Source organism: Pelophylax lessonae, assembly GCF_965119305.1.
Source record: "Pelophylax lessonae genome assembly, chromosome: 6".
Taxonomy (NCBI): Eukaryota; Metazoa; Chordata; class Amphibia; order Anura; family Ranidae; genus Pelophylax; species Pelophylax lessonae.
Window position 1 is genome coordinate 16,509,174 of NC_138773.1, and position 72,089 is coordinate 16,581,262.

Consider the following 72,089-nt stretch of genomic DNA (forward strand, 5'->3'; position numbering starts at 1 on the left):
CCCTGTGTCAATACGCGTAGGGGAGGGGCAAGAACAGTGATGGCACCCGACGGCTAGGTAGAACCAGCTTCCAGGAGTGTGGACTGACGCCCTGCAGGCACAAATGAAACTGCTGGTGGAGGATATTGTATGTTTAGACCGGTGCGCTGGAAGCACCAGCAAAATGTGAGTACCCACACATTTTTTTTTAATAAAGATATGCTTTTAAAGGTATAAGCGCTATTGAATTATTTCTTCATATGTGACATTGCAATGGTGCTGTGGAGGAGTGGAGCGAGGAGACAAGCAGTATGTGTTGGGGCTATACTCGTCCTCAGGCCAGGGAGAGGTGAAAAGGCATTCTTAGACCAAGCTTCGGTGCGAGGTCACATTATTTGAGGTGAGAACCCAACTATAAGGGGGGGGGGGAGCACTCATCGTGGTGGCACATGGATGTGTTCATTTAACTGCACGAAAGGAGAAGGAAGAGTGAGCACCCTGTACAACACGAATGTCGGTGGCGGGGAGAATCATCACAATATATTTACATAAAATTTGCATGATTTTTGACTTTATATGTTTTTTAAAAGAAGCATTTGATAATATCACAAGTATTTTTAATTCATGTTATCTCTAGTATAGTGCACTTGTCACAATTGAGGTTCTAACAGCTGCTATCATTTATGTATTTATTTATTTATATATTTCTTTCATTGTTTTATATGATATTATTCAGCCCATCACTAATGCCTCGTACACACGGTCAGATAATCGTACGAAAAAACTCGCTTTCGACCTGGTTGCACGATAATCTGATCGTTAGTACACTGCTTTAGACAGCCGATCACAACAGTACATCCAACAAAATCCGAAGGGACAAACAGGAAAACTTCTGTCGTACGATAGCCCCGCGAACGACAATCGTGTAATTAGTACACTATGCGTCCGCTAAAAATCATTCGACAAACACCGCGCATGATCGGAAATAGCGAAATAACCCGGAAGGGGAATCTGGAGAATGTAAACAATGGTTTTACGACCCGACAATAATATTGCAGCATATTCCCAATGTTTTTCCGAACATTCGGTCAGTAGAATAGTAAAATCCAGCTATAATGATCAAGCCTGGTTATTATATTTGTTACCTAATTTTAGCAAAGACTGGCATAAATGTTAAAGATAAAGAACTGATTTTCTTTTCATTTTGGATACAATTTGCAATACACTGTTGGTCTTTAAATAAAGAGCAAATTGTGTGTACAATTATACAATCATACATATCTAATATAATAATGACAACATACAAGGCCAGTGATGGAAGCATGGTAAACTTTATTAATCAACAGATAACCTCAACAATCACAAGCAACAACCATATCAATAGTTGCAAGATCAACAAAACAAGTGCCACATATGTGTGTTTGAATGTCCAAAAACAAGTAAACTTTTTTTTAAATCTAAAAAAAAAACTATAATTGAGTGTAATTAAAATCCTGCGGCCATGGAGTATGTGGTCGTTCCTGTTGCATGTGGTGCCATTGGCCACCATGATGCTGTGATCCTGGTGATGTATGTTGGTTAGATTGGACAAATTGCTGGGATGTCAATCTACTCTCTATGTGTTCTGTCATGCGAGTATGTCTGGTCAATTCCCCTCGCACACCTTTATTCATCGTCTCCAGCATCAAAGTTTCCGCAAACTGACGTTGCTCCTCAGACATTTTACGGAGCTTGCTTGTCACAAGGATGCCAAAAGCATCTGCTTCATCATGTTTCTTAAGAGCAGCGGTTGCTTTGCTTAAAAATGATGTAGTGGCATCTTCAAATCTCCTCCTCTTTTGAGGCCTATTCACTGGAGTTGATGTAGTGCTCTCCTGTGTTATTTCAGTGAGAACATTTATGTCCTCTGATGTTTCCTCTTGTGTGTTTGTCTAAAAAAAGTGACAATTAAGCTTATATTTTGTATCACAGATTGCATTTCACATTAACATCCAACCCCCAAACATCAATTGTACCTGAAAACACAGAATGTATGGATTAGTTATGGGAATAAGAACGTTAATACCTGTGTCTGTGGTATTTCCTCGGTGTCCTCAGACAGGTTTTCTGCAGACATAAAGGTGTCCAACGCTGCAGATGTAGATGGTGTAGATAGTGTACATATGGACGATCTTGCATCCACCTGTTCAGTAAGGAACCGCAGACTGTCAAAATACCATAGTCTGGGAATGTATATGTCCTCCGCTCCTGCTCCAGATTTTTGGGAGTCAACAATTTTGTTCAATTCTCTTTTGAATACGGTTCTCAAATTAGCAATTTTATTGCGTACATAATTAATGTCCGCTGACATATGAATGGTTTTGCATAGGTCTACCAGTTTTGATAGGGCCTCATGCCTCTTATTCCGGTCCGAGTAGTCTTTTGATTTTATTTTCCACAAACAGGGCATCTGTCTGTACATCTCTATGAATTTCTGAAGGAATTCAGGGGATGTGAATTTGTCCACCATGGTTCCTACAAAGATAAACATGCTGGTTTAGCTATGTTGCATATCATGTACACTGGCATAGAAGCATAACAAGAAAATATATCTTTAATTAAATAAAGTGGCAGCAGTAGTACATACGGCCTCTTGCAAGCATACTCAATTTTCACGCTATAACAACAACACCTTTTGTTTTATGTGTCACTCATTTAAAACTATACATGTCATTTAGAACAGCTTGATATAGGAAGATTAACTTAGATGCTAGGAATCTTCCTCAAATTAAGTTGACGAATAATATCAGAACAATGCAATGGGCTTGCAAATGATGTTTCAATGCTTCAAAAGAACAATTTTTCCAACAAATGCTTAGTTTACCTTCGTTCGCTATGACAGTTCGGTCGTGAATCTGAAAATGCTCGTTCAGTCTTCTCTACAGCACAAGTACAATCCTTCCGTGATTGTGCCACCACAAGACGAACATTCGGTGTTTGACGGTCTGTGCATGCGTCTGGTGTCCCGCCCCTATCCGACGTCACGCACATGCACGTGGGGTGCCGTTATTGCAATAACGAAGACGTCACAAGTCAAACGATCGAATGTCTGAAGTGGAGAACAGGATGTCGGCCAAAAAACCTGTGAGACAGGAAAGAAGAATGAAAGCAACATCCATGTCAAAGGATGAAATGTTGGAGATGGTGAAGATCCTGGAGAAGCATGATTACGATGGCAGGCTTGCACATTATGAGAGGCCTAATACAAGGAAGGACCGCATCCTGGACAAAGTAGTGGAAGTCCTCAGAGTTAAACATGGTGTGGAACGGTCCAAAGAACAACTGAGGAAGAGGTGGTCCGATTTGAAAAGTCGTGAACAAAAACAACTCATGGAAATCCAGGAAAAAATTAAAAAAAGTAAGTATATTTGCTTGTTGATATTTATTATTGCTTTCCAATGTTTTTTTCATTTGAGCCTCCTAATCATATGCTGTACATTACTGTGTATATAATATATAACTGATATTTCTTGGTTGTGCTCATTGTTAAATGAGTTATATAACTGTGAATGTGCCTGCCTCGATATATGCTGTCATTAATTTAATGTTATTTTCTTGTAGTCAAAAAAATGAACTTGAAGAAACGGCTGCGCCATCAGAAGAGTCATGAAAGGAGGAGGGGTTTTGGATCGGAGTCTGAGGACGTGAATGAGGAGAAAACAGCAGATTCTGGAGTTTCTGTTGCTGCAGCAGGTTAGTCATGTGGGTTTGTGAAGCAAATTTAAAGTTCTATGATAACATAGCATGTAATCCAAATTATATGTATTTTTAGGCTCCAAGAGGAAGAGACGACGCATAATAGAATTGGACAGTGACGATTCAGGAGGAGAAAAAGCAGGTCCATCAACAAGTAGTGTCCATGATAAAGATAGTGGTGTACGCAGCATTGAAGATTTGGCTGAGCATACTGAATTAGGTATGTGTTTAAGTATAATGTACATTAAATGTTAATTTTGATGGTAGAGGAATGCACAATTGGCCATAGAGGACATGTTTTGGGATGCATTTCAGTACGCTTGAGATAGTAGTAAAGTTTACAGACAATAACTGTATGTGTGTATGTGTGTGTATGTGTGTGTATGTGTGTGTATGTGTTTATATGTGTGTATATATATATATATATATATATATATGTGTTTTTATGTGTGTGTGTGTGTGTGTGTATATATATATATTTTTATATGTATGTATGTTTATATATATATATATATATATATATATATATATATATATATATTGTATGTATGTATGTGTGCTGGTAATTTCCGGCTGGTGTGTTGAGGGCGCAGGGGCGCCGCCCCCCCATCCATGCGTTCGTCCCCCTAATCTACATGCAGGGGCGCCGGACGTATGGATTTCTATGGGATTTTTTTATCATTATCTGATTAGAGCCAGAGGCTCTAATAGGGCGATGCAAAGGGTGGAGCCGGGGCACAGAGCAGTGCATCCCGACTCCACCCATTGTGTGCCAATAGCAAATGAAAATTCGCTATTTTCACACCGATCCTCATCCTAGTCCCGCCATCAGCAGGAGAGAGCAGCATAGTCGGTCCAGTTATCGTGAGGAGGTAAGTGATTCAAGCAGCTGCTGCCTCAGACTCAGTGTCTCCCTCCTCTTTCCTGTCACTGTGCGGGACTGTGGACTCGAGTCCGGCGGTGGTGGGGGGCACACCGTGGTCACTTTACATTGAAGGGGGCACAACGTGTTAACTCTACATTGATGGGGGCACTGCTCACTGGTCACTCTGCATTGATGGGGGCACACTGTACCTTGATTACTGAAGGCACCTTTCATAGTTGTGTAACCTCAAAGTCACATTTTGACAGCCACCACTGGTGCTGGTGCAATTGCAAACATTTTTTGCAATGACAACAAGGTCATCCTGTCATGATGCTGAAAGATCACTATCATCCGTAAATCGTGTTATAAAGTGTGAGAAATTTGTACATAGGGAAAGAATGTTTGTAAGCAAACTATGCTATTTTTACAGATGACCTACGTGTCGAAGCAGTGCAGCAGGAATACAGTGTTTCTTCTCCGGTACACGTATGGGATACCATAATGGAGGGGACAGGTGACATGCCCACATGGAGCACAGAGGATACTCTGCAGAGTGTGACTAGCACACGTACGTACAAGTGAAATGAAATGAGTTGTTGTGGTCTTTACAAATTCACATCTTATTAGTAATCAAGACCTCTCCTTTATTACAGAACCTGTTTTGGATGCTACTACGGTGGGACAGATATCCAGGGAGTTAATTTCAGCATGTACTGACATCCAGAAGATCAAGGATGCAGCTACATGTCTACTGAGCCGTTTACAGTACTTCATAGACATATTTGCCAAATTACAGCCACATGTTTGATGTGCTTTTTCCTTGCTTGTTTTTTGTCGAATAAGGTCCGGTTCACACTTATGCGAGTGCGTGAAGGCTGCGAACTCGCAGCCTGTTCCCGCATCACACACGCACCCCCGGCAGTTCACACTGCCATATGCGATACGCTGGGGGTGTCAATGTAATATTAACGACACCCCCAGTTTGATCGCATATCGCAGTGCGATCGTGCAGTTCGCACAGGATCGGATCGCACAAGTGTGAACTGCTGTGCGATCTGATCCTGATGCGGCTGCCAAAAAGGGTCCCTGTGTGTGTTTGCTGTGGCTGCGGTGAGAATTTAGCCATACAAACTCTATGGCTAAACTCGCACCGCACAGCCGATCGCATGTAATGTCGGAGCAGTGCGCTCCGACATTACATGCGAACCCCGCACACGCACAAGTGTGAACCGGGGCTAATTGTTTTGTTTTGTTGTTTTTTTATGTTGATTTTTTGGAAACCTAAAGTTCAGGGTTGCATTCGTCTGTATTTGTCTGTACTGCACGCACATTGCACAATTGTTCACACTGCAATCTTGAAAAAAATTAGGGGAATCAATGTTAGATCGCAGTGTGACCGTGTGAACTGATACATGGTGCTTCAGTGGTATTGCAAAGGTGTCAAGACCCATGCAATACCATTCCAGTGCAGTACCAAAAGAGGGTTCATCATGGCCCAATAGGGTTGATGCCTGGAAAATCATAGCTGCTGATTCTTCTTTTTTATATTGGAAAGCATGTTAGCTTAAAATAAAACTTTTATATTTTTTCAAATCTTTGCTTCTTTATTTTCTTGAATATAATCATTGATCACTTGTTTAAAGTGCTTCTTTTGCGAATTTGATGAAGACATGTTATAGAACCTTATAATATAAGCTATTTGTGAACATTATCTTAATGCTGCAGTACAGTAAAAAAGTACACTGTTTATAATGAAAACAAAGAAAAAACTTATTAGATACAGTGGACATATTTATTCTGCAAATTTGCAAACCCAAACTATTATAGACATGTAACTTTAATTACATATAACAACTACATAAACCAAGAAGTTATGTTAAAAATAACAACAATCAATTTTTTATGCAGAACAGAAAAAGGAGCCTGCCATATTGCATATGTATAATATTAGCTTTATGTTGTCCAGTGGTCTTTTATTTGTCATCCTGCCAGGAAACTGAGCCCCTACCAACGAAATACTCCATGTAATCCAGTCGACACTGCCGTGCATTTTGTGAGGGAAGTCTAGGATATCCACTGTTTAGGGGAGTTAGTAAATCAATATGCTCATGGCTGTCTCCACGAATGGTACTCCCTGGCATTGATGAAGGATCATCAGGCTCTCTTTCAGAAGGCACAAGTGTCATGTAGCCATGGGCATTTCTTCTTAGATAGTTGTGCAGAACACAACAGCATAGAACAAGGCAGTCGATTTTATACAACGCTAAATTGATAGAGGTCAGAAAAATGCGGAATCGATTTGCAAGTATGCCAAATGCGTTCTCAACAACCCTGCGTGCCCGGGACAACCTATAGTTGAAGATCCTCTGTTGTCTTGTTAAATTTCTCATGGGGAATGGTTTCATAACATGTTCACTAAGCGCAAACGCGTCGTCAGCTACAAATACGAAGTTCATGCCTTCAAAGGTTTCCTCGCAGGATGGCAGATTGAGTTTCCCTTCCTTGAGACGCTTGTAGAACTCTGTTTGATCGATGATACTCCCATCTGAGTTCCGCCCATTCTTGCCAATATCTAAATACATGAACTCGTAGTTGGCATTAACTACAGCAAGCATCACAATACTGAAGAAACCTTTGTAATTGTAGAAAAAGGAACCAGTATTTGCAGGTGGCACTATACGTACATGTTTGCCATCAATGGCCCCACCACAATTTGGGAAATTCCAATGATGTTGGAAATTGTTGGCGACCTCATTCCACTCATGGGGATTGCTGGGTAACTGAAAGTTAATTTGAGAAGAGGTCAATACAATGAATAAACATATAGCTGCACATTAGCATACAAAAGATTGACTGTACCTTGATATATTCCTGCTGTAATGCCATAATGATAGCCTTGCAGGTCTCTGGGATTATCTTTCCAAGTGATTGTGGAGAAATGCCTGTGGAAAATTTCAGGTCCTGAAGACTTCTCCCTGTTGCCAAGTAACGGAGAGTAGCAATTAGCCGTTGCTCTGGGCTTATAGATTCCCGCATTAGTGTGTCCTTTTTGCTGATGAATGGTGTGACGGCTTGCAGCAAATTTTGGAAACAGACATCATTCATCCTTAAAAAATTCCGGTAGTCGTCTGGATTGTTCTCATTCAGGTGTTTTAGCAGAGACATGTGGGAGTACTTCTGGCGGTCACGCAACCATTGCTTGGACCATGTCTTCCTTTTTTGCTTCTTCCTGTTCATTACATTGAAGATAGCCACTACTCCCAAGATGGTAATTGGAAGCACGGTGTCATGCATTCCGTCACGAATACTTCTACGTTTTCGGAGAACGTGCGAATAAAGGCGAAAAGACGATTAAACGCGGGGAAGAAAATCACGGATAACCTCGAAAATACAGACGGAAGAACGGAAGAGGAAGAGGCGTGTCAGATACAGGGGTCACGCGCATGTGACGTATGTGACATCACTTTCCAAGACGTGGCTACGCATTCTGGTTGCTTTCACACAATCGTACGACAGAAATCATATGGTTAGTACACATGGTTGCATTCGACATTTTGTAGCATGCTACTTTACTCGAACGATATGTCGTACGATTATCTGACCGTGTGTACGAGGCATTAGGTTTGTTTTATTATGGCACTATATACTTCAAAATGAGATGGTAATCAGTGCTTGCAGCTGGCTTGATTGAAGTAATATTGGTCATTGCAGCTCGCAGGAATCTTTGATATTTGCATTATTAAACAGGACAAATAAAGAGGGTGAATCTCCCCAACAGGGACACAGGCAGCAGAGGACGCCCGAGGTGTACACTTGGGCCGTTGGCGATGAGTAAAGGGCGGATATAGCCGATAGGATGGGACCGGAAAAAACAAATTTCGATAGGGTAGCTTGTAGCTATCCCCAGTGGACCCTATCGAACGCCTTCTCAGCGTCGATTGTGAGGAGAACCGAGGGTATTTTGGATTGGGTTGCTATATGTGAGATGTCTAATATACGTCTAGTGGCATCGGTGGTTTGTCTGCCTGGCATGAAACCCTTCTGATCTCTCTGTATTAAGCTTGGGAGGATGGCTTGGATGCATTTGGCCAGTAGTTTTGCGAATATTTTGGCATCAGAGTTTAATAGGGAGATTGGGCGGAAATTTGCAGGGGTTGTGGGGTCCTTGCCCAGTTTTGGAAGTGTGACTATATAAGCAGTTAACATTTTGCGGGGCAGGGAAGCCGTTTGCGCCGCTTTTGTAAGAGTCGCTGTAAGGTGAGGGTTCAGTAAGGATAGGAATAGCTGGTAATATTCATTTGTGAGGCCATCAGGGCCTGGGGACTTGCCCTTGAGTAGGGACCTAACACTACAGCTATTTCCTCCGACGTGAAGGGAGCATTCAGGGACTGTAGCAGCAAGTCCGTCAGGGAGGGTAGTTTAACGGAGCTCAGGAATGTATGTTAGGTTCTGTCAGGTGCAGTTGAGTGGGGCTGTCTTTTAAGTTATAAAGTAAACCGTATAAATCTGCAAAGGCATCCGATATCTCCTGGGGGTGCAAACTTTTGTGTTGAGGGGATATGCCATGTAGGAATGGAATCCTAGTCTTGGCTTGCCTATGTTTGACCCTATTTGCTAAGTACTTGTCTGCTTTTTTGGCTTGGGTGTAGTGTTGTTGTTTTAGGCATCTTAGGTGTCTGTCAGATTGTTCTAGCAGCAAAAGACGGAGGTCTTGCTACAGCTGTAGGACCTCGGAAGAGACAGAATCAGAGGGACATTGCTTGTTTTTGGTTTCTAGAGTACGTATTTGGGTAAGCAGTGAGTTCAGCTTCGAGTGCCACAGTCTCTTGGCCCAAGCTGGATGCACACACCTTTTATGAAGGCTTTTTGTGGCTCCACAGCACCCAAGGGTCAAACACCGAGGAAGAGTTAAGTTTGAAGAACTCCTGGAGGCTGTTGTGTATGCAAGTGAAGGATGTAGGGTCTTGTAGGATCTTATTGTCACAGCGCCACACATATGCAGGTTTGAAGGGGGTTCCCTCCTCAATGGTCAGTTCGATTGCCGCATAGTCTGACCATGTGATATCCCTAACCACCGAGGAGGTAGACCATCCCAGGAGAAACAGATCTACCACAAATAGGTCTATACGTGAGTAAGAACGGTGTCTGGACGAGAAGAATGTATAGTCTCTTTCGGATTAATGTAAGCATCGCCACACATCATACAAGTATTCTGCATGTAGCAAACCCCCCAGTGATACCAGTCGGCCTCCGGGTGGGCACGAGGAATCCACCCGAGGGTCGACTACCATGTTAAAGTCCCCACAGATGATCAGATTCCCATACTTAACTCGGCTGATTTCCTTGAGCAGCCTGCAGAGAAATCTGAGCTGGTGAGAGTTAGGCGCGTAGAGAGTCATTAGAGTCAACTTAAGACCATTGGTGTCGCAAGTGAGGATGATGAATCTGCCATGGGGATCCAAGATGGATTCTTTAAGTTGAAAGGTGAGCGAGTTCTTTATCGCAAGTATGACACCCTTCTGCTTCGTTGGTGCTGTAGTGATGTGATAATTTCTTTGCCCATCTTTCAAGTGTGTGTTCCTGTTATGCAGTGTTTGTTTTGCCCTTTGTCAATATGGCTGCTGTGCTTTCTTTCTCTCTCTGCAAGAAGGATGAGGTCATCAAAAAGGGGCAGAGCAAGGATTGCTGGGGGAGACTGGAAAATGAAAGCACACGAGGAGACACAGACAATGCCTGCTTAGAGAACAGACTTTAAGTGCTGTAACATCCCCTCACTGAGACACACAGAGACACTGCTAATGATTTCATGTTCCTGAGGAAAAAACCTTATGTTGTATGGTTCACTGAATGTCATTTCTTCAATACATGGACATTTAAACACTCTGCTGTGTGGATTACTGTCTATATAGATATTAGGGCTGAACGATAGTCGATGTGATATCGACTATCGTGCTGTGGGCGTGTGCAATATTCACATCGCCGAAGATACGATGTAAGGCATAGGCATTAGGCAGGGAGAAGTTGGGATGACTCAGAGTGGTTGTAGCAGAACAGAGCCCGACATCCGTCCCACACGTTCAGTCTGCCTGCAAGCAGCTAGCCTAGTTCTCCAACTGATGGTAATATGATCCTAAAGTGAGGAGCTCAGCTCCTCCCTGTAACCATTCAGCGACTCTCAGCACACTGACACTGAAGAACTGGAAACAAGCTTGTATTGTAACAGTTCAGAGTGAAGAGTGGAGTCAGTACGTGTGGGACTGGACGGATGTCATGTCAGGCTGTGTTCTACCTCCTGCCACCACGAGTCCCAATATATATAGTTGGAAAAAAAAATATTGCAATGTACTTTTTTTCCAATATCGTGCAGCCCTAATAGATATGTTTTCTCAATTGGGATTTCACTTGCTAATCACAAGCCCTGATTGAGTGGAGGCACTGGCGCTTACTATAAACCCTGTCCTGATCACACAGATTATATAGACTCTGCTCCTAAATACTACACAGGTGGCGTCATTATACCCCAGTAGCCGCCAAGAGTGATCAAAATAGCGCTACAGTGCATTGGCCAGGAAAACATGAGGGAAGTCTCTGTGCCGACAGGGAGGATGATTCCCAGTTAGAAAGTGCGTCTCCTGCACTGCAACAATGTCCGCCTTACTAGATGTAGCTTCCTTCCATAGGGAATGCCTTTTCGCTGGATGGTTTAGTCCATTCGCATTTATGGAAAAGCACGTTATGTTCATAGAGTCAGGAGCTGATGTCTGCCATGGTGATGTCGATGTGTTTCAATAATCCCAAAGGGGTTGCCAGATGATGTTGGAAAAGGAAGTGACTAAGCGTACTAAAAGAAGTGCGTTCATAAGAATGTGGAAAGTGCAGATAGGACGGACACAGTCAAAGGACAAGGAAGGGTAGAACAGGTATAAAAAAAGGACCGTCTCAGCAGTCAGGAAACAAGTAGATCTGCTGAACAGGGTGCAGTGGGCCATAGAGGGTAGCATGTATCCTATGGCCAGGGACAATGTCGTTGTGGTCCTAAGTGGCGTTTAGGGACCCGCAGGCTCTCATTTCTTCTTGGCCGACCGGGAGACCACCTGCCAGTCAAAATCTTGATTCAGGGGTGAAAGAGAGGTGGGCATCTCTCTCTCTCTCTCTCTCTCTCTCTCTCTCTCTCTCTCTCTCTCTCTCTCTCTCTCCCTCTCCCTCTCCCTCTCCCTCTCCCTCTCCCTCTCCCTCTCCCTCTCCCTCTCCCTCTCCCTCTCTCTCTCTCTCTCTCTCTCTCTCTCCCTCTCCCTCTCCCTCTCCCTCTCTCTCCCTCTCTCTCCCTCTCTCTCTCTCGGCACTGCATAGCCCAAAGTGAAAGGAAAGCCTACAGTGAAGTCCAGGACCCATACAGCTGCAATGACAGGCAGTAATGGAAGTTTATCTTAAAGAGTGCAGGGCAGAGAGGAGTGCACGGTTCTGTCCTAATGCCTGGTAATACAGTGCAGGCTCAGGGCATGCAGACTGCACATGGCTGTAGGCAGTTGGGTAAGAAGGACATACACGTCACTCTCATGCATGTGTGAGGGAGCCGTGATTTATGGCACAGGACTGTTTATGGCACAGGACATGTTGTGGAGTGCATCGTGATAGCACTGGGTGGCACACCTATATATTTATAAATGTATTGGTTCAGTGCTGACTTATATTATGATACACAGCACTTTAGCAAACTATAGGTTTACATCTCCCCCTCTTTCTTCCTTCCCTTCCCCTCTATGTGAATCACAGGTGCTACTGTGTGTCTGTATGGCTGAAGACAGTGTTTGCACTGTATACCAATTAGCCATAACATTATGACCATCTAGCAGGCAAAGTTAATATATATAGAGAGAGATAAGGGTGCTTTCAGACTAATGCAGTGCAGTTTATTTATTAATGAGTGGGTGTGTGTATAAAAAAAAAAAAATATATATATATATATATACAGTATATACTGTACATACATACAGTACATCTACACAAACACGCAAGTATGTTTAAGCTTTGGGTTGCGTTGCACATCCTAATGCTATAGACTGCGCACACCTATGTGTGAGGTGATTAAGTAAATTAAATGTACAACATTCCACTTTTAGTCTTTATTTGGGCCGATCAAATCACTGAATGATTTTAGCAGCAATGGAAAGATGTAGCATGACAAGGTATAGGGTTGGGATCAGAGGCATAACCAGAACCTTCAGGGCCCTGGTGCAAGAAACCATGATGGGCCCCCCTATGGATCAGTGGCAGTGGTGGGAATAGGGATGCCATCAGTGGCAGTCATTAGGATTGGGATGACATTATTAGCAGTGATAGGATAGGGGTGACATCAGTGGCAGTGGTGGGGATAGGGGTGACATCAGGGACAGTGGTAGAGATAGGAATGACATCAGGGGCAGTGGTGGGGATAGGGGTGACATCAGGGACAGTGGTAGAGATAGGAATGACATCAGGGGCAGTGGTGGGGATAGGGATGACATCAGGGGCAGTGGCGGAGATAGGGATGACATCAGAGGCAGTGGCGGAGATAGGGATGACATCAGTGGCAGTGGTGGGGATAAGGATGACATCAGGGGCAGTGGAGGAGATAGGGATGACATCAGGGGCAGTGGCGGAGATAGGGATGACATCAGTGGCAGTGATGGGGATAAGGATGACATCAGGGGCAATGGCAGAGATAGGGATGACATCAGTGGCAGTGGTGGGGATAGGGATGACATCAGTGGCAGTGACAGGGATAAGGATGACATCAGGGGCAGTGGCAGGGATAAGGATGACTTCAGGAGCAGTGATGGGGATAAGGATGACATCAGGGGCAGTAGTAGGGATAGAGATGACATCAGTGTTAGTGGAGGGGATAGGGATGACATCAGTGGCAGGGATAGGTATGACATCAATGGCAGTGATGGGATAGGGATGACATCAGGGGCAGGGATAGGGATAGGGATGACATCAGGGGCAGTGGTGGGAATAAGAATGACATCAGTGGCAAGGATAGGGGGGACATCAGTGGCAGGGATAGGGATGACATCAGTGGCAGGGATAATAGGGATGACATCAGTGACAGGGATAGGGATGACATTAGCGGAGGGGTTAGGAACGATATCAATGGCAGTGGTGGGATGGGGATGACATCAGTTCACTACCACTGATGTCATCCCTATCCCCACCACCACCACTGATGTCATCTCTATCCCCCCACAGCCACTGATGTTATTTCTATCTCCCCATCACCATTGCCAGATGGGAAGGATGGGATCAGTCAGAGGCAGCAGAGGTGGTGGAGGGATGGGAGCAGTGACACATTTGCAGTCACCTTCTCTCAGTGTCAGTCAATTCTCCCTCCTTCTCTTTGCTCAGTGTGTCTCTGCCTGCGTACCTCCAGTGATGCCTCTCCGCACATGAGGTCTCCTTGCAGAGTGAAGAGATCCTCCCCTTAACTCAATTGGCATAAAAAGGTGTGTTGGGCGCTTGTGCCGACAAGTGGGACACACACTGGGATGTTGGTGAAGAAGGGTGGAGATGGAGGGAAAGAATCTGGATCATGCAGAGTTCCAGTATTGACTCCGAGGGCAGCGCTGTAGGCAGGCAAAAAACAATCCACATTGGCACATAAGAGAGGAGAGAACAGGCGCAGCTTAGTGAGACAATCAAGGTTTATTGCACAGTAATCAATACACACTTACATAAAGGCAAGGTGAAGGCTTCACCTAATGGCTCCTGTACCCCTTCTGTGGCATGGCTCTTCCTCTCTCCGGCCGAGCCATCACCTGGGAGATGACACAACATCGGAGGAGTCCAATGGGGGAACAGGATCAAGCCAAGGACGGCAGGGGTACAGGAGCCATTAGGAGAAGCCTTCACTTTGCCTTTATGTAAGTGTGTATTGATTACTGTGCAATAAACCTTGATTGTCTCACTGAGTGGCACCTGTTCTCTCTTGTCTTAACTCAATTGGCAGTCAGCTAGTCAGCTGACTTTCTCCTTCAGTGAACACCTCCCAAAATAACATCTGATTGGACTCTGCAGCAATGGGAGGAGGGGATAGGTGGGCAGCGACAGTGTAGAGTGCTCAATGCACTAGCGCCCGACCCAATGCCTATAATTATAAGTGGCGGGCGGGAAGTGCCTTCGCGGGAACCCCCCCTTACAGTGGTGGAACATGCCGACCCCCCCCCCCCACTGTGGTGGAACTTCAGGGCCCGGTCGCAAGTGCGACTTCTTCAACCCTGGTAGTTCCGCCACTGATTGGGATCTTTATGTGCAGTCTTTTTCTGAGCAGAGCTGGTATTAACAAACAACATTGTTAAGCCGAGTACATCAAGACTTTGATGGGTGTTTTTTATCTTTTAAGGTTTATCATGCTACTATTAGTGTTTAACATTTTGTTTTAGGCCTCATGCACACAGGAGCCATACAGTGTGCAGAGCCTGTGTAATAGCATTCCTGGGATCTGCTGCTGCCTCTGCATACAGCCGCCTATTGAGATAAAATATAAATTACCACTGAATGCAGATGTGTACCAGGGGTCTCATAAAGTGCATGCACACTGTGCACAACCAGGCACTGTTTATAGCCACAGCTGGTCCCAGGAATATCATTAAACAGGCTCTGCACACTCTACATCCCCTGTATAGCCATGTCCATGAAGCCTAAAGTGGACGATAAGGGTAATACCAACTGTTCCTAAAGGGTCCCTATTCGCTCCTGCTACCAATCCTGCAGAGCCTGTAGGAAAAAAAAAAGATCTGTGTGCTTACCTATTTTTAATGTGCTCCAGTCCAGTCATATTATCCTTCAGCTCCAGCTCCCCTGTGTCAGTGAGCATCTGCTGCAGGGGAGAGGAGGAAGGGCAGACAATTGCGGGGCCATGAGAGTCCATAGGTGACATCATGGCTCTGGGAATTCACAGCCATTGTTGAGTGCTCTCTTACACAGGGGAGCAAGAGCTGCAGGATCACGCGACTGGACTAGAGTGAATTACCAATAGGTAAGTGCACATATCTTTTTATACAGGGTAAGCAGAATAAGAAGAAGAGGGGGGGAGGGAACACTTTTAAGAATAGTTAGTATTAACCTTTACTGTCACCTTATGCCTTAAGTCTCTTATTTTCAATTCAATATTTTTTTTTCTAGAAACGAACGAAACTATCACCAACGATAAGAGTAAATTCAGTCAAAGTATAAGAAGACCATACCAGGAAGACCCTTCTGCTTATGGCTTTTATTATAAGCATATATCAAACTGCAATCAATCCCTCCTCTATGGGCTGAAGAGAGCCCTGGAGATTTCCCCAGCAGAGTCCATCATTTGGGTTCATACAGTTGGCTCCATGGTGGATTACAATGACACTCAGCTCCTATCTGAGGTTTATAGATTGCTAGAGGAAAAGAAGTCCCAAGTAAGAACCTTCCATGTAAAGTCATACGTCGTCTACGTATCTCTGACTCATGAGTAAACATTTTATTTCTCTACAGGTTTATTTTCTGTGGATTCATTATGGAGAGTGTACAATATATGCTCACCAGGAAGATGTGTTTAAAGAAATTTCATCTTTTAGTTATGGTCAATTTATTGATGGACAATATGCTGATGACTATAAGGTAAGAATCATAAAAAAAGCATATATAGTATTGATGAAAGTAAAAAGATTTTTATGGTGAACACTTTATATACTGGGCTGAATTTCAGTTATACCGTATATGTCTGTAGACCTGCTTTAGAAGTGATAATGCCAAAAATAAACCCCTTGGCACTGAACCTACGCATAAGTGCAGCCTCATGGAGGTGGGTCTTCTTCCATGGGGCTGCATGTGGGTATCTGTGTTTATGCTTAGACAGCACTGCACAGCATGTTTTTAGCATGGAGACTGGGCTGTGACCAACTAGCGGTGGGGACAAGAGAGGACCATCTTTCAATCACATCACTCACGGTGATGGTATAGGATTAGCTGTCACAGTGACCAGTCAGTGTACAGCCAGTGTTGCTAAATCCCCCAATGTTCTGTAGCAGTTTCAGACTGCAGGAATGGCCTCTTTCCGTGGTCTTTTTAACCCTTAATGTTCTAAGAATGCCACATCTGGTTGTATTTTATAAACCAGTGGCCTCCAAACTATGGCCCACGGGCCACATGCAGCCCTGTGTATGATGTGCACAGTTTCTACTCTTATGGGACCATGATGTAAAGTGGGGGTCTGATGTGAACTCTAATAAATGAAGAACCCTGATGTAGGGAGGCTCTACTGTGTACTTTGACATGAGGATGACTCTGATGTAAGGGGGCATTCTTACGGGGACTATGATGTAGGTTAGACATGTGCAGAACAAAAAAAAAACTGTTTTGTTTCATTTCAATTTGTTATTTACAAATAATGTGTTTGGTAAAATTTGTTTCAATTTTTTTCGGAATTTGTTTTGTTAATTTGAATTCAATTCAATTTAAATCTTCCAATTCAGTCAAATATAACTAATTTCAACCGACTTTGGAAAATTTGAGTCATTTTGAATTCAAATTCCTTTTGAATTGCATTTGAATTGAAATCAAATTGCATTCAAATTGAATTCCATTAGAAATCAAATTTATTCTATTTGAAATTAGAATTCTGGAAGATGATTATATTCTTTCTATTCCATTGTTTTTTTTTGTTTTTTTCTCTTCTATTCTATTATTTTATTTTCTGTTCTGTTTTTTTTTTATCTTTTCTATTATATTCTATTCGTTTCTATTCCATTCTAATTCAAATTTATTCCACTAAAAATGTAAATTTCGTAAAACGGTTATATTGCTATATTCTTTCTATTCCATTATTTTCTATTCTAGGATATTCTATTATTTTATTTTCTATTCTATTCTAATCTATTTTTTATGGTATTCTAATTCAAATATATTCAATTCAAAATCAGATTTTTTTTCTATTCTATTTTTTTATTTTCTATTCTATTATAATCTATTATTTTATATTCTATTTAAATTTGAATTTATTCTATTTGAGTTTTGGGAAATTATTATATTCTTTCTATTCTGTTATATTCTTTGCTATTCTATTCTTTTTTAAATTATATTTTATTCTTTTTTCCATTCTGTTCTTTTCTATTCTCTTTGAATTTGAATGTATTACTTTCGAAATTTGAATTTCGGAAGAAGGTATTATTCTATTCTATTCTTTTTAATTTTATTCTATACTATTTTTTTCTATTATATTATTTTCTATTGTATTTGAATGTATTCAAGTTGAAATTTGCATTTCAGAAGGTGGCTAAATTCTTTCTATTTTATTCTATGCTATTTTTATTCAATTCTATTCTTTTCCTTTATTTTATGTTCTATTTTATTCTGTTCTTTTATTTTCTATTCTATATTGTTCCATTTTACTTTAGTCTTTTCTACTCTATTCTTTCATTTTCTATTCTATCACTTTATTTTCTATTCTATTTTTTTTTTCTATTCTTTTTTTTTTTCTTTTCTGTTTTTCTCTATTATATCCTATTCTTTTTATTTTCTATTTTTTTCTATTCTATTCTTTTCTATTCTATTCTATTCCTTTATTTTTTTTTCTATTTTATTCTCTTCGGTTTGAATTCAATTTGAAAACAATTGGAATTCGAAAGCTATTCAAATTTGATACCAAAACTATTTGAATTAGATTCGATAACTATTCAAATTCCATTCAAAAACTAGTCGAATTAGAATTTCGTCCGAAATGTTGTTTCCTTATTTCGGATTTGTTTAAATTTGTTAATATTGTTTCTATACTAAAAAATTTGAATTTCAATTCAGAACGAAATGAACCGCACATGTCTAGTAAAGGTGACTATAATGTAAAGGAGGATTTTGATGGGGGCCCTAATGTAGGTGGGGACTTCGATGGAGAACCTGATTTAAATGGCAGACTGAATTTATTTATTTATTTATTTATTTATTTATTTATTTTGCTTTTGTTTTACTAAGGTTATTTCTTTTTTTTCTAAGTCATATCGTTCTAAATATAAAAAAGATCCAAGGAAAACCTTTATTCATAAATTTATTAACTTGTTGTTTTTTTCAGCCCAAGGAAACATGTGTATCAATTACTTATAGTGAAGGGTTTGTGCTCATTAACATATTTATCCTTTTATAACTGTTGTGTGTTTGACTAAAAAAAAAAAAATGTATCTTATTTCTTACTTATTTTTGACAGCTAATTCACACATCTGTATTACTGTTGTCTAAACCTCTTAATTCATCTGTGCGCCTCCTGAACCTCGACCTAACTATCACTGATGAATATACGGAAGTTTTGGAAGTGTTTAATGTTCCAACTTCCTTAACATATTTACTGATCACAAGGGATGAAGAAATCGCTCTTAATTTTACTGATCCAAACGGTAAGTTGATGGTTTCAGAATTATAACAAGAATTTCTAAATGTTTATACTGTGTTATTTCCATCAACCACAAGAAGATAAAACCGATGTCTACCACTTCTACAAAAAAAAAAAATAGGCCTCAGCTGCCATGTCACAGAAAGCATCCTGTGAGTCAATGGGTGTCACACATTACCATCATTACATAGTTAGTGAGGTTTATAAAAGACATCAGTCCATCCAGTTCAACCCATGTGTGTGTGTGTGTGTGTGTGTTTGCTGCTAACCGTACATTGTATACCCCTGTATGTTGTTCTTTTTAAGGTGCCCCTCTAATTGTTTTTTAAACTATCGATGCTCCCTGCTGATACCACTACTTGTGGAAGAGAATTCCACATCCTTACCTCTCGGACAGTAAAGAACCCCTTACGTAGTTCAAGGTTAAACCATTTTTCTTCTAGTTTTAGTGAGTGGCCCCCCCCGTGTAATATTGAATTCCCTTTCTCTGAAAAGTTTGTTCCTAATGCTAGGGTCACCAGTACAGTATTTGTACATTGATATCATATCCCCCCTCAATCGTCTCTTCTCCAGAGAGAATAAGTTCAGTGCTTGTAGTCTTTCCTCATAGCTGAGGTCCTCCATTCCCCAAATTATTTTTGTTGCCCTTCTCTGGACTCTCTCCAGTTCCAGCACATCCTTCCTGAGGACCGGTGCCCAGAACTGGACGGAATACTCCAGATGTGGCCGGACCAGAGTCTTGTAGAGTGGGAGAATAATCTCTTTATTTCTGGAGTGAATCCCCTTTTTTATACATGCCAGTTTTCTGTTGGCTTTGCTTGCAGCGGCTTGACATTGTATGCCACTGCCAAGCCTGTTGTCGACTAGGACCCCCAGGTAATTTTACATCTTAGATTCACCCAGAGGTTCCCCCCCCCAGTGAGTAAAGCCTCGTACACACGTAGCGATTGTTGGCCGTAAATATTCGGCCGCCGACCGATCGGTCGATTGCCGGCTTGTTAGTATGATGCTTCCGACAACCGACTGCGACTTTTCGGCCGAACAGAATCTGGTGTGCAGGCATTAAAATTTTTGTTGGCCAACACCAGAACGGCCGATTGTTTGCCAGTCAGTACAGAATTCGGCCGACAAACAGCCGATTACCAAGACTGGGCATGCTCAGAGAAGAAAAAACACGGAAAGTTAACCATCACATGACATCACTTCTGCAGTCGGCTGTTGTTGGCCGACAAAATTCGTGTGCAGTCTTTAGCACTTTTCAGCCGACAGGACAGCACCGGAAAAAAGACGGCCGAACGTTCGGCCGACATTCGGTACGTGTGTACGGGGCTTAACTTGTTATTATTTAGAGCAGGGATCCTCAAACTATGGCCCTCCAGCTGTTGCGGAACTACACATCCCATGAGGCATAAGTGTCGGCCAGTATAGGCCCCAAAAATTAGCCCACATGGGTTTACCTGACAGCTAAGAACGTAGTTTTCTGTGGCTGAAGGTTCATTAGGCATTCACAGGATACAGAAGTAAGTGTCGGCCACTATAGGCCCCAAAAATTAGCCCACATGGGTTTACCTGACAGCTAAGAACGTAGTATTTGGTGGCTGGAGGTACATTAGGCATTCACAGGATACAGAAGTGTCGGCCACTATAGGCCCCAAAAATTAGCCCACATGGGTTTACCTGACAGCTAAGAACGTAGTATTCTGTGGCTGAAGGTTCATTAGGCAGGTTCATTTCATACTCTATAGGCCCCCCAATCCAATCCGCCCAGGCAGAAGGGGGTGTATACCCTTCTGTTTTTTTAAGTGGATCGGGTTTGAGATAGGCTGGTGTAAATGGACACAAATCTGTTTACATCGGACGCTCTATAGAGGTAAATGGAGGGTCCAATAGGGTCCACCTGAAAAACAGACAGGCAGACCAAATCAGACCAATCGTGTGAAAGGGGCCTAAGACTGCTTTCACACCGATTCACTGCGGTTTACCTACACCTCAACTGACCTCAATCTTCACTTCTTCCTCAGGATTCCTGCAGGTATCGCTGGCTGCTGCTGTCCCCCAGACAGGTATGGCTGGTGGCTGCTGCTGGCTGTCCTCTAGGGCTGATACTGCTGGCTGGTACTGCTGGTGGGTACTGCTGGTGGGTACTCCTGGCTAGTACTGCTGTTGGGTACTGCTGGTTTATACTGCTGGTGGGTACTGCTGGCTGGTACTGTTGGTGGGTACTGCTGTCTGGTTAGTGCTAGCTGGTACTGCTGGAGGATACTTCTGGCTGGTAATGCTGGTGAGTACTCCTGATGGGTACTGCTGGCAAGTACTGTTGGTGGGTACTGCTGGCTGGTTCCTGACCCACCATTCCTGAGCATCGGTGTAACAGGAGCCAGTGCTAGAGTAAGCATGCCGTAGAAAGCAGAGCTGATGCTTCCTGTATCGCACATGTCACAGGCGGAGTGCATTTGGTATCACTCCGCCTGTGACAGGAGCCGACGCTATACAGGAAGCATTGACTCTGCTTCCTCTAGTGCAGGCTACATTCTTCACACTGATTCTGGTGGTTGGAGGGTCAGGAACCCGCAATCTGGGCTTACCAACCCGCCCACCAACCCAGAGTAGGAGGTGGTGCAGGGATCCTGTTGGGGGGTACATGGGGAGGCACAAAATAATGTTGGGGGGGGGCATGGCCTCCGCTGCCCCCCCCTAGTCATGCCATTGCACTATTCCTCCCACTGATTCCAAAGATGTGACACTTTTGACCCCCCTGCTACCAATGATAGGACACTATTGCTACCACTGACACTAATGACGGGGCATTATTCCTCCCACTGATACCAATGATAGGGCACTATTTTTATTACTACTGACCAGGCACTATGTCATTTTTTCTACTCCTACTTACAGTCAAGCCTAGGACATTTTTCACTTGCTCTTATTCTGGGGCATTTTCTACTCCCACTGGCCAAAGTCAGGTCCCCCTAAATTCTGTCCTTTTGTGTAGAAAGTGTGGAGATCTCTGCTATATAATATAATTAATAATAAGGGAAATGTAAGGCATCTTGACAGCTTGGTGTTACGAGGGAGGTAATATTTTGTGGTTGGTATAAAATCCAGACATTGGTGTTGATTGTAGAAATTGTAGAATTTGTTGCATTGGTTGGGATTGAACTTCTACATGTATGGCAATTATCATCTCAAACCTTGTATCTGAAATTCTTCAACCAAAAGAATGTGTGCCGCCCTCCCCCCACAGAAATAAGCTATATTGTTGGAACATTACACCAATAAAATGTGATTAAAATATGCTTTTATTAGCCTTTTTTCAGTATATTTATTTACTTATTTATACATGTATTCATTTGGATTTTTTAATTTTTAATGTAGGAGGCATGTTTGCATTTGAAAAAAATCCTAATCCTAATTTTTACCTTGAACATACCGAAGTTCACTATAATATTCTTAGTTCCCATTTGATTAAAAGTCCATCAGCGGGATCCTGGATTCTGAATTTTCAGGGGAATTCATCATTTTTTATTCAAATATTGGGATTTACTGGTAAGTTATATCATCTCATTGTATATGAATAATTCTTAACCTCACAGGTTCTCTCCAATAACTTGTTGAATAGTGTTAATTCTAAAAGTTGGATTTTGTTAATTTCAGACCAAATTTCACGGATTTAGATAGCCAAGTCTGAATCCAGATTCTGCCTTCTAGAATCCAAGTGTTTCCACAGGACCAAGCAATGAGGCTTCTTTTCAGACTTGCAGTAATGCTTTCTCCTCTCTGAAAATCTATTTGCAGTGGATCGCTTTTGAGAGGGAAGAATAGCAGTGGCTGACAGGGATTTGGGACATGCAACTGCCAACTCCTGATGACTGTTTTTTTAAAATTTACAATAGTTTGAATCACGGTTGCGGCTCGGCCCCTTTGATCTTAAATTGTGAGTTTGCAAGGCAGTGCCACCTGTCAAACTCTGCTGCCTGAGTTAAAAATGTCACAACTGGGAAGCAAAGCATCTCAACCAGTACATGCATGCAAGGCCATCTGGATTTAATGTAAAAATTCAGCTGCCTGTTTTTACTGCCCTCTGGCCACCCATGTGAAGGAGCCCTGGTGGTGGAAAGGCTTCCACTGCCTCTGGTATGAAAGGGAGGCTCCTCCCAGTGCTCATTTCTCTTCATTGTGACTGAAGGAGAAAGCAGTGAAGACAGAGAATGTCGGGCAGTAGAGTGGATCATAAGTCATTTACAACAAACATATGCACAATCATTTGATACTCCAAACCCCACGACATGTTAAGTTCTTCACCACCTTGTGCACAGTAAAACTCTTACCAGAGCTAGTGAACTCTTTAACCTCCCTGGCGGTATGATTATGTCAGGAATTATGCACCAAAAGCGGTACAATTTTTTGCATGGAAATTTGGCGTTATGTATTATAGGCCTACAATTCTTAGTAATTACTGACTTAAACCTGACCAAAACAAGACTCTAGTAGACATCCCAGATGTGATCAATTTGAAACACAAACGCATGAATTATAATCTAATCAATAATCAAATTTTATTATAATATATATATATATATATATATATATATATATATATATATATAATATTATATTATATAATAAAATTAGATTATTGATTAGATTATAATTCATGCGTTATATATTATATATATATATTATAAATGTTATGTGTTTGTGTTTTGTGCAACGTTTGAATTTCCCTCCCAGTTCCGCTCCCATGCAGCAATGCTGCTGCAGGGAACGGAACCAGGAAGTCATCATACCGACGGACGAGCGGCGGGGATCTCGGCTGGCAATCACAGCAATGGGAGATCATCCCTGGATCGCCAGGAGAAGGTAAGAGACAGCGATGCACGCTCTGCACATCTACCCCGAGCGTGACTCGGGGATACCGATAGTAGCAGGAAAAATCCACCCCGAGTCACGCTCGGGGATACCGCTAAGGGGGTTAAACATAAAAAGTGTCGAATGCGCTTGTATATCGATGTGGTCCCTGCTTGGGGAAATATGCTCCCTCTGGGTTTCCTCTACATCCTCATGGAGGCTCCATCCACCAACTAAAGGTATTCATCCATGACATGGGAAAAGAGTCGGGAGAGCCACATAGCGTATAACCGCATGACAACACTGATAGCACTTATTAAAAAGTACAAACCACCTACAAAGTTTAAACAATCAGTGCTTACCTATAGGAGACTGGTCCAGGGATACAGACTTGCCCCTTCCTGGTTATGAAATGAATGATGACATCAGGAGTGATAGCTTCACCCTATGCATTTCGTCACATCTGACTTCATCGGGAGGTCTTCTGCGCCCCTTTGGTGGATGGAGCACCCATGAAGATGTAGCGGAAACCCAGAGGAGGCATATTTCTCCAAGCTGAAATTTCATGGATATACAAGTGCATTTATATGTAAAAAATTCCTCAGTCTTACGCCTATACTGTGAATTAGTCTCCGCGCTCCAGGAAGCACCAGCACACCGGCTGGTAAAAGTTAAAGCCAATGTAGCAGCTACTTAAACAAATAAGCAGTATATTTGGTGATAAATAAACAAAGAATAATAGTAGGAGGCTAGGAAGGAGATCATCATCCGCCCTGCGGATAAGGGAGGTGGTGTTGTGATTATGAATGAGTCCTTTTATCACAACCAAATACAGGTGATGTTGGAAGATGACCTCACTTATGCCAGATTACCAGGTGACCCCACTGCCAACTTTGTGAAGGATCTAGAAATCCTAGTTGGCTTAGGTTTTAAGGAGGGGGTTCTAACTAAAAAGGAGAGGAACTTCTTACTCCCCAGTGCTTGCCGTATCCCTATTTTGTACACATTACCGAAAATTCACAAAAACCCAGAAAACCCACCTCCTCGGCCCATTGTCAACGGGATAGGGTCAGTGAATGCCAGACTGGGCCAATACCTGGATAAGTTCTTACAAACCAGTGTGATTAGAACTAAGGCATTCCTTAAAGACACAGCTGACCTGCTCCTGTCATTGGATGATGTGTTGCTGAGGGACGACTCGCCGGCCTTCTTAGTGACGGCCGACGTGTCGTCCCTCTACACCATCATCCAACATGACGATGCTCTGTTGGCCCTCAATTGGGCTATGAGCAAAAGAGATGACCTGCCATGGGAACAAAAGGTTTTTATTGGAAGAGCCCTGCATTTTTGCCTGGGCCATAATTATTTCTGGCATGACAGTAATTTCTACAGCCAGAGAACTGGCGTGGCAATGGGCACCAAATTTGCTCCCAGTCTGGCCAACATTTTTATGGCAGAGTGGGAGGACAAATTTGTGTTTAACATCATTAGACCCGAGCTAAGATACTATCGTCGGTTTATAGATGATATTGTCTTCATCTGGGAGGGATCGGAGCAAAACCTCATGGCCTTCATGCAGCACCTGAACAGCAACCAGAATAACATAAGACTTGAGTTTAAAGAGGAAGTAAACCCTCCTCAGGAAGTTGTACCTATAGGTAAGCCTATATTAAGGCTTACCTATAGGTACTGTAAATATCTCCTAAACATGTACCGTTTAGGAGATATTTACCTTTAATGCAGCCAGTGACGTCACTGGCGCATGCGCTCTGAAAGAACGGCAGATTGTGCCGTTCCTTCAGAGCCCCGTGCCGTGACCGTCGGCTCCCGCGCGCGTGCGCGGGAGTGACGTCACCGCGGCTCCGGCCAATCAGATGGCCGGATGCCGCGATCCCGGAAGACGGGCGACTATACATGTCGCCCGTCATACAGGTAAGCGGACGGCACGGCGGGGCTTGTTCTAAGGTAAGTATTTCATAATGAGCTAGTATGCGATGCATACTAGCTCATTATGGGTTTCTCTTTCAGGTTGTAAAGAAGAGAAAAAAAAAATTCTTGGTGTACAACCTCTTTAATTACAGTCAGAGTGAAATTCACTTCCTAAATGTTACAATAAAGAGGGAGCGCAATGTCCTTTCCACGAAAGTATTCTTCAAAACCACGGATAGAAACAGCTACCTCGCTATACAAAGTGGCCACCACCCCAACTGGCTTAAGAATATTCCCAGGGGGCAATTCTTACGCGTCAGGCGGAATTGCACATCTACAAATGACTATTTGGATCAGGTGGGAATCTTAAAGGAGAGGTTTGTGGCCAAGGGATACGAGGAATCTGTGTTGGACAGGGAGATTACCAACATTCTAGAAGCACCTAGGCCTTTGAGTCAGGGAGTCAGAGTCGGGGCACCAGATAATGACCCCAAACAATGGAGTTTCCTCTCTGACTTCTCTAATGACTACAGGAAAGTAGAAGCCATATTTAAACAACATTGGCCGATACTGCAAATGGACAGGACCCTGGGCCCGGCCCTACCCAAGAACCCCTCTTTCATCTATCGGAGAGCCCCCAATTTTGGGGACCGTGTGGTGAGAAAGGTGATTGATCCACCTAACATCGCCTTTTTTCCAGACCTAAAAGGCTCATTCACATGTGGGAGGTGCAGAGCATGCTCTCTTACACCTAATAATCTGAGAAGACGTACATCTTTTTCTGTCCCAGCCATTGATAAAACATTTAAAATAAAATCCTTTATTACATGCGACACCACTCATGTCGTTTATGGGCTCATGTGCCCATGTAAGTTGGTGTACATAGGGAGAACTAAAAGAACTTTGAAAATTCGTGTTGGTGAACATATCACCAACATTATCAATGGCAAACGGGAGCACAATGTATCAGCCCACTTTCGACAACATCACCACCAGGACCCCAGTGAACTGATATTCTGGGGCATTGAACGAGTCACACCACCGTGGCGAGGGGCTAATTGGGTCAGGGAACTCTCTAAGTGCGAAACTAAATGGATCTACCTGACCCAATCCCTCGCGCCGGTGGGTTTGAACATCGAACTTGACCTCAATTGTTTCATCAGTGACTCTTAGTCTATTATTTTTGACTGTAACTTTTGAAGAGATACATACCATCATCCCTATTCTATATCCAAGATTTTTCAGTTTTCAGTTCAGTTTTTTAAAACCTATACCATATTGAATGTATTTCAATTATTTGATAGTGATATTTGATTTTATACACTGTTTTGGATTTGATATCTGACCTTTTAATTTTGTTTTATGTGCTATTTTTAGCAATATTTTCTTTGCTATAGTATATTTCACATATGAGATTTTATATTTTATTGGTCCGCACTAATTCGCCATACTTTGAATTGTGCATCTGTGTTACTTCAGTGTTTATTGCAACCTGCAACATTGGATGCTATTGTGAGTGCGCCGAGATACCATTGGATGGCTATTCACTTGTTTGAGTGACTTTCAATGGTTCTCGAGGTGATTGAAGCAGCAGGTCACTGGATTAGACTGCACGCCTATTTGGGATGGCCCGGGGCGGGGTTTACCAATAGGATCAGACTCATCTGTATGGGTGTCTGCAGAGGTGGTGTTACAGCATCGCCCGACAGGAAGTTCCCAGTCTACTTTCAATTTCCGGTATCATGAGGCGAGTTGTCCTTCCGGGTGACCTGTTTGCTTCACCGTTGGATGCGACGCCGCGAGGCGAAGCATAAATAGATCGGGAGCGCTTGTCTGGCCGCGCCCCCAGTTGAAGTCAGGAAGTGACGAAACGCGTCGGGGCGTGGCCAGGCGACGCACCCAATCGCGGATTACGACAGCGGAGGACTTCCGGGACTACCCGATCTGGCGTGGAGCCACTTCGCAGTAGCAGTGGAGGATCCGAACCTGCCATTACACGAGATAAGCTTTTACTACTTTTTTTACAAGTGAGTGCGATGTATGCTGTGTTGGTATTTTCTGAATAAAATCTTATCAGACATATTGCACTAGTGGGGAATGTTTTTTGTTTTCCACGCACATGGGAGCATGAGAGGAAGAGAACCACTGAACCAATCTTGGATTTAACCCTTGCTGATCTCTACTCACGTGGGCATTGATTATATGCGAGGTGTGCTCACTTATGAGAGTAAGTGAGCAACGTGATCTGGTGAGTGGCCATTTCTTATTGCCCCCCTGCACTTGGTGGTGGAATACTGGTGACCCTGTTGAACTACACGAATGATTTGCGGTTTGTGAATTGTTGGAGTTTTGGATTCTCAGGGGACAGATGTTCTGATGTACCAACAGTGAATAACTTTACAGGACTATTCTCCATATGCTGGGAGGAGTTCAACACTTACCAGAGTGACATCTTGGGGGACTCTTTATGGTTTATTTTAGAGTCTTTTTTAACACTGTTTCAAGCGCTACTATTATTCTTTGTTTATACAAGTGCATTTGACCCTATTTATGTTTAAAGAGTCCACTAGCTCTGATTAGAGTTTTACTGCGCACAAGGTGGTGGAGCACCTAAGGTGTTGTGGTGTATTTTTTCTATACACTTATTCATCATTTGGGACTATATTTGTATTATCTGTGCACTTGCACAAGCAGTAAAATATATAAAAAGAAGAAGAAAAAAAAAACGCACTATATATATAGCAAATAATAAACAAAAGGTGCAAGCAGCAACTTATCTGTGAGATATTAGCACAGTTCAAATACAGTAAAACTTTCTAAATTTGCACTAAATAAATGAACATAAAAAGTCCACAAATGTGTAATAATATTTCTGGTGAGTATTTCTACCATCCACCACCTTGAAGTGTGATCCTGTGTGTCAACACCACCACCAAAGACTTAAAAACTTGCTTACCGAATTACATGGAACTCTTATAACAAAAGGTCACAAGCGCTTGTGGCTCCATACCCAGCCAGGGTGTCAGGGAAGAACTTCGAGGAGACCTGGCAGATACGCCAATGCCCAAAATGGCGCATTGGCGTATGCCGCGGTACGTCCTAATTACCAGCATCCACTGGCCTATATAAAATCAGCACTGGCTATCACTCATTGCTAGATTTGCTTCAGTTAGTATCCTGTGTTTCCTGTGCCTTGAATTTCAGCTTGATTATCTGTTACCGACCTGGCTTATCCCTGACCTACTCTGGCTTCTCTCCTGGCTTTGAACCTGGCTTGCTTTATAGACTTGCTCCTGCCTCTTTCTGTTTGTCTTCCGGTGTTTGACCCTGGCTTGCCCCCAACTACTCTACCTGCCTCTGTTCCTGATTGACCTCAAGTGTTTGACCCTCGGCCTGGCTACTGACTTTTCTTTTGCATAACCCGCCTGCACTTCTAGATATCCATTGGTTGTGACCACCTTCTCCGCCGCAGATCTGATTCATCAAGTCACCATCTCCAGGGGTACTCTGCACTCAGCTCCCAGCCAGGTATCTGACACAGGGTCTCTAAAGCTTCAGAGGGTCTTCCAATTTGACACACCGCTCTTCCCAACATGGTTGTCATAGGAGTTCCCCAAAACATAAAAGGCTCCACAAAGTACATATCAATAAAAGTTACACTTGCAATAAAGATGCAAGCATAACACCTATAATTGCATGTGTAGGCCGGCACACACACAAAAACCCATTCGTCCGGGAATCTAAGGTAACAGTGACATCAGCATGCCGCTCCTCCCTACGCGTTTCATCATAAATTGATGTCGTTCAGGGGCATATGGACTAACATGTATCGCTGTTTATGTTACATTATGCATGCTGTTTTTGTTTAGTGCGGCACTTTTTATTTATATTTATTACACACTTTCTATCAATGTTGTGCCAGCTGCTTTTAGGGCTTTTTTAGCGCGATTTCTCTTCTGGGTTTATTGATTAAACTAATCTTTAGGCCTCAAATGATTTTCTAAGCATGTGTGCATAAAAAAAGAAATAAAAAAAAAGCTCTGGCAGCAAAAGGGTTAAAGCAGGCGCTCATTCCTGCATGGATATAATGCTAACTGCAAGTAGTACAGCAGAATGTACAATCAAATGTGGGCATGGATTGTGTGCAGAGTGTAAACGAGAATGGTATAATCATACCGGTCGCAAAATGTCAGTTTGCCAATTGCAAGAGATACATGTTGAGGAATAAAATCGAATGTTCTCTCATGCTGGGCCAATTGAATGAGTTCCCTGGCGTTACACCAGGAGCCTACCTTTTAGGCCTCTTGTCCCTATAGACCAGTGGTCCTCAACTCCGGTCTTTAGGGTCCACTAACAGGCCAGATTTTAAGTATTACCTTGGGGAGATGCAGACTAGAATACTGCAATCACTGAGCAGCAAATTATATCACCTGTGATGTATTTCAGTTATCTTGCAAACCTGGCCTGTTAATCCTCGTACACACGCAACGATTATTGGCCGACCGATCGGCCGTCTTTTGTCCAGTGTTGTTGTGTTGGTTGAAATGTACTCTAGACTGCGCACAAATTTTTTCGGCCAACAAAAACCAACTTCAGAAGTGATGGTTTACTTTCCGTGTGTCTTTTCTTCTCTGAGCATGCCCAGTCTTGCTCATCAGATGTTTGTCTGCCGAAATCTTTACTGACTGACGGAAAATCGGCCGTTATGTTGACGGCCAAAAAATTTTTAATAGCCTGCACACCAGATTTTTTTTCGGCCAGAAAGTCGGAGTCGGTTGTCGAAAGCATCATACCAACAAGCCGAAAATCGGCCGATCGGACGCTGACCGAAAATTCACGGCCAACTATCGATGCGTGTGTACGAGGCATTAGTGGGCCCTGAGGTCCAGGGTTGAGGACCACTGCTATAGACGACACACATCCTCAGCCATATAATTCACATGACTGAGTGATCGCGCCACCCTCTTTGATCCTGTTCTTCCCGACAACATACATGGCAGCACCGTATTTACGCTCCCCACCACAAGATCTCCTGTTAGCGTCACTACCTGTAGCAGAACTGGAGGCACTGGGTTTTTTTTTTTTTTCTTTCCTCTCTTCTACCTTTTTCCTACCTTTCCTCTTCTTACTGACCAACTACCATTTTCCCCTTCGCCCACCTCTCCTCCCTCCCCCTGTTCCCCTTACAACGAATCCACACCCACATACTGACTAGGCTTATCACTAGTATGCCGAATAAAGTAGACAGAGACGACTGGAATGCTCGACAATGCAACAAAGTGTAGCATGCATCCTCTATCGTAATTCATACTCCATTCGCACCTGACAGCTCTCATCTAGTAGTCCTCCTCCCCTCCACACAATAGTACTATCAACTTCCTGAGGACCTTTTACCGGTTAGTAGCCTTGGTCTAGAACCACACCATCATCCAACTTTATTCCCTTCTTAAGGCTACCTCTCTCTTGCACCCAGGTGTAGTGTAACCACAGGTGTGGTTACCCGTTGTTGTTTCTCTGAAGACATGTTGTGATTTTGTCATTTTACTTACGCCCTGTAATGCTTGTCGACTTGCTGTTTGACTTTATACTGTTGTTTTATTGTTCACTGTAACACCCCACATGGAAGAAAAATATATTAAAAATATATTTAAAAAAAACTTTTTATTTTTCCCAAATACAGGTATATTGGAAATATATTTGAAATGCTACAATTTTGGCCATATTCAATATATTTTAAAATAATTTTTCCCTAAATATATTGGAAATACATTTTTCTTCCATATGGGACCCTCTGTAAAGTTTTATACTTTCAATAAACTGTTGGAAACAAAAAAATCTAATGTTCTTATTTTTATATGTTTTGCAGGGTTGGATAAATCAGGTAAGCTTGATACACTGTGATTTTCTTACATTTATATCTTGCCGTTTCATGATCTTCCTGTTTTGTGTAGAGATCACCGGTCTTTAGATGAAAGTCATACCAGCATGGTCATCACCCCAGATCTATACAGAACAAAGCTTCTTCTCTTAGTTTGTTTTCTACTAAATGGCCTCAATGCCTCAAAATGGCCTTAGTCTTGTTGATTTGTTTTAGATTTTGCATGTTTCCTGTACACCCTGATAGCTTATCTCAGAGAAATTCATTGAGGGGCAATTTTTCAGCAAAGAAGTGACAAATTTAGGGTCCTTTCACACTGGTGGCTGAGCCACAGTTTTAGAAGAGACCCTGGAGAATAAAATGGAGATCATTGCAATTCTTTATGTCACATCATATATGCGCAGCGATCTTACAAACACAATTTTTTTTGGAAAAAATACAATTTTTTTTAACCACTTAAGCCCCGGAAGATTTTACCCCCTTCCTGACCAGGGCCTATTTTGCGATTCGGCACTGCGTGACTTTAACGGACAATTGCGCAGTCGTGCAACGCTGTACCCAAACGAAATTGACGTCCTTTTTTTTCCCCACAAACAGAGCTTTCTTTTGGTGGTATTTGATCCCCTGTGCATTTTTTTGATTATGCGCTATAAACAAAAAAAGAGCGTCAATTTTGCAAAAATAACAATATTTTTCAAATTTTTTTATATGAAATTCCCCCCCAAAAAAATGTAAAAATCAAAATTTTTAAACATTTTAGGCCAATTTGCTTTATGCTACATATGTTTGGTAAAAAAAAAAAAAAAAATCGCAAAAAGCGTATTTTGATTGGTTTGCGCAAAAGTTATTGCGTTTACTAACTAAGGGAAAGATTTTTGTCATTTTTGTTGTTTTTTTTTTTAATGAGCAATGGCGGCGATCTGCGATTTTTTTTGTGGGACTGCGACATTGCGGCAGACAGATCGGACCCTTGACTGACATTTTTGACACTTTTGGGGTTACCAGTGACATTACTACAGTAATCAGTGCTATACATATGCACTGTTACTGTAAAAAAGACACTGGCAGTGAAGGGGTTAACTTTTTTGAGAGGGAGGGGTTAAGTGTGTCCCTAGGGGTGTGTTTATTACTGTGATTGGATGTGGCTACTGGTGTAAGAACAGAGATCAACGGTCCTGCATAGCAGGATCATATGATCTCCATTCTTACACAGGGAAGAATGACAGGCGGCTTTGTTCACATTAGCCGCCTGCCTTTCTCCCGGTGTAACGGATGATCGCGAGTGCCCGGCGGACATCGGGTTCGCTGGGCACACGCGCGGGGGGTCCGTGACCGAGCGGGAGCGCGCCTCCGGCGGCGCGCGCTCGCTCCCTAGAGCCTCACAGGCTAGCGACGTAGACCTACATCGCTTTGCCTGTGAGGGGCTGACCGCCGCCGTAAATAGTCGTGCGGCGGTCGGCAAATGGTTAAAACATTTTTTTGATCACTTGTATTCCTATTACAAGGAATGTGAACATCCCTTGTAATAGAAATAACCAGGACATGTCCTCTTTAATGTAAGATCTGGGGTCAAAAAGACAAAAAGCAAAACAAAAAAAATGGGCCCTTTAAGGCTGTTGGGCGGAAGTGACGTTTGATGTCGCTCTGGTCCTCCAGGGCCATAGAGTGGAGTGGGAGCCCATCTTGCCCTCACTTCCTGCCCATCACTGCACAGGGCCAGATCGTTTTTGCTGCTACTAAGGGCTCCGATAAGTGGGGAAAGCAAACGGGAAGTGGTGGGGGGGGACACCCCATTGTTGCCCACAAAAGTGATCATGTGGTGAATCCCCTGCCAGGACCAGTTTATCAGATTCTGAATCGCCAGCTATGTAAAAAAATACCGGGGTTAGGGCAGCTAGCTGCTGCCCTAACCCCGGTATTTAATGTCAAAGAACCAATGTAAATACACGGTGGGCGGTCCAGAAGTGGTTAAAGTCTAACTCCAGGTTTACTATGTCTTGAACAAGTTTTTGTTGGGCCAAGCTGTTCCTTGACTAAGAATTGTGAGCTCTGTCAGCGCTGTATAAACTGTATGTAGCAATGAGTCGGGCTGGGCGCTGCTCAGCCATTCACAGGAAGCTTTGCATTTTTAGGAATGAGTACCAGTCTTTCTCTGATTGGCTGAGATGAAGAAGAGGGAGGATGACATCACAATCTCCTCCTCAGCCAATCAGAGGAAACCTTGCATTTATTCATAAAAAAAGACAAAGCTTCTTATGAATGGCTGAGCAGCCCAACTTGAATTTGCTCTGGAAACAGGACAGGAAAACCCCGTACCACTGGTGGAACACAGCATTGTATACTGTATAATAGAAAAGTGGTTGAAAAACACAGGGGGGTTATCAAACACTAGCCCAGCGCTTAAAATTCTGAAAGTAAAAACCACATAACCATAGATAAAACCGGTATAAAATATCATAAAATTTTGCTGATCGTAGCTACTGTAAAAGAGAAACAGACTAAAATATAATGTAATGAATACTAAAACAGAAATGTCCAGCACTAATCACATTCAGCAGCACTCAATATGTCTTCTACATATCATGATCATATAGTCCTCATATGAGAGAGTTATACCGCCAAAACAGTCTCTATTAAAGGTAAAAACCAGCTATTCCTTATATATTCGGTGTTCCCGGTGCTCAGAAATAATTGATCCGGCCTTAACCTTCACCACACCATCAGTGACCCCTTAAGAGTGGGCACTCACCAGAAATAACATGGTAATACGCCTGTAAGCATAGGTTGCTTTAACCCTTGACTCTCCGGACCACCTCCGCTCTCACCAGAAGAACTCCGCTTTCCAGTCTCAGTCAGTGATCAGCTCATACCCATAAAAACATTGGAAAGATAGGAGGCACAATAGTCTGATACCGTTTCAAAAAACTTTATTTAGTACCCACACTCCAACATAAAACCCCCAACATCCAATATGCTTACATCAAGATAGAAAAATTCAAGCATGTAATAGATAATCCCAATGTGATGGCCTGCTCACCGTTCCTGCATAGGTTCTGTCCGTTTAGGTGAGATCCGGAATTCGGTCAACACCACGGTGATCATCCGGGAGACATATTGAGCGCTGCTGAATGTGATTTGTGCTGGACATTTCTGTTTTAGTATTCATTACATTATATTTTATTGTATACTGTATGTAGCTGATGTTACATACAGATTATACTACACTCCCAGCATGCACATCTATTAGTCAAGGATATAACTTGTTTGGGCCAGTTTAGCCCAAACAAACCATTTAGTCCCTGTTCACACTAAGGCGACCTGTGAGGCGACCTGGTCGCCTTACAGGTCGCCGTAGGTCGCCTTCCATAGGGAAGCTGCGGACCCGTTCTAATAGGAGCGACACAAGTCGCTCCGACTTAGAAAAAGGGTCCAGAGCTTCTTTGGGGCGACCCGGAGGCGACCGCCATAGACTTCAATGTTATGAAGTCCGTGGCGGCCGCTCCGAGGTCGCGGCGCGCTGCTCGCACCGCGACCTCGGAGGTCGCCCCCCCCCCCCCGAGTCGGATCGCCCCTATGTGAACGGGGCCTTAAAGACATATAAACCTGGAGTTCAGCTTTACAAAGTGGTCAAGGGTTTTATTTTGTCACCATACAATTTATGAGCAGCCAAAGGAGGACTTTATAAATGAAGTTGCCTAAAAAGAATACATTTCAAATCTGCCTCATTGATTGTCTTTAACATTGCCTAGCTGTGCGATACAACTAATACATGTCATACATTGTTTGTATTAGGAGTATTGTAGGCGGAGGGGTAATAATGGGGATGGGGTCTCAAATAATTGATGGTCCGGACCCGTCTGAGCTCCTGCACTGATCCAGTGACCCCCATCCTGACCTGTGGTCCACCTATTACTCTATATACCTAGTGCTGTGATATCACATCTTCACCTATGAATATTTTAAACCCCGGAGAGATTCAACACACCAGACCTGTGGTCAGACATCTTTGTCACAATGACAGGGAAGAGGTTTTCAAAATCTAATAAACCAGGTGGCCCAGAAGGGAGGTCAGACATAAGGCAGTGGAGCAGGAGGGGTTTGGGGGGACAACATTGTCCATTGTACCTGGTTGAAATAATGTGTTATGACACCCAACCATATAGAATTAGGATTTTCCAGACATTAGCCCACTTTATGTTTCTGTTATATAGAAAATCTGTCTCACCCTCAAAAAAAAAAGTATTCTCTCTTTATTTTTATTTTTTTAGGGAATTGTTCAGATTCTGACTGCCACCCAAATGCCACTTGTTCGGAGTTTGGAGGATACGGGGAGTGCACATGTAAAGAGGGATTTACTGGAGATGGAACGACTTGTAACGATATGGATGAATGTCAGGGCGATTACACCAACATTTGTTATAATTATAATTATTATTATAGTTATTTTAATGCCGACTGTGTGAACTCTATCGGATCTTACACCTGTAATTGTTACACTGGATTCAAATATAAATCAGAATTTGGCTGTGTGGAGGTTGATCTGTGTGCAGACAGCTCTCTTAATGACTGTGACCCAATAGCTGTATGTACATATTATTATTATGATGGATCTTACACCTGTACTTGTCCTGATGGATATTATGGAGATGGAAGACACTGTGAGGTCAATGAATGCCTACAAGGAACACCGTGTGGCTCTTATAAAGAATGCAATAAGTACATTGGATCATATTCCTGCATTGACCCTTGCTCCAACCACATCGTACTTAATGACCCCTGGCGCAGCACTTCTAATAGATATAATTATAGTGATTCCTGGTATCATTGTGATTACCTGTATGGATGGTATCGGTTTAAAGGAGAATATGATCAGCGGATCCCTGAGTCCTGTGTATCAGAAAACAGCTGTGGGACTGATTACCCCATTTGGATGAACGGCTCCCACCCTACACTCAGTGACGGCATTGTTAATCGTACCGCTTGTTCCAATGGGTCGGATAGCTGCTGTACACAACCTTCCAATATTTCTGTAAAAATGTGTCCGGAAGGATTTTATGTGTATAAGATACAGGATACACCAGGCTGCTCTGTCTATTGTACAGGTAAGTACCCACATAATACAGGAGTTCACAATGTTGTCTTCATTTATAGATTATGGATTTATAGATTTGTATGTTCTTACACCTTCTATGTGTTCCTTCTCTTCCAGAATCTAATCATAGCTGCTCAGGATTGGACTGCGCTCCTGATGAGGAATGTGGAATTGTGGACGGAGTTCATGGATGCTACTGTAACGGTTCATCAAATAATACTGATGGGATACAACCGGGAAATGTAGGAGGTAGGTTATAAAATCATGAGGTTTTCCATTCAAAGGGATTTTTAACCACTTACCCACTGCTCACATTGCTGCTACTGCAGCAATGTGGCTCGTTATTGTCCAGCGACATAGACCTACGTCGCTGGACTCCTCCCCCTGCAGGTGGGAGTTGGGCCAGGGGAGGAGCGGCAGTGATCGCTGCCGCTCTTCCCCGATCGTCGGGGAATCGAGTGACGAGATCCGCCCGCTTGTGTAAACAGAGCGGGCGGATCTCCTAAGTGACAGGCAGGGTCAGATTGCAGGGTTCAGCATAGCTGAACATGCGATCTGTCCCTGTGTCACTCAGTCACCCCCCCCCCACACGTTAGTAAGCACCAGGCATACATTAACCCCTCCCTCTCCAATAAAATTAACCCCTTCCCTGCCAGTGTCATTTTTACAGTAACAGTGCATATGTATAGCACTGATTACTGTAGTAATGTCACTGGTACCCCCAAAAGTGTCAAAAATGTCAGTCAAGGGTCCGATCTGTCCGCCACAATGTCGCAGTCCCGCAAAAAAAAATCGCAGATCGCCGCCATTACGCGTTAAAAAAAAAACCACCAAAAATGACAGAAATCTTTCCCTTAGTTAGTAAACGCAATAACTTTTGCGCAAACCAATCAAAATACGCTTATCGTGATTTTGTTTACCAAACATAGGTAGCAGAAAACAAATTGGCCAAAAATTAAAAAAAAAATAGATTTTTACATTTTTTTGGGGGGGAATTTCATATAAAAAAATGTGAAAAATATTGTTATTTTTTCAAAATAAACGCTATTTTTTTGTTTATAGCGCATGATCAAAAAATCGCACAGGTGATCAAATACCACCAAAAGAAAGCTCTGTTTGTGGGAAAAAAAAAGGACGTAAATTTAGTTTGGGTACGGCGTTGCATGACCGCGCAATTGTCAGTTAAAGTCGCACAGCGCCGAATCGCAAAAAGTGGCCCAGACGTAAGACAGCAAAATCCTCCGGTGGTAAAGTGGTTAAAGGAGCTCTCATAACTTTTCTAAGGGGACTATTTATGAAGGATTAATTAAGGTGAATCCTTTAGGATTATTTGCTCTTGCGGCAATCAATGGCATTCATCTGGCCTGCCATAATCACAGTCACCCTTTTTCACAAATACAACCAGCTTTTTAGGAGCCATAAAAAAGACTCTGTGCTGTGTAATCAATATAGACTCAAAAGTGAAAAAATCTGCACTACAGCTCACCCCTAAAGTGTTACAACAGCTCTCTATACGCATATAAACCATTGGCAGTGCAGTGTGCGAAGATATAAACATAAATTACTATATTATCCCAACCCTATGCAATAATATGCTCATCTAAACCCATTTATAAACATCATATGTGAAAAGTGATCACAAAAAGTCTATTCATAGCTCAAATGGGTTGATTTACAAAAACTGTAGAGTGCAACATCTGCTGCAGCTGTGCATGGCAGCCAATCAGCTTCTAACTTCAGCTTGTTCAATAAAGCTTTAAAAAAAAAAAAAAACTGGAAGCTGATTGGTTTCTATGCAGGACAAAAAGTAAACAGGAGAAGCACTTCTAAGTGTAGACTTTAGGAAACATTTATTAAATCACATAATTTGCCACTCACATTTTATAAAAGGATAAGGTGGCTCATCACTGGAAAAAACACTGAGACACAACTATTCATCTGTCTGGGAAGAAAAGCCACAGGATCTCGGTGTATTCAGCTCTCCGGTATGAGGAAGCCGGCCGAGAACTATTGAGCATCAACAATTGTGGTGGTTCTTTGCTGGACTTTGTTTGTAGCTCTGCAGGCCTGAAGGTCTGTTCAATGTGTGTGTGTATATATATATATATATATATATATATACATATATAGAGTGCCTTGCGAAAGTATTCGGCCCCCTTGAACTTTGCGACCTTTTGCCGCATTTCAGGCTTCAAACATAAAGATATAAAACTGTAATTTTTTGTGAAGAATCAACAACAAGTGGGACACAATCATGAAGTGTAACGACATTTATTGGATGTTTCAAATTTTTTTAACAAATAAAAAACTGAAAAATTGGGCGTGCAAAATTATTCAGCCCCCTTAAGTTAATACTTTGTAGCGCCACCTTTTGCTGCGATTACAGCTGTAAGTCGCTTGGGGTATGTCTCTATCAGTTTTGCACATCGAGAGACTGAAATTTTTGCCCATTCCTCCTTGCAAAACAGCTCGAGCTCAGTGAGGTTGGATGGAGAGCGTTTGTGAACAGCAGTTTTCAGTTTTTTCCACAGATTCTCGATTGGATTCAGGTCTGGACTTTGACTTGGCCATTCTAACACCTGGATATGTTTATTTGTGAACCATTCCATTGTAGATTTTGCTTTATGTTTTGGATCATTGTCTTGTTGGATGACAAATCTCCGTCCCAGTCTCAGGTCTTTTGCAGACTCCATCAGGTTTTCTTCCAGAATGTTCCTGTATTTGGCTCCATCCATCTTCCCATCAATTTTAACCAGCTGAAGAAAAGCAGGCCCAAACCATGATGCTGCCACCACCATGTTTGACAGTGGGGATGGTGTGTTCAGGGTGATGAGCTGTGTTGCTTTTACGCCAAACATAACGTTTTGCATTGTTGCCAAAAAGTTCGATTTTGATTTCATCTGAGCAGAGCCCCTTCTTCCACATGTTTGGTGTCTCCCAGGTGGGTGGTGATCATGGGCCTCTTGGCTGCATCTCTTATCAGTCTTCTCCTTGTATGAGCTGAAAGTTTAGAGGGACGGCCAGGTCTTCGTAGATTTGCAGTGGTCTGATACTCCTTCCATTTCAATATTATCGCTTGCACAGTGCTCCTTGGGATGTTTAAAGCTTGGGAAATCTTTTTGTATCCAAATCCAGCTTTAAACTTCTCCACAACAGTATCTCGGACCTGCCTGGTGTGTTCCTTGTTCTTCATGATGCTCTCTGCACTTTAAACGGACCTCTGAGACTATCACAGTGCAGGTGCATTTATACGGAGACTTGATTACACACAGGTGGATTCTATTTATCATCATTAGTCATTTAGGTCAACATTGGATCATTCAGAGATCCTCACTGAACTTCTGGAGAGAGTTTGCTGCACTGAAAGTAAAGAGGCTAAATAATTTTGCACGCCCAATTTTTCAGTTTTTTATTTGTTAACAAAGTTTGAAATATCCAATAAATTTCGTTCCATTTAATGATTGTGTCCCACTTGTTGTTGATTCTTCACAAAAAATTACAGTTTTATATCTTGTTGGGGGGTTTTTGGTGCCTCAGGCCAAGTTGGCCTGAGGCACCAAAAACCCCCCAACAGTACATACAGGGACGGTGGCAACACCTACTTACCTATCATTTTTCTAGCAGCTAAAGGAAAACTACCCCCCTCGACAGTTTTATATCTTTATGTTTGAAGCCTGAAATGTGGCAAAAGGTTGCAAAGTTCAAGGGGGCAGAATACTTTCGCAAGGCACTGTATATACATATACACACACAGATTATATATATATATATATATATATATATATATATATATATATATATATATACATATATCTGACCCAGTTGTCCAGATCAGCTTGACAAAGGAGCGTGCATGCCTGGAGGTGGCATTGCACAAGCTCGCATATGCGCTGCTCCCTTCCACTTCCAGTAATGTCATCACACCCATGCTGCGTTCCATGGTGCATTCCAGCCTTCATTCCATATGCTCGAAAGTTCCCAGCTGGCTTCCATGTCCCAGACAGCTGAATACACCTAGATCCTGTAGCTTTTCCCCCCAGAGAGATGAGCAATCATGTCCCAGTGTTTTTTCTAGTGATAACCCCCTTATCTGTTGTAGCATGACTCCTCCCCCCCCCCCCCCTTGAGGGCTGCTGGTTAGTGGAAGTTCCTCTGCACTCACGTGACCCTGAGAAGTATCCAACCTGCTTTGCACTATAGGTTCAGACATTTCAGAGATGTTCTCCAAAAATACACTGACACAATAAAATACAAGTTTGACTGTTTACTGAGATAAAAGGTAAATCAAACAACTTAATAAGCACAAATAGGATTCTGTAATAACAGATATTGCAGTGTCACCCCCACAAAACCCCAATTACTACAAAAAGGGGCTCAAAAGACCGACACTGCAAGAAGAAATGCTTAATCAACAAAGTATTATATTCAATGAGTGAGAGTGACTGAAGGAATTATAAGCTTTAAAAGTCAGGGCTACTATTGGATGTATTAACCATAAACCTTGCTTAACTTCTACTAAAATCAGAACTGGCAATATCTCATGTTTATCTAATGAGAATCTATCATTATGTCAAGAGGTCCCCTTTAAGAATTGTGAGTAATGAAGTTCCTGCTCTAGAAAGGGCCTTGCAGAATCTTCGCCGGCAGTTGGAGCTCTTTATCACTCTTCAGTGTGATATTTGTAATTCATGTGTGGACACCATAGTGGTTTAAAGATTGAATTATTGGCACCCCCATTAATTACGTAAGTCCAGTCCTAATAGCTTACCTATAGATGGCACTGTACTTGAGCTTCAGTCTAAATTGAAAAATCTAGGGGGGATATTTGAAGTTTAACTTTTGAGCCACATGTGCAAAATGTTGTTAGAAAATCTTTTTTCACTTGAGAAACATTGCTCATCTACAGTATCTCACAAAAATGAGTACACCCCTCACATTTTTGTAAATAATTTATTATAACTTTTAATGTGACAACACTGAAAAAATGACACTTTGTTACAATGTAAAGTAGTGAGTGTACAGCTTCTATAACAGTGTACATTTGTTGTCCCCCTCAAAATAACTCAACACACAGCCTTTAATGTCTAAACCACTAGCAACAGAAGTGAGTACACCCCTAAGTCAAAATGTCCAAATTGGGCCCAAAGTGTCAATATTTTGTGTGGCCACCATTATTTACCAGCACTGCCTTAACCCTCTTGGGTATGGAGTTCACCAGAGCTTCACAGATTGCCACTGGAGTCCTCTTCCACTCCTCCATGATGACATCACAGAGCTGGTGGATGTTAGAGACCTTGCGCTCCTCCACCTTCTGTTTGAGGATGCCCCACAGTTGCTCAATAGGATTTAGGTCTGGAGACATGCTTGACAAGTCCATCACCTTAACTCTCAGCTTCTTTAGCAAGGCAGTGGTCATCTTGGAGGTGTGTTTGGGGTCGTTATCATGTTGAAATACTGCCCTGCTGCCCAGTCTCCGAAGGGAGGGGATCATGCTCTGCTTCAGTATTTCACAGTACATGTTGGCATTCATGGTTCCCTCAATGAACTGTAGCTCTCCAGTGCCAGGAGCACTCATGCAGCCCCAGATCATGACACTCTCACCACCATGCTTTACTGTAGGCAAGACACACTTGTCTTTGTACACCTCACCTGGTTGCCACTAGGGATGATCGAACTTTTGAAAAGTTTGGTTCGACCCGAACTTCCCGAAAGTTCGGTTCAGATTCCAGAACCCCTTTGAAATCAATGGGACCCGAACTTCTGGAATCAAAAAACACAATTTTGAAGCCCCAAAACCCAATAAATGCCCCTAAAAAGTGCCTAGGGTTCTGGGTCATGCCCCAGGGACTATTAATCACACAAAAAAAAAAAGGTCTTAAAAATTGTCGTTTTTGATATATATATATATATGGAATCAAAAAACACAATTTTGAAGCCCTAAAACCCAATAAATGCCCCTAAAAAGTGCCTAGGGTACTGGGTCATGCCCCAGGGACTATTAATCACACAAAAAAAGTTCTTAAAAATTGTTGTTTTTATAGAGAGCCAATTATTGAAAAAATTATTGAAAAAAAAAAAAAGAGATTTCATTGGATTTAGTGTCTGGGGGGTCTAAAAAGTGTACCTGTGAAGTTTCAGCTCTGTAGCATGTCCAGAACCAGAACAAAAAAAATAATTTTTCTTAGAATTTCAGTAGCGCAGGGGTGGTGTTACCCTCCTTTCACACATGGGCGTTTCTGTTTCAGGCGTTTTTCAGGCATTTTTTGGGCGTTTGGAGGCAGGCATAACATCTTAACTTCTGTATAGGGGTATATATATATAAACAAATATACATATACTGTACATAAAAAGTACAGTAAAAATGCAGGAAAGGGCACTGGGGGGCATACTAATGTGAATTTATTTTATTTTGCAATGTATCAGTGTGTTTGGTGTGTTTTACTTTTTGATATATATATATGTATATATATATATATATATATATATACATACATATATATGCATATATATATATATATATATATATATATATATATATATATATGCATATATATATATATATATATATATATATATGCATATATATATATATATATATATATATATGTATACCCCTAACCCAAAATCTGCATAGTGGGGTCACCCTGACATGTTAGAGTTCGGTCACCCTGGTATGGCAGGCAGAGTCACCTAAACTACACTACGGTCACCCTGACACCTAAAGGTATCCCTACAGAAACTATATTATTGAATCTAACTATAGTGGTATATAGTACCCTAACTACACTGCATATCCCTTTCCTCACACTAAAAGAACAGCTCCATACAGCAGGAGTAACACTAATGCTTCCACTCTCTTCCACAGCCCCTGTATTACAATGCTAGAGGTTTGGCGGGGCTATGTTATATACTGGGGGGAGTATTCACTCCTGATTGGTCTCTGGACCCCGTAGTCACTCCAATCACATTCCTAGCAGACTCCTGCCCCCTCAATTGGCTTTTACTGATGTTTCTGGTCCAATCACGGCTGCTCCCCATTTACACCTGAGACCTTGTAACCCTAACAAGTCATATAACACCAGGGAGGGAAAATGGCTAATTGGACCCAATTTGGATATTTTCACTTAGGGGTGTACACACTTTTGTTGCCAGCAGTTTAGACATTAATGGCTGTGTGTTGAGTTACTTTGAGGGGACAGCAAATTTACACTGTTATACAAGCTGTACACTCTCTACTTTACATTGTAGGAAAGTGTCATGTCTTCAGTGTTGTCACATGAAAAGATAGAATAAAATATTTACAAAAATGTGAGGGGCGTACTCACTTTTGTGAGATACTGTATAAACATATATATTTATATATACAGTAGTTTGCAAATCTCAGTATGTTCCTCTTCTCTACGTCTGTAGATTACCTTACACCAGAAGTCACCTGTGGCCTGGAGAATATAGAAGTGAGGTTCAGCAAATGTCTGCTGGAGGAACTGGGCTATGACACTTCATCCACCCATCTGATAGACAAAAAATGCCAAGGAATCATTGAAAGAAGTGATAAAAGTTACATCACTCTTGTTACACAGCCAGCAGATGGTAATTGTGGTGGATATATTTGGGTAAGTAGATGTCCACTACTGGTTGATCTGATTTTACATCATAGGTGACCTTTTACAGACTTCCTAATTATTAGAGGGAAGATATACAGGATACACAATATCTGAACAACCATCATCCTCTGATGCTGTTTTTGAAGTCTTTGATGTTTAACCACTTTAATACCAGGCACTTTCACCCCCTTCATGCCCAGGGCCAATTTTCAGCTTTCAGTGTTGTTGCTCTTTGGATGATACATACTCAGTCCTGCAACACTGTACCCATATGACGTTTTTATCATTTTTTTAGAGAGATTTAGAGTTTAATATTATTTTAAATTACGAAAGTCTCTGAAATACATATGAATGTTTTAATGCAATATGATTGTTTTGAAGGTTACTTCAATATGTCTTTGTGAAGGACAGAGAAGCCATTTTACTATGTTTGTACACTTATTTTTGAACCTTATGTCCGTATGTTGGCTGGTATTTTACAATAGACTCAAACCATGTATGCAGGAGTGGGTGTTACTTTTATCTTTAGAATTACTACCTTTTTGGGACACACTTTTTGCTGGCATTGTCTTTACATATAGCATAAAAGACAACTATACAGATCAAGCAGAGATGGGAAAAGAACATCATACACTCTGAAGACACGTAACACCTCTCTCCCTTTCCTTTTGAGGTGTGAAACCTTTCTGTTTTGTTCTATTTCGTATGTTTTTGCTTTACTTTAGCAAAATAAACAACTTTTCTGAAGTATCGTGACAGCTGAGAAGTCTATTTTGAACATTTATCACGTCAATAGGGCTTTTTTGGTTTGGAGCTGGAATGATTTGGAGGGGGACCCCCACACCATTTTTTTGACAACATTTTTTTTATTTCATGAAAGCCTGCTGCTCATTGGCATTTGTAGATGCGATAGCTTTTGCGCAAACCAATCAAAATACGCTTATTGGGATTTTTTTTTACCAAAAATATGTTGCAGAATACAAATTGGCCTAAACGGATGAAAAAATTTGATTTTTAAATGTTTTTTATTGGAAATGTTATATAGCAGAAAGTGAAAAATACTTATTTTTTTTTCCAAAATTGTCGCTCTATTTTTTTGTTTATAGCACATGATCAAAAAACCGCAGAGGTGATCAAATACCACCAAAAGAAAGCTCTGTTTGTGAGAAAAAAAGGACATCAATTTTATTTTAGCACAGCATCGCAGGACCGCGCAATCTTCTATTAAAATAAAGCAGTGCTGAATCAAAAAAAAATGGCCTGGTCATTAAGGGGGCAAATCCTTCCGGTCTAGAACTGGTTAAAGTATAACTAAAGGCAAAACTTTTTTTTTTCAATTTGGATAGAATGGAATTAGAGCAACTATTATGTTCTTATTGCTGTCTGTGCCCCTATTAAGGAGATCCCCCTTCTCTCTTTGTCCTGTTTACCATTTTAATTGAAAGTGAAATTAAAAGAAAATCCCAAATTGTGGGTTGTCCCCAGAAAAGTATTAGAGGGCAAATCTTCTAATGGGCACACTAGCTCCGATGCCCTGGGGATCCCCAAGAAATGCCCTTAATTTGCAGGGACTTCCTCTCACTTCCTGTTTGGCTATGGGACAGGAAGTGAAGGAAAATCTCCTCAATGGGACACAGATGAAAAAAAAAAAAATCCAACGGGGTTTATAACCCTTCCTTGATCTATCCAAAATGAAAAAAAAATGTTTGCCCATAGGTCTACCTTAAAGCGGAGTTCCGGGCAGATTTTTTTTTTTTTACCTAAAAATACCCCTGGGACAGTCAGGGCTAGTGCATTTAAGCGACAATAGCCTCTGAACTGCCTCCTGTTTCACTTACCTGTAAGAAGAAATACTTACCTTGAAAATGTCCAGCGCTGCCATCTCAGGTGTGGGCAGCTGAAGCCGGAGCGTCCCTCTTTGTGTCCTCTCCGGTGATGTCGGAGTCCCAGAATGTCCTGCTCGTCACTTCTGGGGCAGGCGCGTCATCCCTGAACAGCTTCTGGGCATGCCCAGAATGATGCGCCTGCACTGGGGCAGGTGCATTGACTCCTGGGATTGACGATGCTCATCTCCCAGGAGTCAATGCAAAGGAGGAAGTGACGTCACAGAGGGAGGAAGCCAAGATACATTTCTTAAAAAATAAGGTAAGTGAAGCAAAAAAAAAAAAAAATAAATAACTATCCAATTCTTTTTCAGGTTATTTTATGCTAACAGAAAATGCAAAGTTGAAAAATAGGCCGGAACTCTGCTTTAAGCGTTGACAATAAAACCTGGAAGCTGATTTCTTTTTTTTTTTTTTTTTATACAAAGATGCACCAGATTTTGCATCATGCAGTTTTAGTAAATAACCCCTTATATGTCATATTTCCGTGAGTAAAAAAAAAAGAGAAATATTTTTGCCCGCAACCATTCTTTAATTTTTCACTGTATGTGTTATTTTTCAGAAAAATGGAACTCATATCACATATAGAAATACCATATACCTCACACCACAACCCGACAGAGAGGTTATAAAAGACGGGAATTCCATTAACTTTTACTGCTGCTATCCATCAGACTTTGAAATCAACCGTCCAACCACTGCGGCCACTACATAAAGTGAGTCACATCGCCTCGGTGCACAAGATGAAGGTGTAAAAAGCGGATCAGAAATGATAACACGCTATTCTGGTTTTGCCAATATGTTTTTTCCTTTATTTATAGAAAAATGTATATCATACATAAGTCTAATTTTAGTATCGGGTACTATCTGATAAACTATAAATAACTGACATCCCCCCACCCCCGCCAAAAAAAAAAAAAAAGCAGATAAACATTTCCATAAACAAATAGAGAAAAAATATTGAGTAATGCAGTGCCGAATCGCAAAATAGGGCCTGGTCATTAGGGGGGAAATCTTCCGGTCCAGAAGTGGTTAACCATCCAATGAGATTAAAGAGATCTTTTAAAACATAGAAATTTCCCTGAATGTGATTGTTTATGAAGAGTGGATTTGAATTTGTCTTGATATCATCCTCCAGTAGTCCCCAGCACAACAGGTTGAGAACCAATCAGGGCATTATTGCAAGCACATGTGCTAACAGGAAACATACTGACTGAAAGAAAGCAGAAGGACAACCTTATCATGAGGCTGTTCCCTTAAGTACATATTTAATGAATAATGAATGAATAATAAATATAATTTTGCCATGAAAAAAATCTAAATAACTTTTTTTTTGTATTTTACTTCCAGCTGCTCTGTATACTGAATGAGGTAAGAGAAGAAAGTAAATATTATAATTAGTGGTTGCACATTTTAATCAAAGGGCATCACACTTGGCTGGCTGGTGAAGAATTGGGAGATGAAGGACTAAAATCTAATTTGTTTAGTCAAGTAAGGCTTCTTTCACACGGTCCGCCTCCGCAGGCGGATCCGTGTTGCTCAGCGGGGATCGATCCGCGATCCCCGCTGAGCCGGGCGGATGACAGCTCCGTCTCCGCTTGCAGAGCAGAGAGGGAGGTGTCTCAGCACCCGCTGCCCTCTATGGGGGATCGGAGGAGAGCGGACCGCTTGTCCGCTCTCATCAGATCCGCTCCGATTACTGAACGGATGGAAAAATAGGGTTTCCATCCGTCCAGATTTCAGCACAGGATCGGATGCGGATGGCAGCGGGTGTCAGCGGAGGTGACCTCCGCTGACACCCGCTGCCCCATAGAGCTGCATGGAGGATCCGATCAGATCCGCCTAAAAAACTGACAGGCGGATCTGATCGGACCGCCCGTGTGAAAGAGCCCTTAGGGCTCTTTCACACGGGCATTCCGTATGTCCGTTTTTCATCCCATCCGTTTGCGGATGAAAAACGGACATAATGTATCTCTATGTAAATACGGATGTCATCGGATGATCATCCTCTGACATCCGTTTTTTGTCAGTTCAGTTCAGTTCAGTTTTTTTGAATGGAGGAGAACCCTATTTTTTCTTCCTGTCAAAAAACGGAACTGAAGCAAAAACGGATGTCAGTGGTGTCATCCGCAGACATCCGTATTTACATAGACATGCATTATGTCAGTTTTTCATCCGCAAATGGATGGGATGAAAAACGGACATACGGACCGGATGACACAAGTGTCATCCGTGTCCATTACAAAAAAAAAAAGGACCTGATCGGGCAAAAAAAAAAAGGAACGCCCGTGTGAAAGAGCCCTTAGGTGTAGTTCTGAAATGTGGAGGTCTTATTTTGTATAGACATGTAGCACCCTCCTAGTTAGGTTGCTAGTAGGATTAGTTGATTTTTGTTTTTAGTTCCTCTGTAGTGGACCAGAGTTTGATTACTTTTGGCTGTTCTGGGTATTGCTGGTTGCAGGATTAACTGCTCTCCTCTGTCTCGGGGAGATGTAATGGGCTGGAAGGTGAAGACCCAACATTTATACAGCCTCATTGAAAAATAATGGCCAGTAGGGGGCTGAGGAGTGTATAAATAGTCTGGGGTCTGGCAGAGTTCTTGTCCTGGAGGAGAAGACCAGCCCGAAGGGCTTCTGCCCTCCTGGACAGATTAGCTGAAGTCTTCAGGAGTTTCAACAGGGTGCCAGCTCAGGGAGAAATGGGGGGCTGCTTTCCTTAGGGAGTTCTTTGAGCTTCCAGCTCAGGGATAACTGGGGTCCTATCTCTAAAGTTGCTTGAGTCAATTTAGAGGGAGTCCTCTGGCCTGGAAGCTCAGGGTACATGGGCCTGGCTGGTATTGAGGGGGGGGGGGGGGGGGGTTACTGTAGACTTCTCTGTTACTGGAGGGAAAATGTTGTTGCTCCTAAGAAACCTCAGCTGGAAGTATCTCTTATGTGACTGACCCAAATGCACCTGAAAATGTACAGATTGGGTGACTGTCATCTAATATTTATGAACACATGTTTTTTTTAATTGACTATTTAGATTTGTTTTTTTTTTTGTTCCTGCAGGCACTGCTGTACCAACTGCAAAGCTACTCAAGCTATTCATCTACACCACTGTTTTCCTTCTGCTATACATTGTTTTCCTCCTATTGTACTAATTGGTGTGATGTGGCATTGATTTTGTAGTTTAGTGTAATTATACATATGGTAGAAGGGTTCTATAAATAATCAAAGCAGATATTTCAAAAGATAACATAGAAGGCGAGCTGCTTCTGCAAATTAAGCCTCGGCAAGCTGGAAAATATCGGAAACAACTACATTCAGAGTTCCCAGCATATTGATTAGGCCTTATATTACTATAGGGCAGGACTGGCCCAAGACATTGTGCTGCCTGGATCCAACAATGAAATGCTGCCCCCCCCAACCCCCCCCCAAAAAAAAACAATTTAATAAAAATCACGCACACCAAGAGGCCCACACATCCATTAATTTATATCATGATAATTAAATCTAAAACTACATTTATCAGGAAATCAGATTTACATGCAACGGCACCTTGTCTATATGCAAAATGTGTAAGGGGCTGCATTGTGAGGGGGGGGGGGGGGGTTAAGGGTCAGCTTTGTGGGGTATAGGGAGTGGGACAAAAAAACAAACAAAAAAAAACTAATAATTTTATTAAATATAAAATTAAAAAAATATTTAATATACTGTTATCTTCTTTCATAACTCGCCACCGGACCATACCACCAAACACGCACTGTCTGCCCTCAGTCCTCCTGTCACTTCTGTGTCTGCCACCCCCTAGAATATCCAATAAGGGGCTGCATTGTGAGGGGGGGTAAGGGTCTGCTTTGTGGGGGGTTAAGGGGCTGCTTTGTGGGGTATAGGGCCAAAAATCAAACCAACAAAAAAAACAATAATAATTTTATTAAATATAAAATTAAAAAAATATGAAATATACTGTTATCTTCTTTCATAACTCACCACCGGACCATACCACCAAACACCCACTGTCTGTTCTCAGTCCTCCTGTCACTCCTGTGTCTGCCACCCCCCTAGTATATCCAGCCTGCCCTGCGTGAGACGGAGTGTACTGATGTCTGACGTCATTGCGCACACATGATCACACGAGGGATGTTCCCTGAAGGAGACGCTCCGCCTCCTCATACTCATCATAAATCTAAAATGACATGCATTATAAAGTCCAATTTACATGCAATGACACCTCGTCTATATGCAAAATGTGTAAGGGGCTGCATTGTGAGGGGGGGGTGTTAAGGGTCAGCTTTGTGGGGGGTTAAGGGGTTGCTTTGTGGGGTATAGGGCCAAAAATTGAACAAACAATATAAAAGCAATTACAATTTTATTAAATATAAAATTAAAAAAATATTAAATATACTGTTATCTTCTTTCATAACTCACCACTAGACCGGTCCACCAAACCCCCACTGTCTGTCCTCAGTCCTCCTGTCACTCCTGTGTCTGCCACGCCCACCGCCCTAGAATATCCAGCCTGCCCTGCGTAAGACGGAGTGCACTGATGTCTGACGTCATTGCGCACATCATGATCACACAAGGGATGTTCCCCCAGGGGGGACGCTCTGCCTCCTCATACTCATCAGTTTGTGCTACGGGCGGCAGTATGAGATGGGGAAATGCTGCCCACAATGCGCCGCAAAATGATGACACACAAAACTACTGGGAAAAAAATCTTGGGCGTCAGTTTGCTGCCCCTCTCAAAGTGCTGCTTGGGTCCAATGGACCTAGGGGGACCCATGGTAGGACCGGCCCTGGCTATATGGTCTTATATGATGAAACATGAACACAAAAATGTACATTGGAACATAGAGAAGGAAAAGAAAAGTTTGCTATCCAGAATAGACAGAGAAGGGAAGGGAAGGGAAGGGGAGGGAAGGGAAGGGAAGGGAAGGGAAGGGAAGGAAAGGGAAGAGAAGAGAAGAGAAGAGAAGAGAAGAGAAGAGAAGAGAAGAGAAGAGAAGAGAAGAGAAGAGAAGGGAATGGAAGGGGAGGGGAGGGAAGGGGAGGGGAGGGAAGGGAAGAGAAGAGAAGAGAAGAGAAGAGAAGAGAAGAGAAGAGAAGAGAAGAGAAGAGAAGAGAAGAGAAGAGAAGAGAAGAGAAGAGAAGAGAAGAGAGGGGAAGGGGAAGGGGAAGGGGAAGGGGAAGGGGAAGGGGAAGGGAAGGGAAGATATAGAAGAAAAAGATAAAGGGAAGTCAAACTTTTTGAAACATCTACAGGACTATGAAGTTGTCCAAAGTAAGACCTTTCTCTCAGGTGCAATTTGTACAGGAACTGCAATCAATAGGGAATATTCTGTATATGGGTTAAGTTGTATCTTCAGACCTTTCCAGAATACGGCTTATAGTCACGTTTCAGAATAGTTATTTGATGGTATTTTATGTTATCCTTTTCTACATCTAATTACTAAATTCATTATTAAACACTACTAACTTGTTATAAAACAAATCATATGAAATTGCCTACAAAAATATCCTACAGAAACAATAAATAGTATCTGAATAAATGGAAATGTGATAATTATAGTCTGCAAGAATTTATTGGGCCAATTATTTCATGTGATTATCCAGCATGTATAATAAAGAAATCTTTATTTAAAATAAATAAATAAATAAATAAAGAGTGTTGGCTATTTTGTAGTGACGTTAAAATGGTTGTAAACCTCAGTCATGAAATCTGAACAAAGCACATATATCTGTAATATTTACTTGTCTCTCTCCAAAGCCTTGGTTCGCACTGGTGCGATGCTGGAACCACCGTGATTCCTGTGCGGGTTCCCTCACCACATCTGACTCGCAGGCAGCTCACTCTGCTCTCTGCCAACCGCTGTGGGTGTCAAAAGAAAGTTGACCACTTACTGACCGCCCTCCGTGTATTTACCTCGGTACTTTGATGTTAAATACCTGGGTTTTGGCAGCAGATAGCAGATAGCTGCCATAACCCCGGTATTTTTTTTAAAAAGGTGGGCGGTCTGTTTTAACATAAGGGTGGTCTTCACTGCAGGATCACCTTAATGGGTGGCGAGAGAGGTAGCTGGGAAAACGATCCAGTCTGCTGTACCCTCAGACGGGAAGTCAAGTGAGGGCAAGATGGCCCCCACTCCACTCTATTGCCTTGGAGGACCTGAGCAACATCATATGCCGCTTCCTAGCAACGGTTTTAAAGAGCCCATATTTTTCATCATGAAAAAAAAAATATATATATATATATATATATATATTTTAGTGTAGATGTGAGGTGTGACATCTTTTTGACCTCAGATCTCACATTAAAGAGGTCCTGTCCTGCTTATTTCTATTACAAGGGATGTTTAAATTCCTTGAAATAGGAAAAAAAGTGATACTTTAAAGGACAGTGTAAAAATTAAAAAAAAAAAAGATAAAATAAATAGGAAAAAAAAAATTAAAGTGCCCTGCCCCCGTTAGCTCGTGCGCAGAAGCAAATGCATATGCAAGTCGTGCTCACATATGTAAACAGTGTTCAAACCACACATGTGAGGTATCGCCGCGATCGTTAGAGCGATAGCAACACTTTGAGATCTAGACCTCCTCTGTAACTTTAAACTGGTAACCTGTAGAAATTTTTAAACTGTCGCCTATGGGGATTTTTAAGTACCAATGTTTGTCGCCATTCCACAAGCATGCGCAATTTTGAAGCATGACATGTTTTGGGTATCTATTCACTCAGCGTAACATTATCTTTCATATTATAGAAAAAAATGTTTGAACAAATAGTTAATCTATGGGATTCCTCAATGGTTCCTGATGCAACCCATATAGTAAAAGGATTGTTTTGTATTTACCTACAGTATATGGTTATGTCCTATGACTGCCACCTCAATAGTACTTCCACAGATGACAATGATGGATTCCTAGCAGCCACATCATGGGAAAAGACAGAGGGTGAAAAGGTCTCTTGACCACCCTAAAACATATAAAAGCAAGAGTTTTATCTCTTGGTAGATAACACATATCTAAACAATATCATAAGTAAACAGACCTAGGAATTTTTACAAACAAGCCACCCTAAGCGCCGGTTCACATTACCGCGACGCTACTTGCAGGGGCGACCTCCAAGATCGCGGTGTGAGCAGCGCGCCGCGACCTCGGAGCGGCCGCCACGGACTTCATAACATTGAAGTCTATGGCGGTCGCCTCCTGATCGCCCCAAAGAAGCTCCGGACCCTTTTTCTAGGTCGGAGCGACTTGTGTCGCTCCTATTAGAACGGGTCCGCAGCTTCCCTATGGGAGGCGACCTGCGGCGACCTGTGAGGCGACCAGGTTGCCTCACAGGTCGCCCTAGTGTGAACCGGGTGTCAAACACAAACTTTTTATAGTCTGCCCAAAGTCCACAAAGACTTAAAAAATCCTACAGGGAGACCTATTGTTCCAGGCTGGGGAGGGTCTTTTGGAGAATTTGAGCAAGTTCTTTGATGAACAGTTAAGATCCTTTGTGATGAACCTTCCATCATTCATCAGAGACACAGTGCACTTGTTTCAGAACTTGGAGGGATTTCACATGACATGATCCCCTGCTGGTGGCAGTGAACGTTGAAGTGCTCTACAGTTCCATCCTTCATCAGCAGGCATTTCAGTGATCAAACATGTTCTATCCCAGTCTCACAAAACCCATCAGGGTTTACATTCATTTTTTAATGATGTCTGTGGCAAACATCACCACTTACAGAGTATTCTGTCAGGAATGATTGTCCAACTGTATTATTTGTGTATTATATGTGCAAACGTAACCCGAGCAGCACCTGTAGGATTTTGTATTGTGTTAGCTGCTGGCTCATGAATGTGTATTGGAAACCCCTGCTGTCCCTCTGTGGAGACCCCGTGTGGCAAACACAGCCACTGGATATTGTCCTATTGTTTGTCTGGCAGAGTAAGGTATTATGGGATGTTCAGTTTTATGTGTGGAATGTCTCGAAGAGGGAGGGGTTTTGGCTGAGTGTAATCCCTGTTTTTCAATAAACAAGGCAGTCTAGTGTTGACCTTCAAGCCATGTGTCTGCTGGTTATTATAGGGTTGTTAATATTATACACTACCAGGTTTATTGTATGCTCTGCCTGACTACCAGTGGAGATATCGTGGATCGTACGGCTACTCCGCTACAATTGGTGGCAAGCGACGGGATCTTTATCCACACAGCAAAGCAGCGTTCGGCAGTATTCATGCAAACAAAGAGAAAAGAAACCATTCAGATGAAACCGGAGTTCGGCAGTACGTAAAACTACACGAAAGGCTGGTGAATGGGAACGGATTATACACGGCTAAAGCGGCAGACATTGAAAGCATTGCTGGAGGCAAGAGGCAAGATAGCCAGCAACAAAACCAAGGCGACACTGATCGAAGAACTCATGGAAGAAGACAGAGCAGCCATGGATGCAAGGCCAGAGGCAGAACGCAGCGAATTTGACAAGGAGCTACAGAGCAGACTGGCCTACTACCCAGAGCCCCACTCAAGAGAAATACTGGACCGGCTGATGGCGGACGTACAGGAATACCTGGTGGTCAAACACCAAGCAAGTCAGCGAGCCGGGGAGAGAGCTCCAACGCCTGTCTACATTACCCAGGGTAAACCCAAAATACCGTACCAGGCATTTAAAAACTTTACGGACACGGAGGGAGAAATAGATGGGTATTTGCAAGACTTCGAGAGGCTGTGCCAGTTACATAACATTGACCCAGAGGATCAGGTACAGATATTGGCTGGGAAATTGGCTGGCCGGGCGGCCGATGCGTATCGGGCAGTCCCTAATGCCGACATCCGGGACTACCAGAAAGTTAAGCAGGCGATTTTGACCAGGTATGCCATCACCTCCGAGGCATACCGACTCCAATTCCGGGATCTTAAAAAGCAGGACCAAGATTCCCACACTGAGTTTGCCCATCGTTTGCACAGGGCGGCCACCGGATGGTTAGATGCAACACAAGCCACTTCACGAGAGCATGTTTTGCAATTATTATTGTTGGAGCAGTTTTTCCGGAGACTACCTCAAGAAATGCAGCTCTGGGTAAGGGACCGTAAACCTTGCACCCTTCCAGAGGCTGCTAAATTAGCAGATGAGCACCAAGACACTAGACGGGAACAACGACCACCGCCTAGGGTAGTTGCCCAGCAACCCTATCACCGACCAGCAGTTACCGAACCAGCACACCCACGTTCAGGTGGAGGTAACAGTCAGTACCCCAGGTACCAACCAGGAGCCCATACCCGGTGCCATCTCTGCAACCAAATGGGGCACATACAGAAAGACTGTCCCCGAAATCGGCCTCGTCAGCCCTGGCCGAATCAAGGCTACGCACCAGCACCTCGAGCCGCTGTACACTGTTACCAAGCAGCCGCTGCATTACAACCCCCCACAGCAATCCAAATAGAGGAACCCCTGGGCACCCTACCCGAGGTTAACCCCATCCAAGCGGCATCGGACAATCGACAAAACCACCGGCAAGCTGTTCACCTGGAGGGGAGACAACTAGAAGGGTTACGTGACTCTGGGGCTACAATCACATTGGTCCGGAATCACCTAATTGCATCCAGACAACTCACTGGGGATTCTGTAGCAGTGCGAGTAGCTGGGGGAGCCATTTTCAAAGTTCCCACTGCGAAAGTACACCTGAATTGGGGAGCTGGGTCAGGGAATGTGGAGGTGGGCATGATGCAGGATTTACCCGCAGACGTTATTTTGGGCAACGACCTGGGGGAGCTGACTTCAGCTTTTGTTCCCCAATCTACCATCCACGAAGCTTATTCCGTTGTTACCCAGCAGCAGGCTCGCACCTCAGGACCACTACTACCACAGACGGGGCGAAACTCCTCCAAACACCAGACACCCAGATACCCGTCCCACAGTGGGGTACAGTGCCACAGGTGCAAGCAGTTTGGGCACTATCGACAAGACTGTACCCATAGCAGGAACCAAGCTGCATGGATCCGACCAGGGTCACCCCCTTCAGCACGGACAACAGTCCCCTACTATCCCACAGAGGTTTCCCCAGTTGTACCCAGGTTCAAACACACAGAGGAGCAATGGGGTACCCTTCATGAAGCTAACCCGGTGCAAGCCGCCACGGAGAACCAACAGCATCATCTACAATCGGTCCAGTTAAATGGAATGCCCGCTCAAGGTCTCCGAGACACGGGAGCCACTCTCACCTTGGTCAAGCGACACCTGGTTCCAGATGCCGCCCGAACCGGAGGCTCAGCAGTGGTATGGATGGCAGGGGGAGCAGTACACCGACTACCCACTGCGAAGGTCCACTTGAATTGGGGTGCCGGGGCAGGTCTGATTGATGTGGGGCTGATATGGGAGCTCCCCACCGACATCTTACTGGGGAACGATCTAGGCCAGTTGCCCTCAGCGATCCTGCCAGTCCAGAGCCCCGGCCCATATCCCGGAGACCTAATGGCCTTCTGAGGTCCAGACGCTTCAATGTTTGGATTAAGAACAGTACTGAGCCCGGTTGTTGCACTGGAGTTTGGTGTTACAACCTTATGACTTTACTAGTCACTACCGCCCCGGAAAACAGAATGGCCATGCTGACGGGTTATCGCAACAAACTGAACTGGAAAAATGATCTGTGAGTACTCCCCGGACATCCCCAAGCCGATCCGTTGGGATCAGACTGTGTATGCCGGCTTGGTTCTGGGGGAGCATTGTGGCAAACATCGCCACTTACAGAGTATTCTGTCAGGAATGATTGTCCAACTGTATTATGTGTGTATTATATGTGCAAACGTAACCCGAGCAGCACCTGTAGGATTTTGTATTGTGTTAGCTGCTGGCTCATGAATGTGTATTGGAAACCCCTGCTGTCCCTCTGTAGAGACCCCGTGTGGCAAACACAGCCGCTGGATATTGTCCTATTGTTTGTCTGGCAGAGTAAGGTATTATGGGATGTTCAGTTTTATGTGTGGAATGTCTCGAAGAGGGAGGGGTTTTGGCTGAGTGTAATCCCTGTTTTTCAATAAACAAGGCAGTCTAGTGTTGACCTTCAAGCCATGTGTCTGCTGGTTATTATAGGGTTGTTAATATTATACACTACCAGGATTATTGTATGCTCTGCCTGACTACCAGTGGAGATATCGTGGATCGTACGGCTACTCCGCTACAATGTCTTTAGAATTTATTCTTACGCATAAAGTCTTCTCCTTTGATGGCTCCTATTTCTCCAGGTACAGGGCGTAGCGATGGGGACATGTTGTGCTCCATCCTACACCAATCTGTACCTGGGGAGTGGGAAAGGTCCTTTCTGGTGGATAAAAAATTAACATCACTTACTGACAACATTATGATTTGGTATCGTTTCATAGACAATGTGTTTATGATTTGGAACAAATCGGTCCAGTTCTTTGAATGAATGTATTATGGCAATCAATAGAAACACATTCAATTTTAAATTCACAATGTCATCGAACACAGCAAAAATAACGATTTTTGTATGTTACTATAATGAAGGAACAGGATGGCAATCTTTCCAGCTCATTGCATTGAAAATAAACAGCAGCCAGTAACACAATATTACACGTCAGTTGCTTTCACCCAAAACCCTTAATACAATCTATTCCTTATAGTCAATAGCTGCACATTCACTGTAACTGCTCAGATGAGGAGACCTTTCATGTTGAGGCATCTAACTTAAGGAGTAGATTGTTGCAAATTGGTTATTCGGCAACATGCCTAAAAAAAAGCCTACAGGTGAGCTAAAAAACATACTAGACAAAATTTACTCTTTGGTAAAAGGATAGAGGGGGTGAAAAAAACACTAAACCAAACATAATATGAATCATTACAAAAAATATACTAAACAACATGAGAAAATCAAAAGAATTATAGGAAAACATTTGCATCTGTTACATATAGATCCATCTTTAAGCCCTTTTATACCAGAAACTCCATCTATCACTTATCGAAGAACAAAATCACTAAAGGACCATCTGGTCCACAGCAAATTCACTGGTGAATTCAGAAAAGAATTGTGTGAACAAGTAGTAACCTTTAGATGTGGTGGTTGTCCATATTGCCAGTAGGGATGATCAAACTTTTGAAAAGTTTGGTTCGGCCAGAACACCCGAACTTCCCGAAAGTTCGGGTTCGGATTCCAGAACCCCATTGAAATCAATGGGACCTGAACTTTAGTAATCAAAAAACACCATTTTGAAGCCCAAAAACCAATAAATGCCCCTAAAAAGTGCCTAGGGTTCTGGGTCATGCCCCAGGGACTATTAATCACACAAAAAAAGTTCTTAAAAATTGTCGCTTTTGATAGAGAGCCAATTATTGAAAAAATTATTGAAATAAAAAAATGAGATGTCTTTGGATTTAGTGTCTGTGGGGTCTAAAAAGTGTACCTGTGAAGTTTCAACTCTGTAGCATGTCCAGAACCAGGAAAAAAAGATAATTTTTCTTAGAATTTCAGTAGCGCAGGAAATGGGCTACGCTCCTTTCACACCTGGGCGTTTTGGTTTCAGGTGTTTATTGGGCATTTTTTGGGCGTCTTTGGAGGCAGGCATGACATCTGAACTTCTGTATAGGGGTATATATATATATACATATATATATATATATATATATATATGTGTGTATGTATATATATATATATATATATATATATATATATGGAATCGAAAAACACCATTTTGAAGCCCTAAAACCCAATAAATGCCCCTAAAAAGTGCCTAGGGTTCTGGGTCATGCCCCAGGGACTATTAGTCACACAAAAAAAGTTCTTAAAAATTGTCGTTTTTGATAGAGAGCCAATTATTAAAAAAAAAAAAAAAAAAAAAGAGATTTCTTTGGATTTAGTGTCTGGCGGGTCTAAAAAGTGTACCTGTGAAGTTTCAGCTCTGTAGCATGTCCAGAATCAGAAAAAAAAAGATAATTTTTCTTAGAATTTTTAGTAGAGCGGGGATGGGGTTCCGCTCCTTTCACACCTGGGCGTTTTTGTTTCAGGCGTTTATTGGGCGTTTTTGGAGGCAGGCATAACATCTGAACTTCTGTATAGGGGTATATATACACACACACATATATATATACAGTATATACACATACACACATATAGGTGTGAAAGGAGCGGAACCCCATCCCTGCGCTACTGAAATAATCAATTTTATTTGGGTACAGTGTCGCACGACCACACAATTGTTCGCAGTGCTGAATCTCAAAATAGGGCCTGGTCATTAAGGGGGCAAATCCTTCCAGTCTTAAAGTGGTTAAGGGGAAACCATTGATGGGGGGGGGGGGGTTAAATAGCATAACACCACTGACCACCAATGTAGGAGTTATTATTGCAGTCACTGGCACCAATGCTGGGGGTTATTATTGTGTAAACTGGCACTAAGACTGGGGTTTCAAAATTGTGTAAACTGACACCAAAGATGAGGGCTATTACTTTCTAAACTGACACCAATGCTAGGGGCTATCATTGCGTAAATTGGCACCAGTGCTGGGGGTTATTATTGTGGAAACTGACACCAATGCTGGGTACTATCATTCTGTAAACTTGCACCAATGCTGGGAATTTTTGCTGCCACTGACACCAATGCTGGGGGTTAATATTACCTTCACAGATACCAATGCAGGTGGTTACTATTACTTCATCAAGGGGGGGTATTTTATTCCTGCTTTTGGTTTAGTGTTTCTTTAATGTGTAAAATAAAAAATACAGCAGGAATTACATTTGACAGTATAGTATTTGCACAATTATTTTTGCACACGCAGCACTTTATTATAGTAAGTTTCAGTGTTTTATATGAAATTTTTAAAAATTTTATATCACTGGTTACACTTATAAGCACCTTATTTATCAATCATTATGATGAGTATGAATTAATTTATATGCACACAAGCACTTTTATATAAAGGAATTCACTGGAGCACTATTTATATACTAACAAATTGATGTCATTTTATAATGGTATAACAAATGTGATAATTTTTGATATCTGATTTGAATTTATATTAATGATCTCTCTGAAGCGCAGTACTTCCCCCCCCCCCCTCTTTAAATTTATTACTGTAGTAATGTCACTAGTCCCCCCAAAAGCGTAAAAAATGTCAGTTAGGAGTCAGATCTGTCCGTCGCAATGTCGCAGTCATGCAAAAAATGCTGATCCCTGCCATTACTAGTAAAAAAATTAAAATAAATAAAAATGACATAAATCTTACCCGTAAGTTTGTAGAGGCGATAACTTTTGCTCAAACCAATCAAATCAATCGCTTATTGAAATTTATTTTACCAAAGATATTTTTTAGAATACAAACTGGCCTAAAATGATTTATTTTTGGAATGTTATATAGCAAAAAAGTTAAAAATATATATTTTTTTTTTTCAGAATTGTCGCACTTTTTTTTTGTTAGCGCAAAAAATAAATGATCACAGCCAGGTGAACAAATACCACCAAAAGAAAGCTCTGTTTGCAGGGGGGAAAAAGGACGTCAATTTTTGTTTGGGTGCAGCGTCGCACAACTGCGCGATTGTCCGTTAAAATAAAGCAGTGCCGAATTGCAAAAAATGGCCCAGCCATTAAGGGGGGGGGGGGGATATCTTCCGCTTATGTGGTTAAAGATGTGGTTTAATTAAATATATTTTATTTTATAATGTTTTAAGTACTGTATGTGCTTGTCTTGAAAAGATACTGACTGCCCGTCGCCCGACTGCCCGTTAGTTGCAATAAACCAGGGAGGGGGTGCAATTTAGCATTTTCACCCTGGACCTCAGATGACCTTGGCTTGACATTGAATTTCTAGCAGTAATAAAAGCAGTTTAAAACACAATACACACAATGGAGCAATGCACTGCAGAGGATTAATTTGTTGTTCTTATTCTAAATACGTATATTGAAGATGTGACAAGTAACGTCATTGATAACTTCATAAGCCCTTCTTGCTTCAGGCAATAATTATGACCTTTTTGTTTATGACTATAAGTATGACTATAAGTATGATTAATATAAGGAAGTAAATTAACAGTAGCATGTGCCAAAGGGTGAGTTGTGTTTTTCCTCATTTGTAGAGGAACATTATAGAAAGGAGGCAGAAAAGCTGACCTATAACATCTGTGAACAGAGGGTGCCGGGGGCAGTTTATGGTAGAGAAGAATCAATACAGAAAGCAGAATTCCATAATGGGAGGCCGAGTGTTCCTCTCCTTCCTCCTGGTCCTGCTGTGTGCCTCTAATGGATGGACAGGTAAGTATCTTCAGCAATATTTAACCACTTTAGGACCGGAGGATTTTCCTGCTTTACGTCCAGGCCACTTTTTGCGATTCGGCACTGTTCGACTTTAACTGACAATTGCGCGGTCATGCAACGCTGTACCCAAACTAAATTTGCATCCTTTTTTTTCCTACAAAAAGAGCTTTCTTTTGGGGGTATTTGATCATCTCTGCGCTTTTCATTTTTTGCGATATTAATAAAAAAATGCGACAATTTTGAAAAAAATAACAATATTTTTCTACTTAGTTAAAAAATATCCAATATATTCAATTTTTGTCATATATTTAGGACAAAATTTATTTAGCTACATGTCTTTGACAAAAAAATTCTCAGGCATATTTTTAACCGCTTTAATACCGGAAGATTTTACCCCTTTCCTGACCAGGCCATATTTTGCGATTCGGCACTGCGTTATTTTAACGGACAATTGCGCGGTCGTGCGATGCTGTACCCAAATTAAATTTATGTTCTTTTTTCCCCCACAAATAGAGCTTTCTTTTGGTGGTATTTGATCACCTGTGCAATTTTTACTTTTTGCGCTATAAACAAAAAAAGAGCGACAATTTTGAAAAAATAATATTTTTCACATTTTTTATATGAAATTCCCCCCCGAAAAATGTAAAAACAAAATTTTTTAACATTTTAGGCCAATTTGTTTTCTGCTACATATGTTTGGTAAAAAAAATCACAATAAGCGTATTTTGACTGGTTTGCGCAAAAGTTATCTCGCAGCTACCAACTACGGGAAATTTATGTCATTTTTATTGTTTTTTTTTAACTAATAATGGCGGTGATCTGGCGGCGATCTGCGATTTTTTTTGCGGGACTGCGACATTGGGGCAGACAGATTGGACCCCTAACTGACATTTTTGACACTTTTGGGGGTACCAGTGACATTACTACAGTAATCAGTGCTATACATATGCACTGTTACTGTAAAAATGACACTGGCAGGGAAGGGGTTAACTTTTATTGGTGATCAAGTGGTTAATGTATGCCTGGTGCTTACTGACATGTGTGGGGGGAGGGGACTGTGTAACACAGACATAGATCGCAGGTTCAGCTATGCTGAATCCTGTAATCTGACCCTGTCTGTCACATAGGAGATCCGCCTGCTTTGTTTACACAAGCGGGCGGATCTCCTCACTCGATCCCTGACGATCGGGGATGAGCGGCGGTGATCGCCACCTCTCCTCCCCTCGCCCGACTCCCGCTGTGTCTGAATACAATGGGTGCGAGCCTCCGGCGGCGCGTGCACGCCGCCCACAAGGGAAGGAGTCCAGCGACGTAGACCTACGTCGCTGGACGATAACGAGCCACTTTGCCGCAGTACCCTCAATGTGAGCGGTCGGCAAGTGGTTAATGTCTTTATGAATTCTTTTTAGTTTCAATATATTTTTATTGAAAGAAATTTCACAATACAAAGAAAATGCTAGAATAATGACTGAACATATTACAACTTCCATCAAAACAGTAGTCAATTAATAAACTCGCTTTCACAGCTAATGAACATGACAGCAAGGACATCAAGTGAATAAACATAAGGGTACACCATCAGCCGATTCAGACAGAATGTTTAGTGACCAATACAGATGTAGATTTATCATGTCGACTAAACCTTGTTGTCCAAGGTTGCCATCCGGAAAGGGATTTCTGGTAGTTCCCTTTGCTTGAGGCAAACATGAGTTCATAGGAACAATGATCTTGGGTCAAGTTTCTAACATCTCTCACAGTAGAAGGTAGTTCTTTCTTCCAATTTCTAGTGAGAGTTAGTCTCGCCGCCAAAAGGACATGAACTATAAGATGTCTCGATTCAGCGGGATAGTCATCAATCGTCAAGTTCAAGAGGGCAAGGGCCGGAGAAGGGAGAACATATAGGTGTGTGATTTTTGATTAAATGCGAAATATCTCATGCCAGTAGGACCTGAGCTTTGGACATTTCCATAGAATATGATGCATATCCCCCACATGGCCACAGTTCCTCCAGCACAGAGGGGAGGAGTGGCGGTAGAACAAAGCCAGTTTAGCGGATGTCAGGTGCCATCTAAGGGGGATTTTTATTGGCCCATAGTGCAGAGCAGTTAGTGGATTTGTATGCGTGTTTAAGTGCCATGGACCATTGGTTTGTCATGTATGATTGTTGCAAGTCCTCTTTCCATTGCTGAAGGGGTTTTGACTTAGTCAGGGTCTTCTTGTCTTGTAGGGTCAAATATATGTTTGAGATGCCTTTGGGGGAAGGGGCAGTGTCTGTAAGAAATGTCCAAATGCGGCTAGGGACACGGTATAGCAAGTTTGGGATCGTAGAAAGACAATGGCTTATTCTCAAATAGGTGAATAGAGTCGATGATGGGAGAAGGTATTCCTGTTGTAGTGTTGTGAAGGGCTTTAGGGTGTTGCTCTGGAACAATTGTTGTAGAGTAGAGATACCACAGGGCTTCCAAGCAGAGAAGGAAATGTCAGGAATTAACATAGCTAGAACATCCACAGGGATAGGAGGGGCGACTGTTGGGGTGTGAACAGATTGTGTTGATAAGACTGTACACCAGACCTGAATAGATGCCGTCATTGGGGGTGAGAAGGATGTTGGTAGTGGTGGTTTGAAAGGGGAACTCATCAACCATATTAGCAGGGGCTGTCTACTTGTGTGGGCAGATTAAATTTGCCCCCAGTTGGTTGTGTGAGTGGAGCGAAACCATTTTTTCAATTGTGTGACAATTGTGGCGATATAGTAATCATGGAAATCGACGTAGCCTGTACCTCCTGAAATTCTATGTTTGATCAAAATATGGTAAGCGCATCTTGGTTTTTGCTGTTGCCATATATAACCCCCAGAATGGAACGTAATGAGTAGGTGAAGTAGGATTTGGGAATGGGAATGGGTAGAGTCCTGAACATATACAACAGTTGGGGGAAGTATCATCATTTTGAACACAGCCAATCTGCCCGACCATGAAAATATTTGCCGTTGTAAAGAGATAAGGTCTTGTCTCATTTTAGAAAGAAACGGGATATAGTTGGTCCGGAATAAGGATTTAGTGGACTTAGTCAGCCTGATGCCTAAATATGGGATATTGTGATCCGCCCAAGAGAATGGGAATTGATGTTGTAGTAGAGTTTTGGTCTATTACTATTGTATTTTCACTAGAGTGCCTGAAAAGTCCCACCATAGGGGAATCCCCTTTTTCTGCATTTGCATACCTTTGGGATGTGGCACCATCATCAGGGTCGCCATTGAGAGCAATCTCTCTTATCTCTGACAAATACATGACAGAGTTAAAATCTCCTCCTACTACTGTAGATGAAGAGCCTCAGGGGCTCTCAATATCCAGGACACCATATCCTGGAAAAAAGGAGTATCAGGAGAGTTGGGGGCATATATGTAGGTGATAGCCATGTCTTTAGTAGCTAACGTCAGGTGTAGTGTCATTTTGCGGCCAATCAAATCAGTCTGGATATCACGAAAAGTATGTCTCAGATTTTTGTGCAGTAAGATAGCTACTCCCGCCTTACGGCCTATTGCCGGTGAGATGTACACCTCAACAACCCACAGTTTATGAAGACGGGTTAAATCTTCTGTGAATAGATGAATCTCTTGAAGGAAATAATCTTTAGGTGATCCTCATCAGTTTGAGGAGCCATGTCTGTTGTAAAGGAGAGTGTATAAGTGATAGATTAGAGCAGGCATGTACAACCTGTGGCCCGAGGGCCACATGCGGCCCGGAACCGCAGGCAATGCGGCCCACTGCCCCCTGATAATTTATATTTTTTTGCTGGGGAGGAAGGAAGTTGAGTCGGGGGCACAGCCACAGCGGCTTCCAACTAACTGTAGGCAGAGGCTGCTTCAGAGGGGAGGGGGAGCGCTTCCGGATTAAAAGCAGATCGGGGATCTCCTGCTAACCCAGCGGCCGCTATCATATGAAGCCCCACTTCCTGAACCGGCTCCTAATAGACAGCACATTGGTGACTACTGTCATAGGAGCTGGTCCAGGAGGCAGGACTTCGTATGACAGCGGTCGCTGGGTAAGCGGGAGATCCCCGCTCTGTGTAATCCAGCGGCTCTCCTCTCTCTTCATTGCAGACTGCATTGGATGGGCATGCACTGGTAGGCTACATTGGATGGACACTGATCAGGCTGCATTGGATGGGCATGCACATTGGATGGCACTGTTTGGGCTGCATTGGAAGGGCACGCACTAGGCTGCAAGTGCCATGCGATACCCCGGCTGCCGCGGGAGACTTAGGATGTCTGCAGTCCGTGACAGAGCCGCTGCTTCCTGTATAGTTCCCGCTCTGTCACATGCGGAATGATATGAAATGCACTCCTCCTCCACCTGTGACAGGAGCCATACAGGAAGCAGCGGCTCTGCTCTCTATTGAAGCTGCTGCTTCCTCCAGCAGTACCCAACATCATGACCAGCAGTACCCGCCAGCAGTAACCGCACCAGAAGTACCTGCCAGCAGTAACCGGCAACAGTCTGCAAAATAAGTAGAAAAGATATGTGCATTAGCGTGTGTAAATTGTTGTAATATGTTTTTTAATAACTAGTTGTGTTTTGTCATAATATGTCATGTCCTTGTTCATACATGTATGAATAATGGCATTACATTTTCTGGCTGCCTAAATCATATGCGCTAGGGGTGCAACTATCCCCCAGCACATAACTGTAAATATCCCAGCATGTGCCGTGTTTCTGACCCCTACCACCATAGCACCTCAAATAACTGAAGTGGTCATGGTGGTTAGAGTGTTTCTTTAATATCTCTCAGAAGAAATAAACCTCTGTATACTGATTCCATTTCATTTGATCATCCTCTAGTTGTGTTAAATTAGTGCGGGGGGGTCTGCAGCGTGAGAAGGACGTGGCGCTGTTTTATTACTTATATACCTTAACTATAGTATATATTTTATATGCGGCCCGAGAAAATTTCTCTACACTCAATGTGGCCCAGAGAAGCCTAAAGGTTGGACACCCATGGCTTAGAGCAAGACCTGCTGACAGGCATTGTTCCTTTCAACCGTGGGTCACCATAAGATTGTAAATCATCTGAGGGTACAAAAATGTAACAGGTAAACAATTTAGAAACGTAGAAAACTTAGAAACATAACCTAAAAAGATAAAATAAAAATTCAGAGGAGAAAGCCACCTGACATACAGTGCTAACTTTTTTCCACATGAAGACCAACTTCTATGCAGAGCTCCCGTCAGTTGGGGGTAAGGGGTAAGGAGGGACCGGATTAAATCTGGGATGGGGGACAGGTTAAAGAGAGCAGGGGCATTGCTCTGGATCAACCTATAGAGGGAGCAGGAAACTGGCTGGTGATAGTAAACAAATAGTAAACTATACAGATGGTAAATCTCACAATCAAATGTTCAAATAAATGCATAACTAAAAATAGGCAGTGCCACAGCCATGGCCCGTGAGAATGAATAGGGTGCTCTGAAGAGAAAAAATGGGAGGGTGTAGTTACCAGTTCCCAACAGGGTTCTGGAAACATGAAAGTGTCTTGTATATCTAAGTGTATTCCTTGTAGTTCATCTTGTTTGACAAAGCGACCCTGATTATAGGGAGGCTTAGAAGGACTGTTACATAGTTACATAGTTACATAGTAGGTGAGGTTGAATAAAGACAATAGTCCATCCAGTTCAACCTGTGTAGGTGTGTGTGGCTGTAATCATCTCACATAGCCCTTAATGTCCTGATCCTTGAGATGTACGTCTAAGAGTCTTTTGAAAGCCGCAATAACTCCCGCAGAAACCACCTCTTGTGGTAGAGAATTCCACAATCTTGTAGCCCTAACCATAAAGAACCCCTGCGTTGCCTGAGGTTAAAACGCTTCTCCTCTAATCGCATTGTATGTCCTCTTGTCGTGGGAAGCATTGGCTGATTTTGGAGAGGAACCATCAGCAGGGTTGTTTTGTTCTGTATCCAGGTCAGAAACATTATTGATGTAGTGCTCCGCGTAATCTGGAGAAGTAAAAGTATGATGTTCCCCGGTGGGAGAGTGAACATGTAAGACGGCTGGATAGGCTAAGATAAATTTAACGTGGTTGCTGTATAAGGTCGAACAAATCATTGAGAAGGCTTTACGCTGTTTCCACCAAGTGGTCAGCAAACAGCAGTAGGTTTGCACCATCGATGGATAAGGTACATGAGCGCCAAAATTTCTGCATGATTGTGTTCTTGTCCGTGTAGTTTAGATAGCGAACAATTACAGGACAGGGTTTGGTGCGATTTTCTGCATGTTGGCCGATGCAATGACCTAGTTCAACAATACATGGGATATGAAGGCCTAGTTTCTCAAGGATGACTTTGGAGCAGAGGTCAATGAGCTGAGCATTTGAAACTGATTTGGGTATACCTATAACGCGCAGATTATTTTGCCGTGAGCGATTTTCCAAGTCATCCAGTTTTTCAGATGTCCCTGTTTGAAGTAGAGATGCATGCCAGTATTGCAGAATTGGCCAAAGTCTCATCCTCCAATGAGGAGATCCACACCTCAGCATGCACAAGCCTTTGAGCTTGTGTTTGGAGCTCAAGGTTTAAGCTTTCAAGTCCCCTGTGTACTGCAGAAACTACTGCAGCAGTCAGTGTAGGGAGTAAGGAGGGCAACAACCGCCTGTGCTATACCTGCTGGAGAAGCTGGGAGGCTGGAGAATGGATGGGACTGAGTGGCTATGTGATCGCTGCACAAATCGGTCCATCAGTGTCCCGCTAGGAAGCATAGGTAAAGGGGGGGGGGGGTCACCCCAAAGCTGAGCACCTTGTAAAACAACCAATTCAGTTTAAAATAGAAATGAAAGACTCAAATTTTTATGTATAGATATAAAAGACATTATAGGTACGTTTTTTCCTTTTATTATAATTGATCCGATTCCCTCTGTTCTCAGCTGTAAGAGGTAGGGGGAGGAGAAGTAACAATACACTGAGCTTCCCAGTGAATGGTTGTGCAGCGGGGGCGAGTCAGGACATGTCTGACCATCGGAAAAGAGCAGGCTGAGTTCTCAGCATAGCTAGAGAACTGACCGCAATGCATTTTCCTGCTTAGTGTGGTCAGTTTTAATAGGAAAGCAGAGGGACTGGCAGGAACACCACGGATTTCACATAAAAGAAGCAATATAAATAGAACACAACATTTTCTCATACGACTACATGGTACAGCAGACATATATCAGGAATATGAAATGTTGTGGTAACAAACACTTTAACTAGTTCAGCTCTTTAGATGCACTACATACTTCAAAAGAGTGAACCATCAATCACAAGCTGATGGTTTTAACAAAGGCAGCCATCAGTGTGTGCTGGTTTTGTTCAGGCAACTCCCAGCTTAAACATGAAAGTAATCAGGCGGCTGTATAGCTGCTGGATCACTTTCACAGGAAAGGCGGAGCAGTATGTTCATGTAGGCGCCCTTCATGATTCCTGGGCGCTCCTGCTCTTACCAGGAGACCAGGACCACATCAATGCGCTTCATGGTAGAGATCAGGGGGTGCGGAACCAAGGCACATCCAGGCCTCAATCTCCTCTGTACTAAATGAAACCAGGAGCATCAATGATTTTGTCACAGTTTCAGATCCTACATTTCCTGCCCAGTACAGCCAGGGCAGCATCTAACTTAGCAGATCTGTGCTCGATGATAGGCTGTGAAGGACAGGGAAGACATTGGGGACTGTTGGACCCCTGATGTCTCCATAAAGAGTAACTGTCATCTGTCCAATGCTATAACATGAGTCAAAAGTTAAAATAAATAAATAAAAGAAAAATTAAAAAAATAAAATAAAATTATAATACAACATATTAAACATTTTTTTGCCATAACCTCTGTTGCACCACACACATCCGCAAACACAAGCCCAGTATGCGTACATTTAAAGTATTGTGAGTGAAAACAATGATTCTAGCATAATAGCTCTTGGTAAAAAGTAAACCCAATAATACTATACATCCCGAGTATCCACATATCAAACCAGCCACACTGTAAAAATCAACACAATGTTGCCTTATAAGGAGTTTTATGTAATCTCCATTACCAGCTGTAAAGAATATTGTAATTATGAATATATTTCATTTAGAGTTGCATTAATGTGGGGGTGTAATAAAGCTTCCCAGAAGACTCTGTAATACAGGATGGGTGAAGTAGCCAGGAGAAATATTCTGATTACCAGTCCTATATGTGAAACGGCTTTTCTCTGACACTTCGGTACCTAAGCTCATTTATCTAAACAATGAGACCCAAACCTCTTTGTTCTACATATATTTACTTCAAATTATCCCTCATTTAGTTATGCAATGAAGGTGGCCATCTGTTCTGGAATGGACAATTTGCCCAGGATAGGACCAGGCATAATAATTTCCCCCTTAAAGAGGAGGTGCTAGTAAGGGGCTGAGTTATGCTAAATCTAGGTGATGGGCAAATTGTCCAATCCTGGATAAGATACGCCTGGAGGTAGGAGAGGGGTAAGATAGTTCCCCCCAATCGGGATGGCCCCATGCAAGACTATGAGAGATATGTTTATATTAGTTTAAGTCACGGAAGAGAGAACTCTCTGGAACACCAAATTAGAATGGGGCCCTAATGTGCAGTAGCATAGTAATTATGGAATATACCTCTTGCACTTACAGTATCTCACATAAGTGAGTACACCCCTCACATTTTTGTAAATATTTTATTCTATCTTTTCATGTGACAACACTGAAGAAATGACACTTTGCTACAATGTAAAGTAGTGAGTGTACAGCTTGTATAACAGTGTAAATTTTCTGTCCCCTCAAAATAAATCAACACACAGACATTAATGTCTAAACCGCTGGCAACAAAAGTGAGTACACCCCTAAGTGAAAAATTTCCAAATTGGGGCCAATTAGCCATTTTCCCTCCCCATGTGACTTATTAGTGTTACAAGGTCTCAGGTGTGAATGGGGAGCAGGTGTGTTAAATTTTCACTGGAAGTTCAATATGACACCTCATGGCAAAGATCTCTCTGAGGATCTGAAAAAAAGAATTGTTGCTCTACATAAAGCTGAGGGTAAAGGACTGGCCAAGCATGTCTCCAGAACTAAACCTTATTAACCTTCCTAGCGGTATTCCCGAGTGTGACTCGGGGTTAGATTTTAGAGCCAAAAGCGGTAACCCCGAGCCACACTCGGGGTAGCGCTAGGAAGATCACTGGATCCTGGTAGAGGTTTTACTTACCTTTTCTCCGGGAACCAGCGAAGAATGCGGGCGGTATGCGGCATCGGAGCTTCCTCCCGATCGTCACATTACATTGCCCCCCAGTGCCCTTTCCTGCAGTTTTACTGTACTTTTTATGTAAATATATATATATATATATAAATATATATACAGTATATACATATATATATATATATATACATATACGTAATTCTTGTGAATGAGCAGCCCAAACCAACTGTATACATTATATATATATATATATATATATATATACATATATATATATATATATATATATATATATATATATATATATATATATATATATATATATATATATATATATATAATATATGTATAAATAATATATGTATACATACATACATTATATATACAGTTGGTTTGGGCTACTCATTCACAAGAATTACATGCAAAATAATGGTACCGCTTTCAGCACCTAAAATCCAAAAGAATCATACCGCCAGGGAGGTTAAGCATCTGTGGGGCATCCTCATATGGAAGGTGGAGGAGCGCAAGGTCTCTAACATCCACCAGCATTGTGATCTCATCATGGAGGAGTGGAAGAGGACTCCAGTGACAACCTGTGAAGCTCTGGTGAACTCCATGCCCAAGAGGGTTAAGGCAGTGTTGGAAAATAATGGTGGCCACACAAAATATTGACACATTGGGCCCGATTTGGACATTTTCACTTAAGGGTGTACTCACTTTTGTTGCCAGCAATCGTAGAAATTAATGGCTGTGTGTTGAGTTATTTTGAGGGGACAGCAAATTTACACTGTGAGGCCCCGTTCACATTGCAGCGACCCGACTTTGCCGGGCGACCACACAGGTCGCGGCACGCTGCTCGCCCCGCGACCTCAGAGCGGCCGGCACGGACTTCATAACATTGAAGTCTATGCAGGTTGCTCCGGGTCGCCCCAAAGAAGCTCCGGACCCTTTTTCTAAGTCGGAGCGACTTGTGTTGCTCCTATTAGAACGGGTCCATAGCTTCTGTATGGCAGGCGACCTACGGCGACCTGTGAGGCGACCAGGTCGCCTCACAGGTCGCCCCAGTGTGAACGGGGGCTTATACAAGCTGTACACTCACTACTTTACATTGTAGCAAAGTGTCATTTCTTCAGTGTTGTCACATGAAAAGATAGAAAAAAATATTTACAAAAATGTGAGGGGTGTACTCACTTTTGTGAGATACTGTATATCTAAATGTTTGTCTTATGTATTTTGTCTCTCCTTGTTTGTATTTAGTAATATGTTGGAGATCTCATAATAATGTTTCTTGTATGTAACCAGATAGTTAGGATTTTGTTAGACTTCTTTACTATTTACCAATACATTTCTGTTGTTGTGTTAAAGCTTTCGCTCATGGTCAAAGAACTCTTATTAACCCAAATCATATCTAGGATATGATAAATCTCGAAATATAACTTACGGGTAACAACACCTTCTCA

The 72,089-nt window shown here is 42.4% G+C and overlaps 2 protein-coding genes across 2 annotated transcripts in view; one reads left to right on the forward strand and one right to left on the reverse strand.

Moving 5' to 3' along the window:
• Positions 1-22,345: 22,345 nt before the first annotated feature.
• Positions 22,346-36,786, forward strand: LOC309558455 (uromodulin-like; the record flags this gene model as incomplete). The annotated part of the gene is made up of 3 exons (XM_082261527.1): positions 22,346-22,511; positions 35,889-36,709; positions 36,772-36,786. The coding sequence occupies 3 exons, from the start codon at positions 22,346-22,348 to the stop codon at positions 36,784-36,786; spliced, it is 1,002 nt and encodes a 333-aa protein (XP_082117653.1).
• A 30,745-nt stretch (positions 36,787-67,531) lies between these two features.
• The window catches only part of LOC309558456 (uromodulin-like), a gene marked incomplete at its 3' end in the record, with an annotated part of 410,722 nt that continues 406,164 nt past the window's right edge, over positions 67,532-72,089 (reverse strand). Inside the window, exon 16 of the mRNA XM_082261528.1 lies at positions 67,532-67,869. Within this exon, the coding sequence (XP_082117654.1) occupies positions 67,532-67,869 (338 nt within the window). The remainder of the gene's footprint in view (positions 67,870-72,089) is intronic.